This window comes from Cupressus sempervirens, chromosome 10, assembly GCF_028749045.1.
Source record: "Cupressus sempervirens isolate cs-2001-9-10 chromosome 10, ASM2874904v1, whole genome shotgun sequence".
Lineage (NCBI taxonomy): Eukaryota > Viridiplantae > Streptophyta > Pinopsida > Cupressales > Cupressaceae > Cupressus > Cupressus sempervirens.
The window spans coordinates 829,847,685-829,919,773 of record NC_143127.1 but is presented as its reverse complement, the minus strand read 5'-3'; the positions used below and the strand labels follow the sequence as shown (position 1 = coordinate 829,919,773).

General features: G+C 32.9%; 2 pseudogenes; one reads left to right on the top strand and one right to left on the bottom strand.

Moving 5' to 3' along the window:
- The first annotated feature begins 40,993 nt into the window (after nt 1-40,993).
- LOC149536527 (secreted RxLR effector protein 161 pseudogene) lies at nt 40,994-41,626 on the top strand (annotated as a pseudogene).
- A 358-nt stretch (nt 41,627-41,984) lies between these two features.
- LOC149536526 (G-type lectin S-receptor-like serine/threonine-protein kinase At1g34300 pseudogene) lies at nt 41,985-58,545 on the bottom strand (annotated as a pseudogene).
- Nucleotides 58,546-72,089: the final 13,544 nt, after the last annotated feature.

Below are 72,089 nucleotides of genomic sequence, written 5' to 3'. Positions count from 1 at the left end.
CAATCTTTACAAAGTTGTGGCGGTTAATGAAAGATGTCCAGGGTAGGCTATGAGTAGCGATAACCAATTGGTCATGGCATTGCAAGAAAGAACTATTATTGAAGATAGGTGGTGGCAAAGTTTCGATCAGGGGCAGTAAAAGTATGAAGACTTTGCAGAGTGATGAAATGGTAAAAAATGTTTGGTCCACAAGGAAAAGCTTGATGGTTGACTCCAATTGACCAAATAAAAAAACTAATTGGGCACACTTATGATAGTGGAAGTAGCTCCTTGGTGATAGATCTAATCTTTTCAATCTCTTGCAATCATTTTCATCATTCCCCGGGTTTGATATATACAAAGGAACACTCCATCTCCACCTATTGATCCATCTAATTAATCAGAAGTTAATGACTATTGTTCCTAACCTCTTAGAGATTATTTTGGTGGAAAAGTGAACTTTTAACATCGAGTTTTATATCAGGATTAGATATTTTCCAGATTTGCAATAGTGGCTAGATGTAGTGGTTGTGAAGCAACTTCCGAAGAGATTTAGATTCTTCTATATTTTCCTTGGCATATTTTGTATGTGAATTGTAAATTTCCTTTTCCTCTTAGCCATTGTAATGCTTTGTTCTATCTCTTTTAGCCATTAACACACTGTGCAAGACTCATTTGCCTTTGGTTAATGTTCTTATCTATATTCTGCAATTTTCATGATTGTATCTATTTTTGCATCTGAATGATATTGAGTGAAGTTTCATCCTACAACATTCTTTTTTTGTCTAACATGCATGTGTTTGTTAGAGTAAACAAGGTCCAAATCTATATTCTTTGAGGTTATAGCTGGTTAACTATGCATATATGGGTAGATGTAGGATTGAACACGCTATTTTGGTGCATCACCTCCTTATACTAGATTAGGTAGTTTATTTCATGTATTCCTTCTCCCTTTTCTCTTCATGTGTAGTTGAAGTGCATCTTGATAGCAGAGGAAGTCATCATTCAACTTCATAGTTGAAGTCCCAAAGCTTGGAGGTTTTTTCCATGTTTCACAAGGTTGTCCTTAGGTAAAAAATTTAGACAAGGGTGCAAGCTTCTGTGACAATAGTTATGGCATCCTCCCATTGAGGGAATTGAGGCTCTACCCTGTCTCTAATTTTAGTAGGCACCCGTGCCACTATTTGATCAAAATTATCAAGGCACCTATTATATCTATCTATGTATGGTGTCTCATGGTAGAAACCCTTAAATGATGGATCAACTACCTTCATGGCTTCTTCAATTTTTATTATCTTATTCCATCTTTGGGTTGTATCCCTTCAAACATTTTTTGCTAAATAGTTAATTATGCAGTCCTCTTCCTAATTATATTTTTCTACGAGGAGGGCATATATTTTTATCTGTTTAAGAGCATGCCTCACCAAATCATTTGTATCATAGGTCCTAGCAAGGGCTAAGGAAAGCTTGACCTCTCGCATGCACTGATCTATCCCTTCTATAACACCATTTCCTATTAGAAAATCACCTACATTTGTATTCCTTTCTACAAAAGAGCCATTTTTAATAATAGGACCTAAATATTTTTTATTTATCATCAGCAATTGCCAACAGAATTGAAATTGGTCGATACATTAGGGATATATTTTGGTAATACATGAGAGGGCTGTAGACACCCAAAAACCCTTATAATTGATTTTTTTTCAAATAGAAAAAAACTATACCAATCATGACTTAGTACCCTATCCCCATTTGGGCAAGAAGATGGTCTTATTAACATCCTTACCCCTATAGGTACTCTTTCAGTAATATCTACTAACATGTTTGTAATAGGAAAAAAAAATCATTGTAAAAAGCAATAGCATTGGCATATGGATAAAACCTTTTCCAAAAGCGAGTCCACATCTACATGGGAAAGTTCTCTCAATTCTCTTTAGTGGCTTTAATGAAGTCCAAACTGATATGTCCTATGTTCTTTTATAGAATGATGTGCATTAGCAATGGGTAATGGAAGAATTTGAAGTTCCCAAGTTCTCCATTATGAGTCACAATAATTTCTTCATGCATCATGTTGATGATATACTCCACAAAATCATACCCAACATCATGATTTGGATCCTAAATATCCAAAGCAATGATATATATGTAGTCTAGGGCATTATTTGTGCCATTAATTCCTATCACCTTGTTTATTCCAAAAATGGTGTACCTAAAATATTTGTAGAAAAGATCAAGTCGCATTAGGTCTCCTACCTTCTTTGGAATCTTGCCCTTCTTTATCTTTGAGTTGGGAATGTGCCTCTTCATGACTCTTCCACTAAAGAAACTCTTCAAATTTTTGAAATTTTCATTCATCTTCTCCTTTTCAATTATCTTTCTCATAGGTTCTCCTAGGTCAAAGACCTCAATGAAAGTCTCTCTATCCAGTCTACATAGGATACTCATATCCTTCCTATGGAAATCTTTAGTCCTTGGATTGTAGGATTTGGTCAATGTCTTTATCATATAAACATCCACTATTACTTTTGGCATTATAATTTTTTCATATTCCTAATCCACAAGTTGTAAATTGGTGACTTTGCAAACCTATTCTAATAGAAAATCCATAAAAGCTCATCTCCATTCATATTAGGTACAATGGAATCTCTGCAAAAAGGGTGTGCATCTCTGAAAACATGCACATTCAAGGTTTGAACATGAGAAGACCCTGGAAGGAAATATACACAGTCCTCTACATGTAGGGTTGCAAATTTTGGTTTTTCTTATTTAGTATCATAAGAAGACAGTTCCATGCCTATCTAATCTATTATCTTGCCTTCTTCTTGTGCCATGATTCTACAATCAAATTCTTATAGACAAATTCTATAAATATCAAATTTCTAAAATATCTTCAAATCTTTGCAAATTCTGTCAATATCAAATTTCTAAAATATCTTCAAATCTTTGCAAATTCTGGATTGTGCAAAAGACTGTAACTCAAAATACTATTTAACCAACCTATTAATTGAGAAAAAAAATAGCAGAGTGAGAATTTACATCTATTTATGTCAATGTGCATGACAAAATCTCAATTTTTGTAAAAGTGCCAAAATCTACTTGTACTACTAGCCTTTCCTAACTTTTTATGCAGTTTTCATAGGACATCTATTTTAAGGCATAATAAGGCCCCTTAACAATCATTTTTTCATTAGAAACCATCATCACAACCCAGTGACTCTCTTTGTTCACCATTCCACAATCATTTTCCGCCTTAGCACTTCAACACTAGTGACTGGACAACCATACCTTCAAATCCTTTTCGCCACTTCCCAGTCTATTTGACTTTTTTAGTTGTTAAATTCATAACTTTGATCTCTCTTTAACCTTAATCATCCAGTCACTACATTTCATTAACATTTATATTTACTATTTACAATCGTGTTGATAGCCCTAGCAACCATGAAATCATGGTTTCACACACCTTTCTCACTTTTAAGTTTTTATTACTATGACTATGTGATCAAGATAATGGACATATAGTTTAACCTTAAGAATTTATTGGGTCACAACTTGGCTTATCTAAAAATAGTTATTCTTTGTGACCATGTGAGAAAAGGGTTTTTTATGCTCATTTAACCCATTCACCGCTTCACAGCTAATCTTTACTGACCACTATTTCTTTAACATCATCACTACACAACCCTTTACATTTTTCTTTCAATTTGACTATATTCTATGGTCGTGGTCTTATCATGTATTACATTTATTAACTATATGACCATATGAACAAGTTTCTTTTAGCTGGTTTTGCCATGTCGTAGCTTGTTTCAATTACTTTCCTCTTATCACTATGACAATGTGATCACATGCATTTTATTCTAAGCTAACCATGTCACTGAGTTACTAACTTAATAACTCTTATCTTCTTTCAAACCATGACTAAGAAAATAAAAATTTCAAGCACTTTTTAGTACTGATCACTAGGTCATAACTTATCATCTTTACTACATTTAACACAAATCAAGGCACTCTCACCTTAAAAATTTCAGACAAATGGCATAGTAAAAATGAGGGCTATCACACCTTAGGGATGTAAATGATTGGTTATTAGATATTATGCTTCATAGTTCCTTCACACACACTCTTTTCTTTACATCTATCTCCTATAGGAGAATTTAGGGACAAAATTTAGAGACACAGATATTGCATAATTTCCTCTTGTATTAATATTGTAAAATTAATACATTACTGATATAAACTTAGGAATAACTCAAGAAATGATAGAATTTTTATTCAAGATCCATTTATATTCTCAAAATTGCACAATGGTATTAATATTCTTTGAAACTAATACATTACTAATATAAACTCAGGAATAACTCAAGATATGATAGAATTGTCATTCAAGATCCATTTGTATTGTCAAAATTGCACAATGGTATTAATATTCTTTGAAACTAATACCATACTGACATAAACATAGGAATAATTCAAGATATAACATAATTTTCATTCAAGATCCATTTGTATTCTCAAAATTACACAATGATATTACTATTCTTTGTAACTAATACATTATTGATATAAACTCAAGAATAACTCAAGATATGACAAAATTATCATTCAAGATCCATTTGTATTCTCAATGGTATCATCAATGGGAAGAATATGCATACTCTTATCATCCTTAACATTGGGGCAATTTTGGATAGAAATGATGTGTCCCAAATGAACCCTTAGATTCGATCGCACGACCTTGTTCATTCTAATCTTAGGTTCTTCACAAGTCTTGTCCACCAGAGAAATACAGATCATGACCTTCCTTTTCTTTCCCTGCAATACAATGCCAATGAGAGATTGAATGGAAAATTAAAAGAAATTATAAACCCTAAGTGCCTAATCCCAAACAAAAATATGATAGCCTGATAAAGGGCAAAGAGAAAATGAAAATACCTAAATAAGAATTGTATCACTACGAAACAATTGTAACTTTTCTATGGTTTTTGGGTGCAAGAAAAACACCGAGTTATCATCATCAATGGCTTCATCTACAATGAGTCAATTCACCACCTTCTTTCACTCTAAAATTGCTATGCTAGAATCCATTCTAGTTTCTTTCTTGTTACCAATAAAAACAATCCATTTTTTTAGCAATCCATGGAAATAGCTAACCAAGGCAAAGAAGAAAATGAAAAAGATGTAGAGAATTAATCTTATGCTTCTAAGGATTCTCGCTTCTGAACCATTGTAGTGCAATAAATTTTCATTGTTTCGAGTAGATCCAAATAGAAAAATAAATTGAAGAGCATGAACCCCGCTCATTATATTTATAGGGGAAACTGATTTTCCTAGAAGCTAAATTTACTTGTGGGGCTATGCAATTAGGGGTGTGTTGGCTATTTTAAATTTAGAAGAGTTTTTTTATTAAACTAAATGGAAAGAAACTTGCTTTGCCACTAAGCAAGAGCAAGAACAAGAATAAACTAATCTTAGATAGGGAGAAAGAATTAATTGACACAATGGTATAAATTGGCTTTGCTTCATATGCTCTATGTTTGTGCATAACAAGCCATTTTTGGATAGGAATATAAATTTTAGGTGTCTAAAATATTGTGCCTATTTAATAATAATAAGAAAAAAAATTTGACCAAACTAAGATAGGATTTAATTGTCTTATGTTTAGGATGAATAAGATATTATGCCTATTTACTAATAATAAGAAAACCAATATAACTAAATTAAGATTGGATTTAAATATCTTATGTTTAGGTTGAATTAATTTCAATAAGTCAAAGAAAAAGAAAAACTTTTATAATTTCAATGGACAATAAGTTTAGTGGAAGTAAGCTTTCTTGTTTCTGAAATGTGTATGTATTGCGACTCCCATATAGAGTTCATTAATTATTATACCTAATAGTTTGGGTGTATATATAGATAGATGTAATTATTGAATTATATTTTGATTTTAATTTTTTAGTTAAATTTATTAATTCATAGTTTATTATTTACATGAATCAATTATTTTTGTGATTGATTTATCTAATACATATTTCATTCAATTTATATTTATAAAGGTGACATATTCTCTTATAATGGCTTGCATGTGATGTGTCATGCTATGATATTTGGATATTGATCACAACTAGTTGCTCTTTTATTATATCATCAATTTGAGTAGCCACATCCACTATTGTAATTGGTTGTTCTTGTTCCACATCACTAGTTTGAGTATCCATGTCAACTGTTATAGTTGGTTGCTCCATTTTTCTTTCTTCTGTTCTAGCTGGTACATCAATTATTTGTACCTCATCATGGTCTACATCCATTTCTTCAACTTCTTCTAGTAACAACTGATTTGATGAGGAATATTCTACCATCCACTTGTTAAAAGGCATGTCATCTAGACTATCTTTTATGTCCTATCATTTTATTTTCAAGGTTAATCCTCTTTTGGACTTCCTTATTATAGGCATCTAGGACTTGTTCATATTTATCCTGTAGCTCTTGTAAAAGTCTTTTCTCTTTCTTGGCAATGGCTAAGGTAAGAGTGGTTGTTTCAACATTTAATTTCATTGCCTCTTCATTTGGAGTATCCTATACTCTTTTGAAAATCAATTTAACCATTAATGTAGAATCATTAGTTTGAGAATAACTAGCTCATTATAGTTCTGTGAAGGTTCCCCAATCGCTCTGAAGGTTCATTATACTTCTCTCATTCAAGGAACTACACAATTGAGGCTTTACTAACTATTTCACTCAATCAAAGGCTAAAAGGAAGTTGAGAACTTAACTGATGTGACTCAATAACCAAGGACACTTTACTGCTTTGCTAAGTCATGCTATAAAATGTTATTGTCTTTTGATAAGCTTCAACTATGCAATCAACTTGATCACTAGGTTGCACACTTAAATCCTTTATGAGCTCTAATTAAAACTCCTAACCCTTGGAGATTTTATTTTATTAACCATCGACCATGTTAAGATCAATGATGGGCATATCATCACATTCTAAAGTTGTGCAAGGTTTAAACAAATTGAGGATGGGGAGTTGTGACATGTGGACTTGGTGGGGTCAGCTGTGTCATGAGATGCTAGACAATGCTGAGTTGGATAATATGGCAAATATTTTTTTCTAATTCACCAAAGGTCCAACATGTAACCAAAGGTGGATATTGGGTTGGATCAGTAGGTTTGATGTCTTTTAAGTGAATGTAGTAATAGTTGGAATCACTTTGGATCATCAATCAAATGATGATTGACAATCATCACTTCCCCTACTATTGAAGATGATAAAACTTTAATCAAAGTAGGGAACCAATTCACTGACATGTGTCCAACTTATAAAAAATATAATGCATCTTTTTAAATTTTTAGAAGGAATCATCTGATTTGGCGTAAATTGATGCTTAGGTTTCAAATTTTGTGACGTAGCTTGAAATATGATTTACAACATTAATTCTTATAGATTCACGTTTGTGTAAAGCCAATTTCAATAAAATTTATGATTCCTCTAATTATTGAGTACCAAGAAGAAAATAATTTTTAGAGTGAAAAAATATTCATAATTTCAAATTGCACTTCCTCTAAGCCACGAATTATTATAGACATAATTCTTAGTGAAGAAAACAAGTTTGTCCGGGTGAGTAATGAAAATCTTTGGTTAGTCAAGAATTGAAATTGTAATTGAGGTAATATAGATTAAATGACTCCAAGAAGGGATTTTTTAGGAAAGTTAGATTACCAATTGAGAGCTATGCATGATGATTTTCTGGAACAATTACCGCAATCAACTAATGAGTCTTCCAAAGGAAAAGATTTAGTGCCTAGAAACCCTAGATTACTGGTTAGTGAGGGTTTCAATGACAAAGCCAATTGGTTAAGAGATGGCCAAAAATATGTTGGGGGTTTAGAGCTTCTCCGTAAATGGTTTTTAGACAGAAAAATTGATACTCCTCTAAACAATGTATGGGAGTTCAACATTGGTAATTTCCTAGATGTTTTCTTCGATGATAATTTATTGGCCATAACAACAAAGAGATATTACCTAGTATCAAGGATGGTCAAGAACCATAGTGAAGATAATCTCTTTACGGTTTCACTAGAGGTGATTAGGGAAGGTTTGAGGTGAAACCCTAATCATGCAGTACATGAAAAAATTGACATGGAGGATTTGCAAGCAAGATATGATGCATAGAGGGTGTACCTAAGGAGAGGGCCACCGCAAGAACACTTTTTAAAAATAGGTCAATTACCATTGGTGACTACCAATACGCCAGAGCCATTGTTAAGGAAATATTTATATCTTAGGGATCAAGCAATATATTTTTCTCTCTGCAAAATATTTGAAATGGATGAATAGGATTATACCCAAGGATCTTTTTTTTTTATCATTGCCCAAACACTGCAATATGGCATGAGCTAAATTTTTGATTTCACTACATATTTAGTAGAAGAAATCCATGATAGATTAATAGGCATAAATAAGGCTAAATTTGTAAAACCATTCTACTGGTACACTCAATGTTGATGTACATATGTTTGTACAAGGGTGTTACCTTTTTCTTCAAAGAGATGGAGGTGGAGCTAGAGAAGAATGGAGAGAAATTACCAGTCCAACAATGAAGCGCTAATATGACCTGGGAGGTCACTAATGTCAGTTTCATCAAATTTGATATGTATTTTGGTTCTAGGCTAAGAATTCTATTGACTACAGATATCCCTACATATACCTCAGTCCTTGTTGGAATTGATTAGACCAAAGTATCACGCTAAAAGATTGAAGGTAAGCCATAATTGGGGAGACATTATCCCATATTTAGTTTCTACTGTGTTCATAGTGTATGGTTTGCTAGGAAAACCACATGTGTTGCCATATAAACTATGTTTGAAGGTAAGGATTGTAGAATTCTTATGGAAAGTAGGAGGGTTAGAAGAAAGAAATGGTTAGGTAGATCTAAAGGCACTTTCTTCCCTCAAATTATTGTTATCCATAATTTTGTTATTATCAAGAAAGGTTGGAAGCAATTACAATTTGTTTAAGAAAAATACTAGATGGCCTAGTCTCATTCTCATTTTATAGACCTTGAAGGTTTATATGATTTATCTAAGGAGAGAACAAGAGCTAAATCACATGAACATATCATTTATTTCCCGAAAGATATAATTAGAAATCAATTTCTACTACAAGAGAAAGAGTTTAGAAAAGAAAAATGGAAAGTGTACAACATGGTGCCTGAATTTGTTAATACATTTGAGAAAAAATATAATCCCCTTACCAATAAGAAATATCAAGGTGCCAAAAATAGATATGCTTATGAACAATTTTGCATTGTAAAGTCTAGAGAATTTGCTTGATTTTTGTGGAGTAATAATAGCAATTTTGAGGCAAGGTGCAAGAAAATCAAAACAAAGCAACCTAATAGGCATGACTTTGAAATTGAAGAACAAGTTAAGGCTGGCCTCATATAAGAGTTTGAGAAAATAACCCATAAGGGTCAGAGGCAAGTACTAAAGGACTCATGGATCATGGTACTTCCTAAATGGGACATTGCTAATGCAATGATCTTTGATGCAGTTACTAAGGCAAAGACACCCAGTTCAAAATTGAGGAGGAAGCCTTGCAAGCTCATAAAGGGTTCAAATATAGTGATGGCCATCAAAACTTGGTCATATGGTCTATTCACAAGAGAGACAAGGCCAAAATTAAAGAGGTCTCAAATTATAAGCACATAGATAGTCTTATGGTTTACAGGGTAGAAGAGGTAGATAGTGACAAAGTGACCTGAATGACTAAAGAAATGGCTGATTTTTGAATTGTGGTTGGTACTAAAGAAAAGAATATATTATTGGAGTTAAATGATAAATTTAGAAAGGTCTTGGATGCCTACAAAGAAAGAGGAAATAAGATCAACCAAATGGAAAGCATGATTGCATAAATGGATAAACAGTTTGGGAAAAAAAAGGTGGCACACAATCTGGTCAGCTCAGGATTGCTTATCCTCCTCCTCAAATATCACATTTTAATAACATTCTAATTGTAGAGTTTCCCAGTACTCCTCAAGTATACAAAAGAGGAGTTTAATGAGGAGAAGGAAAAAATATAGTAATTGCATGTAGAATTGGGCATCAAGCATGAGTATAGAATCAGAGATACAATTTTGTATCTAGTGGATAGAGTTGGTTGGCCTTCATTTTATTTAGAATTGTCAAAATTAGTAGAGATATGGAATGAGTTAATGAATAATAAGGAAAATTTAATGCCAATTTTTGACAAATGGATTAGTAGAGATGATATCATGACAACCCTATGCTATCATGTGATTGATTTTTCTAATGAATGAGTTGAAAGAACTTTTGATTGGGATACTGATCTCTTAGATTTTGATTGTAAGAGAATTTTTTTGTAGATAAAATTAAATAATTTTTTCCTAAAATATCTTGGTAAAATTTTTGATCTCTTTACACACATACCTAAAGGTATAGGCCAGATAAGAGAAAATGAGGAATACACTAAAGAATTGAATTAATTAATGAGCATCAAACTTAATACAATTGTGAATGATAAAAAGTATACTTGGTTTGCTAGAACTGAAGAGGAAGAGGTATGTGTACAATTATTTTTTGATTCAATTAAACTAGGTTTTGAAGAAATAAGGACAATTGGAGGAAATGTCTTGAGAAAGGAACAAGAAATATTGAGTTTTAATAGGCCTCATGATATAAACTTTGAAAAGTGGGTAACTAATTATGCTCCAACATCAACACAATTATTGAAAGAGGAAGTTGAAGGAGAAAACATGGACCAAAAAAGGTGTAGTTAATTAAAGTATTGGTGCAAATATAGAGATTAGATGAAGAAAAACCAATTGCAAATATGGACATGGTAGTTCAAACTAATGATATGGAAGGGATCAACCAATTGTGAAAAATATCTAGATCATTGAACCTAATACATCAAATATAAGCCAAGTGGTTCCATAGTTGGAAGAGCAAAAAATACAATAGAGCCAATCACTAGACATAGTGGATCAGTAAGTAGTTTGTACAATAGAATTGGTCCCACCACAAGAAGATCAATGATAAAGACATTTTGTTGTAAATTTGCAACTGAGCACCAAATTTTGTCTTTTTGTGATAGCAACAAATTTTGTCTTTTTGTGATAGCAACAAATTTTGTCATTTTGTCTATCTTCTTCTTCTAAGGAAAAATTTCTTTTTTCCCCCTATGCATATAGATTGTTGCATCTCACACTATATAAGTGAATGTTGATCTTAGATTGGTTTTGACAATTGAGTGTCAACACAGTTAAGATATTTACTAAGTTTACACCAAGTAGAATATATCGAGTTGCAATGAGTGCCGAGACAATCAAGTGCCAAGAAAATAGACAGTGTCAAGAAAGTTCAAGTGTTAAGTGAATAGTTGATGTCTAGCAAGTTCAAGTGCCGAGTTAGACATAATTATAGTAAGTGCTGAGCATCTAAATTATCAAGTGTCGAGTAACACATAATGGACCTAGTTGTTTGTGATGGCATAAATGACTATGTAAACCATTTTTATTCCAACTTATGGAGAGATCTTGAAGCTTAGAAGATAAGATGTAATCTATTTGGTTTTCCTATGCAATCAACATGAAAGCAATCAAAAAATTGGAAAGGTTAAGTGGAAAAATGAATGAATCTCAACCATAGATTCATACCTAACCCTAAGTCACAAAAATCTTTATGAGGAAGATGAAGCCCCATAATTCACAAATTGAATGAGATTGATGCAAGAAAAGAATAGAAGGGAGGAAAGGGGTGAATTTATTAGAAAGCACTCAAGGTGACTTAGAAGAGTGAAAGAATTGTAGCTTGCAGAACAAAGGATCAACAATGCAACATTATTATATTAGATCAAGAGGATCAAGATGGACTGAATTGAGATCTAAAATCAACAATACAAGATTGTAAGTTGTCAAATCAAACATTCTACTATTACTTTCTAACAACTATATTAGCAACATGAAATACTTTGAACTAAGGTTGACTTAATAGTCATTGAGAAATCTTTTAATAGGGTGACATTCCAAGTGAATTTTCAGAAATTCTTTAAATAGGTACACTTCTAGCATGGTGTGAAATCCTTTAAAAGGGTGGGACTTAACAGTCTCTTGTAAGCCTTTAACAAGGTAGGCCTTTCATAGGGTAGATCATGGTTCATGGCAAAACTTTGTAACCATAATGAGTTACATTTTATTACTGTAGTCGTCAAAATTTATGGGTGCCATCCCCACCCTAGTTTTACCTTCTCATTTAGAGGGTTTTTGGGTTATCATATCTAGTGTCAAGTGTTAGTGTGGATGGATTTGTTAATGCATGTATTGTTTGAAATTAAAAGCTTTATTGTATAAAGATTAGTACTTCTGATTCACCCCCACTCTCAGAAGTATATGTTTCCCATTTGTAATTCCAACAATTGGTATCAAAGCTAAGTTCTCATCAAGAGAAGCCTTACAACTTAGAGAAAAGATCTTGAGATGGAGGTCTACAAACTAGGAAAGATTATAGAGAACTAAGGAATTGAGATCCAACTCATTCTACATTTACTAGAAGAAGCTAGGGACGAATTAAGGAAATCCTTGAAGAAAAGGAAAGAGATTGCCATTGCAGAAAATGACATGTAGTATAAAGAGATTGACACCACCAAGTTCTTTTCTAATGGAGACTCAAATGAGTTTGATGCAAAAATAGTAAATCTAATGGAGAAGAATAGAGAACAAGCAGAAGAAATAAAAAATCTCAAGATTAAGCAAGAATCACAAGCCATGATGTTTTGTGAAGTAATTAAACAAAAGAAAAGAGCCATAGAAGACAAGGTCATGATAGAAGAAGACAAGAGAAACCTAGCCAACAGACTGGAAGTGAAGTTAACTGAGCTTTCCATAATCTCCAAGATGCAATTAGATACCCTAATCTAGATGATGAATGCTCATCATGAGTTGAATGTCAAAGATATTGAGATCACCATACTGAAGTTGCAAAATGAACAACTGCAAAGTGATCTAAGAAGAGCAAGAGAGATTGTTGAGAGATTCAACAAACCAAATGAAGCCATCAAGTACTTTGAGAAACTATTAAAATCTCCAAGATCTAGCAATGATACATCAGGACTAGGCTATACCAACACTAAAGAATGAGAATCATCCAAGACTACTAAAGAAAGGAATGGCAATGGTAAGAACCCCAACCCCACTTGTCATTTTTGTGGTAAGAAGGGACATATTGCTAATGTGTGTAGGAGCAAGAATGCAAATCAGCATGACAAACCTAAAAACATGGATCACTATAAAAAGTGCAAAATGAAAGGTCATCAAATACATGAATGCAAAATAGAACCATGCATGCACCAAGATTTGAAGGTTACTACTACAACTGTCAGAAGTAAGGACATAGAGCCTTCAAGTGTAGATCTAAGCCTATGTGGTCACCGCACAAATTAGAAAAAGAAACAAAGTCATGGACACTTCTACAATTAAGACTATAATACTAGGCAAAGCTGTCACTATTGTCAAGAGTATGGACATATCCTTGAGAATTGTATAAGAACACACTTTAGTGGTAACTATAATAGATGGTTGAGTCAAACCACATGCTTTAGCTATTTTAAGATAGGTCACATCAGCAAGTATTTCTCAACAAGGTCAAAGGAACCTAATTTTGAGTTCAACAAAGGAAAATGGAAAGTAGATGTTGAACACACTAGAGGAGAGATGAACAAAACATGAAAGAAAAGAGATGGAAGTAGCACATCAAATGGAGGGATCACTTCACCTAATAGGTCAAGTGGTCACACCTCATCAAACTAAGAAAAAAAGAGGTACATAGGACTGATATTTATTGCCTTTTCATACATTAGTTTCAAGATAATTTAGCACTGAAAAGGATAGGTAAAAGCTAGTTGGATTAGAGTGAGTAGTAGCTATCGAGAAAAGATAATTCCAATAGCTACCTGGTGAGGGTAAAATTTCTATGGATGGCAAGTAAAATAGAAATCGTATTAAAGCTGAGTTTATAGCTATACATGTACCATGCAATTAATGTGATTTTTTGAAAGGTATAAGGAAAAATTTTGCCCATTTTTTGTCATTAAAAATTCAGAACAAGAGTGAGCAAAGAATAGAAGCAATTCAAAACTTAGATCGAAGCATTAGCACAGATCATAGTGAAGATCAAGCAACAGTTCATTAATTTTTAAGGTATTCTTCATCTGCTAAGCTACTCAATTTTATATTTGTTAAAACCCTAGTTCACAAAATGGTCTCTAGTTCAAAAAATGTGAAGGAGATAGAGACTTTTGAAGTCCAATTGTTTAGCAACAAAGTTAAACAACCAAATTTTAATGCTATACCAGAGATTGATTACAAATAGGATCCTGTAGGTGCATTATCTATGATTTCGCCTAAGGTTGTAATGGTCCAAGATGTGATGAAGTGCTATAATTACAAGGTAGGAGGCATTGGAGACATGGAAATTAGAAAAACATATGAAAAATTGTGTGAAAATAGGGTTTTAAAGGAAGAATTCAAAATTGTGGAGAGAAAGGGCTTAGCCCATGCCCTAGAATTCCCAATCATTTTCAAAATTGAATGGATTAAAATAGTCATAAGAAGAATAAATGATGGATTCCTATTGTTATAGGGTGGGCACATTAAAATTACAACAAAAATTGTACAGTGGGTTATTGGTTACCCAACCCTAGATTCGCTCAAGACCTTGAGAAGCGACTCCAAAGAGCTAATTGAGAAAAACACAAGGGATGGGTGGAACAAGCATGGAATGACCATTGAAACTATCACAAATCCACTTCTTTACTTTTCCATTAGGGTCATATCACATAAATTCTATCAATCAAGTAGACTGAACAATGTTCCATGCATCGTAGTAGATGTAGGTTATAAGATTGTTAAGAAAGATCACACTTATGATCTTGTAGAACTCCAAATGCAACAAATAATTGAGAACCTAGGAGCAATAAGAAAGTCAAAGAGTGCTCAATGTAAGTTTGGTTCAATACTGGTATGTATGTTTTTCTATGTGCAAAATGAGTTCCCATCTTTTGGTAAATTAGGATGGAAGACCAATAGGTCAGTTGTTGTTCAAATAAATGAGTATATTGAACAAATGGGAGAGAATTTTGAGTCAGTAATGACTAGCTATTTTGAAGACTTCAAGAAGTCTATGAAATAGAGGTTGAGAATTCTTGTTTCTTTAGTTGAACAACACTGCAATGACATATGCTTCCTTGTAGACATTCATTATACTTACATCCAGGCTATAGTACATAGAGTTAGATGGTGAGGGCCTCTAGGATACAGAATCAATATTGATGAAGCCTCAGCTACCATTACTACACTCCTTCCTGAAGAAGTTGATAAGAATGAAAAAATATTTGGTAATTATGATGTTGCGAGATCTAAGGTTGAAATGGAATTGAAGATAGCCTCAAATTTGAAAAAGAAAGACAAAATGGTGAGGAGACTGAAGGCTAAGTTCAAAGGTGTAGGAGATAATGATGAAGAAGATGAAGAGGAAGAAGAGATACAAGGTAAAGAACCTCTTTCTTTAACCTGAGGCATGGGTGAGAATCAAGAAGAAGAAGGTGCAGAGGAAGGACAAGCGAAGGAAGCACCAACAAAGCCAGAACCAAAGAAAAGAAAAGACAAGACACAGCCTATTGCACAACCAAAGGAAAAGAAGACTACAAAACCAAATACAAAAAAGCCTACAACTCCAGCAACAAGAGCCAATACAAGGGAAACTACTCAAAAAACTAAAGCACAAGCACAAGAGAAAACCAAGGCTACTGAATAGAAAGCTCAAGTATAGAAGAAACCAAGAATAAAATACATAGCACAACTAGAGATAGAGGATGAGAAGATGAATTTTGAGGACACAAGTCAGTTTAGAGTGGGAAGTCATGCTCCTAAATCTGATCTTGAAAACATTTATGATAATGTTAGGGATAATGTAGATCTAACAAGATTGAAAAACATTGAATTTAGAAAACTTGGTAGAGAAGACCCAAACATGTTAGAAGAGTCAGTGCATGGCATGATGGAAAAATTCAAGAATACTCCATTTGAATTGGATAACACAATGCCAAAGGAATTGTATACCATTGTTGAGAATAAGTGGCATTATTGCCTAAACCTAGAGAAGCAAATAAGGGAATCAACCCTAGCCCAGGTGATTCCTAAACTGACAAGAGGTCAAATTACCAAGGTAAATAAGAAACATGGTAGTAGATTTTCACTAAAATATAGTGCATTCAACATCCTTCATAACAACATTGAATATGTTGTCAAGAAATCTACTCATATGTGGAAATTAATATATGGCCTGACTACTGTCAAAGCAAGAGAGGAGGATCCCTTTGAGGGAAGGAATAATGAAGAAGAAGAGGAAGACAAGGAAGAAGAAATAGAAAAAGAAAAGGAAGAAACCACTAAGGAGGAGACACCAAGGAAGTTAGATGAAATGGCAACAACTATTGAGTAACATACAGAACAGAGTGTGCAAGAGACACAACTGCCAACCATGATCCCTCCACATGATGCAAACACACCTAGATAAACCATAATAGTGAAATATTTTCCTAATAGCTCACCTTAGAACACCAATCCATTAACTATAGAGGATCTAAAGAAGATCCTTGAACAATCCACACTATAAGCTAGATTGTCTGATAATCCTATATTGGTCAGTGTGGATGAACTTTAGAAAGTAGTAGCTGACATAACTAAGGATAAGTTGAACACACAAGAACCACCTTCTATCATCCCTATAGCTACTAGTGCTCAACCATCAATACAATTAAATGACACATCCTTAAAGGTTGACACTACTGTAAGAGTTTATATAGTTGATATAACTTAGATTGTAGAAGTAACGAAACATACAAAAGAACAAGTAGGACAGACACATGTATCTATACCTGATGCACAAACTCAAGGTGCAACTCAAATATTTTTAATTTATCAAGGAAGATCTGATGAAGGCAAGGACATACCAAAGGAGAAGGAGCAAGAAGCCATATAGACATTGGTAAATTTACCAACACCTAGCATTCCAACTAAAGCCCTTTAGAAGCTGAGTATGAATGCAATATCACTACAAATTTTAGCACTAGGGTCAAGGTCAGAAAAGGTTTCCAAGGTAATTAACTATGGAGACTCAACTCTAGATGAAGAGATAGTGATACTGCATTTGATTATGCAACCATAACACTAGAGTAGATAGGCTTAATGCAAGAAGCCTTAGAAAGAAAGAAACAACATGAAGTACTTAGAAAAGATTATAAACAAAGGTAAGGACTATAGGAGATCAAAGACATCTTTTTGGATGCCTTCAACTTGTAAACACCTGATAAATCTAAGCCTATACTAGAACAACTATCAGAAATTGCTGAATAGGTGAATAATGAAGACTAAGAAACAAATGCTAAACTTATGAAATGGTTTGAAAAGAAATTTCAAGGGAAAGTTAATGAGAAAATATCTGGTGAAATAGCACTATCACAAGTGGAATTGGCTACCAAAATTGCGAAAGTGAAGAAGGTACTTGAGAACATATTCTCATTGTACACAAAATTGTGTGATCACACACTCTTCACACAAGAAATGAGCCATAGGATTTTGAGTCTAGAAAGAAACTTGAAGATATCGGGTATGCAATTGCCCCAAAACCCAATTCAGCTTGAGAAGCATTTCCATTCATTGCTTCATACACAAAAGGAACTAGCTATGTTAATAGTAGAAGAGGCTAACATAAGAGCAAAGTTGATTAATATTCAAGATTCCCTTACCCCTCATATGGGAATACTCCAAAATGAACTAGCATATGTAGAAACAGTCTTAAACAAAGATCCTAATCTTTCAACTTTGGACGGATTAATTCATCTTGCAGTAGAGACAACCATCTAAAAAAAGTCCTTAGATGTTGCAATAGACAACTGGGATGCTACTTTGAAGATTCTAATGGAAGTCCATAAGAACTTTTTGGACAAATACACAATCAATGTATAGAACCTATGACATAAGTGTCAAAAAGGGGGGAGATAAATATGAAAGAGGGGAGACAAATGTGCAAGGGGGAGAAAAAGAATGTAAGAGGAAGATAACCCAAAAGTAGGAGCAAACGGGAAAAGAGCAAAAACAAATTATATTAGATAGATAAAGAGTACCAATATTTTTTGAAGACAAAGAGTAACAAAAAGAAGAAAATCTACTCAAAAGAGAAGAGATTTTGGATATAGAAAAGGCACATTAAATTAGGGGGAGTTACAAAATTTTGAGGTATATAGTCTATTATAGAATTTCACAATATTTTGAAGTTTTGTATATATGCCAAACTGTAAATATGTTATACTTGAGAAGATTAGATTTTTTATGTATAGTTAAGTGTTTTTGACAGTCATGTCAAAGGGGGAGATGTTGATCTCAGATTGGTTTTGACAATTAAGTTTCAACAAACTTAAGATATTTACTAATTTCATGCTGAGTATAATATGTTGAGTTCCAATGAGTTCTGAGTCACTCATGTGTCGATTCAGTCAAGTGCCAAGCAAATAGACAATGCTAAGCAAGTTCAAGTGCCGAGTTAGATAGAATTATAGTAAGTGCCAAGCATTAGAATTATCAAGTGCTGAGTAACATAGAATTGACCTAGTTTTTTGTGATGGCACAAACAACTATGTAAACCATTTTTATGCTGACTTATGGATAGATCTTGAAGCTTAGAAGATGAGATCGAATCTATTTGGTTTTCCTATGCAATCAACATGGAATCAATCAAAAAATTTGAAAGGTTAAGCGACAAAAGAAATGAATCTTAGTCATAGATTCATACCTAACCCTAAGTCACAAAAATATTTGTAAGGAAGATGAAGCCCCATAGTTCAAATATTGAATGAGATTGATGTGAGTGAAGAATAGAGGGAGAAAATGGGTGAATTGATCAGAAATCACTCACGGTGACTAAGAAAATTGAAATAATTATAGAATTAGTTTGTAGAACAAAGGATCAGGAATGCAACATTATTATATCAGATCAAGAGGATCAAGGTGGACTGAATTGAGATTTGAAATCAGCCATACAATATTTTGAGTTGTCAGATCAAACATTCTACTATTACTTTCTAACAATTGTATTAGCAGGATGAAAGCCTTTGGACTGAGGTTGACTTAACAGTGATTGAGAAATCCTTTAACAGATTGACATTCCAAGTGAATGTTAAGAAATCCTTTAAATAGGTACACTTCTAGTATGGCATGAAATCCTTTAACAGGGTGGGACTTAACAATCTCTTGTAAGCCTTTAACAAGGCAAGCCTTTTATAGGCTAGACCATGGTTCATGGTCAAATTTTGTAACCTCAACAAGTTACATTTTATTGCTGTAGTAGTAAAAATTTGTGGGTGTCATCCCCATCCTAGTCTTACCTTCTCATTTAGAGGGTTTTTGAGTGATCATATCTAGTGTCAAGTGTTTGTGTGGATGCATTTACTTTACAAGCTTATTTCAATATGTTAATGCATGTATTGTTTGAAATTAAAAGTTTTATTGGTTAAATATTAGTACTTCTGATTCATCCCCCCCACCCCCCAACCCCCTAGAAGTATATGTTTCCCATTTGTAATTCCAACAGTGAGTTCCCAAGTGTAGAGGAGGGTCTAAAGTTTGTATAACTTTCAGCATTTATACTATTGTTTATAGTCAGTCCAATCTTCTTTGTGTTAATTGTATGATGTATTCAATTTTGTAAGTCTAAGAATATTGAATTACAAATCTATCATATTTGGAATTTTTATTGAGTTTATACCGGTAATGTATTAGTTTCAAAGGATATTAATACAAGGAGGGAGTTCTAAATATTTGTGTCTCTAATTTCATACGCTTGTTACCTTGGGATTCAGTGAGCAAAGTTCATGCAATTTAATGTATCTTAGATAGGTTGTATGTCAACTTATGGTTTCTTTTAATTCAAGGAATTAAGTAATTACTTCCATAAGTAGGGTTTCAAAGAATTTGAGATGGATATCATAAGAATGGGGTTTAGGGTTAACAACTAATGATTTTAATTGCAACACAATTATATAGGTCAAGTATTTTACTCGTGTGACTCTATACAACAAATGGATAAGGCATTGAACATAAGTTGTGATGCAAATTAATGCAATTGTTTGGTTACACAAAATACATATAAATCAAATCAATTGTACTCTTCTACGATGAAGAATCAAACTATTGGTCTTCACTTATTTGTAATAATATTTCTCTGAATCCACTCTTGTCTTTTATATCCAGTTTTCATTATTTCCATGCCAACTTGTCTTCTATATCTAGTCTTCATTTATTTCCATGTAAACTTGATAGGGATAATCAAAAACCTTATTCATTCCTTATATCCTAAAGTCCTTTTCCCTCATATTGAATGAAGATTTTGAAGTTGTGATGATGTGATTACCTCTTTCTCTCTGTCACCCCAATTCATTACTTAACTATCAGAGGGGTCATGAAGGTACAACACGATCATCTCAATAGTCAGTGTAGCTTTCCACCTCAGAATGATAGCATCTAGTTTCAAGTTGTGAAGCTATGATTAACCATACATCACATGGTTGTAGGTCAAGTTACTCCTTAAGAATACCCCCAGGGGCCCACAATTTTCGTAACCATCAGATTTTGTTAGATCAATGGCTGATATATTCACACTTTTTAAAGATGTGTAAAGTTTACCCAATGTAGAAATATGAGCTTTTGACAGGTGTCTTTGTGGGCCAGGTGAATATGAGGTCCTCATCACATCATTGCAAGGGTTAACAACAAGTTAGGAATTTAAAAATTAAGTAGCAAAAACCTTAAAAATTAAGCTAGAAAACTCCCACACATTCTTAAAAATGCAAACAATTTAAATCCACTTAAAAAGTCATTAGGGAAACATAATTTTAGGGATTTCAAATTGATAACTGGATGTTTCACTATAATTTTGCAAAATTTTAAAAATGTGAAAAATGAGGTTAGCATCCTAAATATGGATGACCTTTGAATGCACCTTTTATTCGTATTTTCTTCCATGATGACCACTGTACCTACTATCAAACCTCCTTGCAATCACTAAACTCTAAACTCATGATCTTCAATTCAATCTATACATGTACATATACAAAAATTAATTTCATATAACTAGAGCTAAATTTTATATCTAAATAATGTAGGGAGCCATGAGAAGATTTGTTGAATTTAGAAACAAAGATCTTGCAAGCCTTGTAAAGAAATTTGCAATGCATAGTCTTGTTGCTTATCCAGATCATGTTACTTCTCCGCTATCGAGAACTGCAACAACAATCAACCTTGATTAGGTACATTTTTGTAATTGTTTGTTAACTACATTTCTATACTTTAATTCATACATATACCAACTTTATTTAATGCTCACCATTTTTGCTGATAGGTATACTTGGCTCTAGGCATCTATGAATAAATTACATCAACATAAGTTATAGAATCATCTATAGAATATCAATGTAAATTTATGAATATAATACAATACAAATTTATGAATATCAATATTGAATTTTAAATTCTTTCTTTTATGTTGATTTAATCATTCTTTAATCACATTTGGGATTTTCCATTTATTTTAGGGGAAATCATAGCTAGGGATTTCAGGCTATGGATCTACAGATTCTTCCATGAGTTCAAAGATGTTGTTCTTTAATTATTGGTGAGCATATAATAATTTTTGATATATATATCTTTTGTCTTTTAGAATACATATGTCTAAGCTTATGATTGTAGTCAAAATATTTTGGTCAGAATTTAAGCTTATGTACACTTCTTCACAGGTTGGGGAGCTAATAGGTGGGAGCCAAAGGGAGGTGCGATTGTAATGGGTTATCTTTTGTTGTTCTTTGTAAAAAATTCATTTGAAAAATAGTTTTTTTCTACATAAATTATTTTTGATGTATGGTTGTAGCACTATTGAAGAGCCACCTTAAGTTAGAAATCCTTGATAATATCTTAATTTGAGATAGCTAATTTAATTGGTTATTAGAAAAAGCTTTCATATTTAGTTTTCAAAAGAGTATTCCTTCAATAGATGCAGATTGATTCATATTCAATTTTTGAAGGAGTATCCCTTTGATAGATGTAGATTAGTTTTGATAGATACATTTCATCAAAATGAGCTTCAGAGTTTAAGTTGAAATGACACAAATAATAACTAGAGTAGTCTATTTTGCACCATTGCAAGTGATACAGGTTAACTTGGGGTCAAGATGGTGATGATGTAGAATACATTGTTTGCATTGTCATAAAGAGTTAAGTGCAAATCTTGGTCAATGTTGCATATTTATCTAGACATTATTTGTACCATCATAGGGTTATTCTATGAGTTAAGAACCCAAGTCATGAGGTGTGATGGTAGTTAGTCTAGTGGTTACCATCGTCTCACAACAGTCATTGGAAAGAAATAACAAGTAGTTGCAATGGAGTGATCAATGGTTGAAAGTTGTCTTTGTAGTTTCATAGGTGTACATGGTAAATGAAGAAATGAAGTTGCAAAGCTATGCTATCATAAAAAAATTAGCTCCAAAATAGTTATCTTTTCCTTTTCATTACTTCAAAATTGCCAAACATTTCATTTCTGGTAGTTGTGGAGCAAATTTTTTTTGAAACAAAACAAGTTTGTCAAAATTTCCACCAATGCATCGACCAACATTAGTGGAAATTTTGACCATAGATTTTTCAACATTTCGCTCAATGCATAAACCAACACTAATGGAAGTTTCAACCAATCTTGGTGTCAATTTTGACCAAATATTTGTCTACATTTTGATCAATGCATTGACTAAGACTATTGAAACTTTCGACCAATCTTGATGGCAATTTCGACCAACAATTTGTCAATATTTCAACCAATACATTGACCAACATTGGTGGAACTTTAAACCAATCTTGGTTGCAATTTAGACCAATGTGTTCACGAGGATGCAATGATAAAATAGTTCAGTTTTGACCAAACAAATCATTGATATTTTGATCAATACAAGCATTGGTCAAAATTTTAATGATAAAGTTATCGATGAACCAATTGGTTGAATATTAGACCAACCTCAGTCAAAAATTTGACCAATTTCCATAAAAAAATTGGTCAAATCATACTATTGTGTCTCTCTATTTTCTTATCTTAAAAGATCTGTTTATTAATTTTCTTTTAGAGTTTGCATTCAAGAATTAAAGAGGATATTATCCATAATTTTTTATATAAGTTCTTCTTTTTATTAGCCAATCATACTTTTAGGTGGTCTAATAAATCATTAGAAAGTGTAGTTTTCAGTTTAGGTTTTGTATAATCACTACCAACATCTCATAGCACAGGGAAAGTTGAAGATAATATAGTCAAAATATTATTCATTGTATTTGTAGAGAGGGCACCTTGAGGGGCCCTCACATCCAATCCTTTTGAACCACTTAGCTATGAAGATTCTTTTTTGTAGAGCCACCCAAAGAAACATACTAGCATTTCAAAGACAACATTTATTCCAATAGAGATTAAGGGAGTAATCCATCTTTCTCTAATGTTTAGACTAAAAGATATTTTTATATCTATTTTTAACTCTATAATCACCATTATTCAACCTCCCCATATCAAATTTTCAAGCCTATTTTTTAGTGCTATTTATCTTGACCTAAGAACATAAGAAATTTTATGCATGTCCTTGTTGGAGATTGGGATGGCATCAAAGGATTTTTGTTTGGCAACCCAAAAAGGGATTTCCCAATGGGATTCCAACATTGTCTCTTAGTGATTTATACCATACTGAGGTTAGCACTTCTTTAATACTAAGAAATAATTTCAAACTATTAAAAGAAGGATATCCTTGTTAGAATGTTTAGAATAATTGAGAGGGCAGGGGGGCGGGGCAGTAGGGGTGCCTAAATCAGTTACTTAAGGTCCATGAGTACCAATTGAACACTCAAACACTTAAACATTATTTATTTTTCTTATCTTGCTACAACTCAATATCTACTATAATCTGAATAACAATATTAACTAGTATCTTATAAACTTGTTGAACATAAACATTTGAAATATTAAACACCATAAAAAATTCAACACAAGTTTGACACTAGGATTTAATGTGGAAACCCAATTTGGGAAAACTAGCAACAATATGTCACCACTTTCGGACTCCTCTAAAGTAAGTCCTGTTAGGAGCCAACCATGTTAAAGGTTACAATACACACTATTAAATGTGACCTGGTTAGATGATTTAATCACCCTATTAAGAGTAGCCTTATCAGAGGACTTTAGCACATTCCATTAGAATGTCATCCTGTTAAAGGATTTACATAGACTATTGAGTCCTTAATGGTTGTTAGGTCAACCTTTGATTAAAAGAATTTTAATACAAATTGTTGTTGTGATGTGGAGCCTAATTAGACTCAGAGGTTTATTTGGCACAGTTTATCCCCAAATTATTTCTATGGGGATTTGGGGGTGATGCCCCCAAGATAGGGTGCGCTCTCTATCAGAGTATAGGGTGGGGTAAAGAGTCAACGTCTTTGAAGCCAAAAATGACCTTATATTGTAAAAGACATCAAATGCTATTTTTTCAATTGGATGACTTGTTTCAGCCATAATTTTGTAAGCAGAAAAAACTTGTATAAAATGGCTTATGGTTAGGGATTTCAAAATGTATGGTGATATTGTAGCTTGTTGCAGTGGTATTGAGTTGTAAGGGATTGTGGATTTTAATCACTAGATAATAATAATATTGGAATTACTATTGGTTGATGTATCTTAGGGATTAGGTGATCCACATTACATCTTTGTATCTTATGTTATCTTCTTTGAGATCTATTATTTTTTGATATTGGTTTTATTTGCATGTAACTATTATTTTTGTCTGAGGCTAATCATAAAAAAAAAAATTCAATGATCAAAATGAAAATAGTAGGGTTTGATGTGTATGGTTACAAATCACTTTTTAGTTTTAGATCTCTATTTAGCTTATGTGCTAATTCCTTGATAAGCCTTCCTTGTCACCTCTGTCCTTGATTTTCTTGGAAAATCTTCAAGTAATCACCCTTCTCTACTTAAGTCTTTTTCTTAGATTTTCTTATCAAGCTCAATAGCTTTGTTCCATCTTATTGGAAATATTTCAACCACATACATCATCTTTATTCTCATCTCTTTGCATCGTCTTGTATATAGTTTTCCTTCATGTCTCTGTTAGATTGTGGTGATTGATCAGGAAAGTACTATACATACTTCATAAATTCTTTGGGGTTCAAAGCAGCACCTCAAAAAAAATTTTGGGGTCGTGGCTGACATATTGTAACCCTAAAACGACATAAAATGCTTGTATAAAAGGACTAGGGTTAAGTATTTTTTCATTATTATGTTATGTTGTGATGTAAAATTGGTTCTTGCAGTGGTATTTAGTTGTAAGGGATTACGGATTGTAATCAAGTTATAATCACTGGATTGTAATAATATCAGACTTGCTGTTTGGTGGACGTAGCCTAGGGATTGGGTGAACCATGTTAAATCTTCGTGCCTTGTGTTCTTTTATCTGTGTGATCTATTATTTTCTATTATTGGTTATATTTGCATGTAATTGTTATTTCTGTCCATGGTTGAATTCTAACAAGTGGTATAAGAGCCTAGTTGTTTTTTTTTCAATTATCCTCTACAGGAAAGTCTCACACTTGAGTGGGAGTCTCATGGTTGGCTAGGAGAGATGGTAGATGAGGGTAAGTTGAGGGTTGATAGGTTTAATGGACAGAACTTCCAGTTATGGAAGATGCAAATGGAAGACTATCTTTATCAAAAGGATTTATGGAAGTTGTTGGAAGGCAAAGCCAAGAATCAGGGATCTATGTCAAATGATGAATGGGATCTTTTGGAAAAAAAGACAGTTGGAAGCATTCGATTATGCCTGGCACCATTGGTGGCATTTAATATTACAAAAGCAAAGATGAAAGAAGAGTTGATGAAAACCCTAGTGACACTATATGAAAAGCCCTTCACTTCAAACAAAGTATTTCTCATGAAGCATTTATTTAATATGAAAATGGAAGAAGGTGGATCTGTTGTAGATCATTTAAATGAGTTTAATACTATTACTAGTCAGTTATCTTATGTGGGTATCAATTTTGATGAAGAAATTAGGGCTCTCTTGATTTTGTGTTATTTTCCTGAAAGGTGAAATGGCTTGGTAATGGCTGTGAGTAATTTTGTTCCTGGATCTAGTACCCTAAAATGTGAAGATGTGATCGGTGTTGTTTTGAGTGAGGAAACTTGTAGGAAATCCTTAGGTAGATCTACATCAGGAAGTGCTTTGAATGCACAAAGCAGGGGCAGAATGAATGAGAGAGAAAATGAATCTGAAAATTGTGGGAAATCAAGAGGAAAGTCAAAGGGGAAGAGGTCTCAATTGAGAGGACCGAATGACTATTGGTATTGTGGGAAACCAGGTCATAAAAAGAAAGATTGCTGGAATCGAAAGAAAAATGAAGGAGATAAATCACATGGAGACAAGGAGGCAAATGTGGTAAGTAAAAAATTGAAAGAGGATGCTTTGCTTCTCTCTCTAGAAAGTGTTGATGATTCATGGGTTTTAGATTCTGGTGCTTCATTTCATGCTACACCTCATAGAGGTTGTTTCATTGATTATGTCCAAGGGGATTTTGAGCTTGTTTATTTGGGGGATAATGAACCTTGTCAGATTGTTGAAAAGGGAAAATTTAACATTAAGTTGTAGAATGGGTATCATTGGCTACTACATGAGTTAAAGACATGTTCCAAGGCTAAGTAGGAATTTAATTTCAGTAGGCCAACTCAGTGATGAGGGTTGTGTAGTTACTTTTAATGATAAAAATTGGAAGGTTTCAAAAGGTGTGAAAGTAGGCACCTTATATCTTTGTATAGGTCATATTTTTCTTTCTACTTTAATTGTTTCAGACAAAAATGACTATTTAGGAACAATTGTTTTAGTTGAGTAGGTCGAACAAATAGCTGTTGTAGATTTTAATACAGCATTGTGGCACAACAGACTTGGGCACATGAGTGAGAAAGGTATGAAAGTACTTCATTCAAAGAAAGTTTTACCAGGTCTGAAATGTGTTAATATGGATTTCTATGAAAGTTGTGTGTATGGAAAACAAAAGAGAGTGAGTTTTGTAAAGACTGGGAAGGAAAACAAAAAGGAGAAATTAGAGCTTGTGCATATTGACATATGGGGACCAGCTTAGGTATCTTCCCTTGGAGGTTTTCATTATTATGTAACATTTATTGATGACACAACTAGAAAGGTATGGGTTTATTTCCTTAGACAAAAATCTGATGTATTTCAAACTTTTAAGAAATGGAAATGTTTGGTTAAAAATGAGACTAGTAAGAAATTAAAATGTCTTAGATCTGATAATGGTGGTGAGTATTGCAGTCATGAATTTGAAGATTATTGCTTCACTAATGGTATTTGTAGATAGAAAATTGTTCCAAGGACTCCACAAGAAAATGGAGTGGCTGAACGCATGAACAAGACTATAATGGAGTGTGCAAGGAGTAAGATGTTGCATGTTGGGTTTCCCTTACACATGTGGGTGGAGGCTGTCAATACTACTATATATTTGATTAATAGAGGTCCCTCTACTCCTTTACGCTATAGTATTCTAGAGGAAGCATGGACTGGTAAGAAGGTGAGTTATTCTTTTCTCAAAACTTTTGGTTGTGAAGCATTTGCTCACATAGATCCTAAAAATAGAACCAACCTAGAAGCTAAGTCAAAGAAATGTGTATTTTTTGGATATGGCATTAATGAATTTGGTTATAGGCTTTGGGATTTTGAAAATCCGAAAATTGTAAGAAGTAGGGATGTCATATTCAATGAGAATGTGTTGTACAAAGATTTTTTGCAGCAACATGGGAAGAAAGAAGATAATTATGTAGTGCTAGATGATACTCCAAAAGCTAATGTTCTAGCCATTCCTCATGATGTACAATAACTGCAACAACAAATAACACACACCTGTGACTGTTAGATGGTCAACAAGGAAAATTAGACCTCCACAAAGATTTTCTCTCTTTTTGTATTCTATTTTACTTACTAATGCTAGTGAGCCTAAAATTTATGATGAAGCTGTATAGGTGGATACTAAGATTCAGTGGGAGTCTGCAATGAAAGATGAAATAGACTCTTTGCTGAAGAATAAGACATGGGATTTATGCAAGTTTCTTGAAGGTAAAAAGGCTTTACAGAATAAGTGGGTTTATAGGTTGAAAGAAGAGGAAGGAGGTAAGAACATATTTAAAGCCAGGTTAGTTGTCAAAGGATTTGCACAGAAAAAGAGAATTCATTTTGATGAGATATTTTCTCATGTTGTTAAAATGACTTCTATCCATACTATTTTAAGTCTTGTGGCTACTAAAGATTTTCATTTAGAGCAGTTGGATCTTAAAATAGCCTTTCTTCATGGAGATTTGGATGAAGAGATATATATGGCTTAACCATGGGGGTTTGTGGTCAAAGGTAAGGAGAAATTAGTGTGCAAATTGAAGAAAAGTTTATATGGTTTGAAGCAAGCACCTCAGCAATGGTATATGAAATTTGACAATTTTATGCATGAGCATGGATGTAATAGGTGTCATTCAAATTACTGTGTTTATTTTAAGAGGTTGGATGATGATAGCTACATTATTTTATGTTTATATGTTAATGATATGCTTGTAGCTAGGTCTAACATGGATCATATTAAAGGGCTGAAAATACAATTAGCATATGCATTTTCTATGAAGGATTTGTGGGTAGCAAAAAAAATCCTTGGTATGAAGATTTGTAGAGATAGGAAAAATAGAACATTGACACTATCTCAGCCTGATTATGTTGAGAAGGTGTTGCAATGTTTCTCTATGGAGAATGCTAAAGTTGTCAACACACCTTGACTTGGTCATTTGAAGTTGACTAAGGAGATGTGTCCTAAGACACAAGAAGAGGAGGATAAGATGTCCAAGGTACCCTATGCTTTACCTATAGGAAGCTTGATGTTTGCTATGGTATGCACTAGGCCAGATATTGCACATGCAGTGGGAGTTGTTAGCAGGTATATGAGTCATCCAGGAATTGAGCATTGGAATGTAGTCAAATGGATTCTCAGATATTTGAGAGGCACATCCAATAAGTGTTTACACTTTGGGGGCTCTACTACTGATTTACAGGGCTATGTTGACTCAGATTTGGCAGGGGATATTAATGCTAGGTAGAGTACTATAGGTTATGTCTTTACTATTGATGGGGCAGTTGTGAGCTAGGTTTCTAGGTTACAGAAGATTAATGCTTTATCTACTATAGAGGTAGAGTATGTTGCTACTATAGAGGTAGCCAAGGAGATGATATGGCTTCAGTTCTTCTTGGAAGAATTGGGAAATCCTCAAAAGGATAATTATTTGTCCACAGATAGTTAGAGTGCCATTCATCTTGCAAATAATTCAGCTCTGCATTCCAAGACCAAACACATATAGTTGGGGCACCATTTCATTTGGTTAGTTTTGGAGGATGGATAGTTAAAGCTGGAGAAGATACATACAAATAACAATCTAGCAGATATGTTGACAAAGGTAGTAACAAGGGAGAAGCTAACCTTCTCTTCAGCTTTGGTTGGTCTTCAAGATTGAACATGAATAAAATAATAGCAGAGTCTAGGGTGGTTTGATTCAGTGGGAGCCCCATGTGGTAGCGGTATTGCTATAGGATCAGTCTCCAAGTTAGTGTGGAGCTTGATTAGTCCCCAAGTGGGAGATTATTAGATTGTGGTGATTGATTAGGAAAGTACTGTACATACTTCATAAATTCTTCAGGGTTTGGAATAGTGCCCCAAAATGTTTTTTTGGCCGTGGCCGACATGTGGCTGACATTGTGGCCGACATATGGTTGACATGTTGTAACCCTAAAATGGCATAAAATACTTGTATAAAAGGACTAGGGTTAGGTATTTTTTTATTATTATGTTATGTTGTGATGCGAAATTGGTTCTTGTGGTGGTATTGAGCTATAAGGGATTATGGATTGTAATCAGGTTGTAATCACTGAATTGTAATAAGATTAGACTTGATGTTTAGTGGATGTAGCCCAAGGATTGGATGAACCACGTTAAATCTTGGTGCCTTGAATTCTTTTTTCTGTGTGATCTATTATTTTCTGTTATTGGTTATATTTGCATGTAATTGTTATTTCTATCTGTGATTTAATCCTAATTGGCTCCTTAAATAGATAGTTTTGGTCCTTTATCATTTTACATAATCACCATAGATTTTAGGGATTGTGATATCATCCAACAAATTCATTGTATCTATTCATCTCCTTATTTTTTAGATACTTCTCACAAAATGTTTTCATTAGATATCTTTCCTAATCCTCTCCTTGAATTAAATGATCTGATGTGTCAATCCATATCTTCAACATGCTTTCCATAACCCAAGAATTCAATCCATTTTCTGTTTCCATTTTCTTGTCTTGAAAGATCTATTTGTTCCTTTCTTTCTAGAGTTATCAGTCAAGAATGAAAGGGAATATTATCCATAAGTTATTATATAATTTCTTCTTATGATTAGTCAACTATTCTTGTAGGTGGTCTAATAAATCATTAGAAAGTGTAGGTTTTTGGTTTAATGTTTTTGTGTAATCACTACTAGCATCTCATAGCATAGGCATAGTTCAAGATAATATAGTCAATTATAATTTATTCATTGTATTCATAGAAAGGAAACCTTGAGGGGCCCTCAAATCCAATCCTTTTGAATGACTCAGATTATTCTCTTTTGTAGAGCCACCTAAAGAAACATACTAGCCTTTCTAAGATAATATTTATTCAAGTAGAGATTAAGGGGATAATCCACCTTTTTTCTAGCATTGAGACTAAAAGATAACTTTATATCCATCTTTAACTCTATAATCACCATTAATCAAACCTCCCCATATTAAGTTTTCAAGATTATTTTTTAGTGCTATTGATCTTGACCTAAAAACATAAGAAATTCTAAGAATCTTCTTGTTAGAGATTGGGATAGCCTTGAAGGATTTTCTTTGACAACCCAAAATGGGATTTCCAAATGGTATTCCAACATTATCTCTTATTGATTTACCCCATAGTGAGGTTAGTACTTCTTTAATGCTAGGGGGTAATTCTAAACTATCGAAAGGAGGATATCCTACCCATGTTTTCCCTATAACAAGGTAGATTTTTTAGTACTAACCTCCCAAGTTATATTGGCACTTATAATTTTTCTACATTCCATCATGAAGTCCTAGACCCTAGAGCCTTTTGCGAGATTATATATGTTATGAATAAACCTGCTAGAATCTCCACTTGGATGTGTTTGTGCAAGAGAATTTTAATCTACTACCTATCATATTCTTGGAATAGTCACCAAACCAAATTCACTCTTGATGCTTTATTATTTAATTACAAGTTCTTAATATGCATCCCCATAATGGATTGAGAGTTTTATATACTACCCCATTTTATTGGTGCAAGTTTCTTATTTTTTGAGCACCCTTGCTATGAGAAAGTTTTGAGTTTACTATTCAATTTTTTCTTAACCCCCTTACAAAAGGGTTGACAAGAGATTTCAAAGTTTCAGATAGAAGAGATAACTAATTTAATCATTATAGTTCTTCCAACATTAGTTAACCATTTTCCATTTTAGATATCAGTTTTTAAAATTCATTTTACAAGTGATAGGATCCCATAATTTACTAACCCTTGTTCCCTTACAAATAAGTATCCCTAAGAATTTAAAAGGGAAATTCCTTTCCTAAAAACCATAATTCTACAAATTTCCTCTTCAATTTCCATCTTAACATTAAGATAAACAATTTTTTATTTTTTAGCATTTAATCTCTATGCAGGGACTTCCATATACAAATTTAAGATATCTTTATAATTTTGAGTCTTGCTTTTAGATCTTTTGTCAAGGTGGAAGGTGTCATTAAAATATTTTTGATGCGTAATATTTGATACTCCTTCTATAACTAATACTTCTTTAATTAGACCTTCTTGAGGTGCTTTGCATATAGCTCTATTGAGGAACTATCTTTATTATAACGAGGAAAGCTGAGAGGGGTCTCATTTTTTGAGACCCTGTAAAATATTGAATAATCCTTCATGGGTTTCGTTATAGAGAAGATAAATGTTTGGAGTTGAAATATGATTAAATATTACGTTTACCCATTGTTTGGAAAAACCAAAGGCCTCAAAAACCTTTATTAAGAACATCTATTCTACTTTACCAAATTCTTTATGAGTATCAAGTTTCATTAACATACAAGTTTCTTAATTGTTTTTGATAGAATGAAACATTTCTTAAGCTATTATGATCCCATAAAAGATGGATCTTCCAAGGAAAATTCTTATTTATTCTTCTAAGATAATATTTTGGAGAAAATTCTTGAGTCTATTAGATTGTGCTTTAGATAAGATCTTATAACATTTATTACATAATGTAGTATGTATGGAGTCTCCATCTTCATAGTTTGAATTATTTGATATTAAAGTGAGAAATGTGCTACTGGTTGTTTTAAATAGACAACTTGAGTTACGAGTACCTTCTCTAGTTTCCTAGGAAAGCATCAATTAACTACCTAAAATTTGTTTGATCCAAGAGATTTATCATGCGAAAGTTAGAATAGAGTAACCTTGATTTTTCCATTGTAATCTATTGTTTAGATACTAATTTTCAATATGAGTTATTTATTTACAGACAAATTTGATTAATTTTTGATGTGCACTTAAGTCTATTAGATTTGTCCTAATTGTCAAGGGCACCCGAGTAGGGTTGAAAAAAACTAATTTTCTAACTATTAGTATTTTCTAATATTTCTCCTCTTAGGTTTCTAATTTTCTATTTGTTTTTAATATTTATTTATTCTTTTTACTATTGTGGAAAAAATTAGAGTTTTTATCACCTTCAAAAAAGGCACATTTCACTAGATTTTTGTTCCCCCAAAAAATATTCTTTAGCTAATAGGTTTTCATGTTTAGTAGCAGTTCTCTTTCTTTAACATTTGTCTCTATCCATTTTTTTTAAAAATTATTTCTCCATTTAACTCATTTATTTCATATTCTATTTTTAAGATTTCTTCAAAGATTCTTTTAAAATGCTGATTGTTTCATATATATATATATATATATATATATATATATATATATATATATATATATATATATATATATATATATATATATATATTGAGATCAAACAAATCATCTTTGATCCCTTAAATGTTTTATCTTTTCACCAAATTTCTAATATACCTAAGAATTATTGATCCTAGAACCATATTTTCTCAAGTTTGAAGTGTTTTCTTGAAGGTGTTCTTTCTTCTTCAATTTAACATGGAAGTGATATAATCCTGGTGAAGTGTCAATAGATGCAAATAAAGTTTCGTCAAAGTATCTAAAATCTCATTGAAATAGAAATCCATCTAGTCTCATTTTTATATAATTGAACCCTTCTATTCTATTATTCTAAGTATGGCCTCAATTGTTTGTTTTGATATCCAATAAATTGTTGTTAATTAACCAATCTTTGAAATCTTCTATTGATTACATAGAATGCTAAGTTCCTCCATATTTATCATTAGTATATAGAATAGAATTATAGTCTCCACCTATTTTGACATTTGGATTGGTAGATTGTTAAAAGTACTCATCTATTTCATTCCATACCTCTTTTTTAATATTTGAACTTATCATCCATAAACATTAATTAACAAATACATAATGAACTCTTTGTATTGTGAATACACCCTCCCATCTAGTTTACATTTTTTCTTCATCTTTTATAATCCACCTTACTTTGGTTCCAAGCCACCTGATTCTCCTACCGAAACATCCATTCTAGCTTTTGTAGTCTATGTTTTATATGAATTTGGTTATTTCTGCCTTGCTTAATTTTGTTTCCTATATAAAGATTATTTCATATCTAAATAAAGAAGAGTTGAACTTTAGTAGGTGTTTTTTGTTAGGGGCATTCATGTCTTTAACATTCCATGGAGTCAGCTTCATTATTCCTTAGAAATGGACTTCTCTTGCCCTACATAAGATATATTAGTCATTTTCATTTATTTTATGCTTCACTCTCCTTGACTCTTAATCTCATAAGAGATTTCATACCTCATTTTTCAACTGTTTTGTTGAATACTAGACTATCAATTTCCCTATGAACTATCTTAAAATAGAAGCACTTTCAGTTGAAACTTTTAAAATCCCTTCATAGTGTGGTTTGGTACATTAAGGTCTTTGTTTTCATTTAATTACTTAAATCAAGGTCCTTTTTTCTTCCAAAATCTATGTTCATGAAAATTTCTATCCTTAGATTCCCATTTGTTCCCCTAATCACATAAATCATGCTTTAAATGTATTTTTGACTATTTCCCCCACATATATCACCATTTCCTCCAGAATCAATGTCATGTCTCAAGGGATGGCGATCTCATTAGTTTGAATTATAATGCTAATGATGTCTCTCTTTGAGGTTGAGTGCCTCATGTGTAGCATATTCTATGTTTTTTAGGGCCAAATGACCATTACTATTTTAGTTTATTTTGATTTTAATAAGCTAATGATATAATTCTATTTCTTTTAAATGAGTTGATGGCCTCATGGGATAATATGAGTCCTTTATGATTGTTATGGTTTTATACTAAGACTCTCATAGTAGTAGAATTTTGATGTAGTTTAAATTTTTTAGTGTTTAAGGTTGGAAGTATGGTGTTAGTGGTAGTGGTTCAAAAATGAGTTACAATCTTTTACTACTAGTTTTTAATTGAAAGATTGAAGTCTTAGTGCAACATGAAATTTGGTCCTTCAAGATGTAATGACCTAAAGTTTAGGGTGTTGTGTTATGGTTGTGTCCTATTGATGTAGTGGAGTAGGGTTTGGCCCTCACTATTGATTTAATAAAAAAATAATAGATGGGATTTTCCATGGTAAGTGGTATATGTCCTAGGTCACCTTTTAGATCATATGTACTCCATTGAACTAGAGTTGTTGGTGGGGAGATACCTCATGTATTTTAATAAATGTTTGTGTAGTAGCTTTTATAATAAGAAGCATGTCTCATTAATGAGATGTATCTCATGTTTTTCATGTCTTCTTCAAATGTTGTTAGCATTTATCCCTATTTTCATGTTAGAATGATTATCTTCAAAAGATTAGTACCTCTAGTGTAGCACCTAAGCTAACTTATCCTACCATTGATTCCAAAATAAAAAAGAATTGAAATCTAACTTAAAACTAAATTTGGAACCAAAAATGATAGTGATTTACCATAATATTAAGTACTTTGTTGTAACTTAATCATGCATTAATGATATTAATAATTTTAAAAAAATACATACACGACAAATTTTTATTTGTCTAAAATTGATTTTTAATAGTCCACAAACATTTTAATATTTGTAGAATATTTTAAAATTAAAAAACAAAAAAATAGAAACCAAATATACTAAGTAATGGAATAATATGGTTGTACACTAATAAACTTTCACTTATTTTAATTATTGATCGAAAATAATATTATCAAATGAATCTTATTAAAAAGTACTATAATTTCATATTAGCCCACCCATGAGTGAATGAAATTCAATCATTAAGAAATTGATGGAGCACTTGTCATGAGAAACAAATTGGAAACCTCTATAAGATGTTAGTACATATCTATTATTCATTTTCATAACATCTATTTACACTTATGCATAATCAAATCCTATCATAAACATACGTTATTCATCTATATTTGATAGATTACATTTGAATACATATGCATACATCACATCTCATCTACACTACATATTTATCCATCATAAACATCTACATATATCAAATCCATCTATCAAACAAGGTGTCAAAGTTCTTTCCAATTGAGTAGAAAAGGAAGATTAGAAGATATGAAGATAGAAGTAGAGAAGAAAATAAAACGTGATTGGAAGATAGAAGTAGATATGAAGACAATGGAATGAAGATAGGAGAAGATGGGAAAAAGGGAGAAGAAGAAGATGAAGAAGAAGTAGACATACTTTTAACTATGTCATATCTTAGGGAATGATACTCCCCTTACCAATAGCCAATGTTGTTACAAATAAACTTAAAATATGACTAAGAAATAGAAATCTATGATGTTAATTTTATGATAAATATCTATAAGATTAGTTTATTTATAAATATTTTTTCAAATAATTTTTGAAGCATTATAATTTTTGAATAACTATATTATTCATTAATTATATACATTTACTAGTATATTAATTTTGAATGGAATATGTCAAATTTATTTATTTATTTATTTGAATAATAGTAAGATAAAAAAAATTATATCATTTGTGAATATAATCATCTCTACCTAAGTATCATAATAATTATCATTAGACAATAAAAAATAATAATTTAGTATAGATAAATGAAAATTTTAACAATCATCATAATAGAAAATTATATTAAACTATAGGAATTTTTTATAAAACTTTTAATTGTTGGTTGAAATAATTGACAAAATTGTTGATCCTTATTTTATATATTATTAAAAGTAAATTAGTTATATATTTTTAGTTATTATAATATATTATTAGTCCCTGCCTTATATAAGGCAAAAACTAATGTTTTTGTTTGCCCCCTGTCTATTTCTTTTTTTGAAAAAGCAATCATATTTTTAAAGTTTTTCCTAAAGTTTTGATCAGTATATTTATAAATTTATTTATAACAGTATAAATCCTTTTTCTGATTGGTTAGATGCTATTTTCCTAGCCATAAATTTTATTTTTTGAATTGGAAAATGTAAAAAAAATATAAAAAGATAAAGATATATTTAATGTTCTAGTTAGCAATTGTCAGTAACTGAAAATATGAGTAGATTTTCAAATACACCATTACACTTTGCACAATCCTCGAGTGGAAGTCATTGCTGGGCTTGAAACGATCCACCCAGCTACACCAAGAATACACCGACTTCCTTGTTCTATATGGCAGAAGATCACATAGAAATTGTACTCCTCTGCATAAGACTTCACCGATCCAACCAGCAATAGACAACGTGAGTGTTGTGCTAAACCCCATTATTGTTGCTGTAAAGCTTAGACATGCAGATATGACCCAATGAACTTGCTTATGAATTTGTAAAAATATACCCACAAAGTTCAAAGTTGATTGAAACTTATCTTCCGCTAATAATAAGTTGACAGGCAATGCTAGATAATCATTCAGGATATGTTTAGTATAAGAAGTAGTTTGGCAGTTTGATTATGTAACGATTAATATAGTTTTCTCAACTGCCCAAACTGTTTTTAGGTTGTATATATTATTTTGTTTTTTAAATAAATTTTTCTCGTGTGTGTGTGCATTTCATTTCATTTTCTTTGGGCCTATTACAGTGGTATCAGAGCCAAGTTGTTGGAGAAAATAATTTAGATTGAATTGTGATTCCAATGCATTCTTTAATTTCAATCGTTGGAATAGTTCTTTCTAGCAAAGAGAATTATCATGAATGTTTTCGAAAAATTAAAAATACCCTTATTTTTAATGATTTGTGGGATGATGTTTGTGAAAGAAAAGATGACAAAGAAGAGCCGGAGTAGCCTATAGAGGAAAAGGAACTCGTCATCTGGAAGGGTAAAGACAAAAAGGCTTATGCTCTCATTATTGCCTCCATTACTGAAGAAGTAAGTAGACATATAATCTCTTGTAAGAGTGCATTTGCAGCATTAAAGAAACTCAAAGATCTATATGATTCTCATTCAAAACTTGAAATCATTCAATTATTGATGAAGTTATTCAATTTAGAAATGAAAGATAATGATCCAATGAAGTTAGCCTCTAAAATTAGGGCTTGATTTCATGATATTGAAGCCACAGGTGTAAAAGTAGATTTACAACTGACTGCTTTTATTAAATCTCTTTATCCTACCTATTCACACTATCTTGAATCTCTTCAAGCTAGTGAAAAGATGAAAGACATAACATTTGACAAACTTGTGGAGAAGATTGCAGAGAGGGAAAAAGCATTTGGAAAAAAAGATTCACTTTCAAATGCAAAGACTTTGTGTCTTGCACAAAAACAATAGGGGCAAACATCCAAAGATGAGCCTTCCAGACATGACAGTAGCAATAGAGGTCTTAGAAGAAGACAATCTAGAGGCAGGGGGAATCAAAATTATCAAGGTGATAGAGAATATTCTCAGCCACAACACCAGCATAGGGATTATCAACAAAAAGAAAGGCAAACTATATAATGTTATAGATGTGGAAAAATGGGTCATAGTGCCAATGCTTGCAGAACTCCATGGGAGAAGATTTGTGAAAAGAAGGAGAAGCCACCAGAAAGAGGTAACCCTCCTGAATCTGCACATTATGTTATTGTACATTGCAATGTTGGAATTGAAGAAGGTTTTAGTACTTCAAATTCTTGTTTGAATGATACTTGGTTATTAGATACTGGAGCCACATGTCATATGACCTTTAGAAGAGATTTTTTTGAGACATTCAATGATGAAGTGGATGGAGTAGTATATTTTGTTGATAAATCTGAGATAAAACCTTCAGGCATTGGGTCTATTAGACTTAAATTACTAGATCTTGCTGATTATATACTTTCTAATGTTCTATATCTTCCACAGTTGAAGAGAAATTTAATATCACTTGTGCATATTAGACAGCAAGGTCATTCAATACATATGTTTGATGGTATTATTGAGATCAGAAGAGATGATGATCATGTGATTGTAATGAATGGAGTTGAAGATGGAAAACTTTTATATTTGAAAGGTACTACATCAAGTTCTCAGAATTATGCAAATTTCTCACAGCATGGTGGTAATATTTCTTCTAGTTTGTTATGGCATGCAATATTTGGTCACATTAACTATGATAGTCTCAAAATTCTGAAACAAAATGGAGTTCAAGGACTTCCCACTATCCCAAAACAAATTTCTCAATGTGATGCTTGCATTTTAGGCAAACATAGTAAACAACCTTTTCATGATTCTATGTTTCGAGCTTCTAGAAAGTTGGGTCTCATTCACTCAGATTTGTGTGGGCCTATGCCCTTTCCATCAACAAATGGAAATAAATACATAATGACTTTTATTGATGACTATACTAGGATGTGTTGGATTTATTTATTAAAAGAGAAATCTCAAGCTTTTGATACTTTCAAAAATTTCCATTTGTGGATTAAAAATGAGAGTCAACTCAATATTGGAACCCTAAGAAGTGATAATGGTGGTGAGTACACTTCTAAAGATTTTGAAAATTATTTGCAAGAAAATGGTATTAACCATTAGAAAACTGTTCCATATAACCCATAGTAGAATGGTGTAGCAAAATGTATGAATCAAACACTCTTGAATATGGTAAGATCTATGATGTTTTTCAAAAATGTTAAATTAATGTTTTGGGGAGAAGCAGTTCTCTATGCTATCTACATAAAGAATAGAAGTCCTTTTGTTGCACTGCAAAGTAAAACCCCCTATGAAATGTGGTATGGCCATCTTCCAAGAGTTAAGCATTTTAGGGTTTTTGGTTGCACATGTTATGCTTTAATTCCTGCTCACTTGAGAAATAAATTGGAAGCTAGGAGTAGAAAGTGCATTTTTTTGGGATATTCTACTACTTCTAAAGCTTACCGTCTATATGATGAGGAGAATAAAAAATTTGTTCTTTCTAGAGATACTATATTTCTTGAATTTGACAAAGATGCACACAGTGTTGAAAAACAACTTTCTCATCTTGATAGATTTCAATCAAAAAAATTCTATCATGAATGGGATAATGAACTTCCAACTCTTGAAGGGGGGATTCCCTTTCTAGGTCAATCTTTGGAAGTTACAAAGAATGAAGAACCTGTTGAAAGAGAAGACAACAGTTCTCAAAAAAATTTAGAATCTAAAATAGTTTGTGACAGAGAAGATAACAATTCCAAAATATTAGGAATCTTTTGTGAAGAACCTGTTGCACAAGAATGTGAACCATCTGAACCTATTGCACAAGAATGTGAACTAGCTTGTGAAGAATCTAATTCAAAGGCTTTGGAGGTTGATTAAACATTAAAGTAATCAATCCGTAGATCACTGCGGACCAAGAAAATTCCTTAGAGGTATGAAGATTTTGAATTAATTTTTTCTATTGTTGATGAACCTTCTTCATTTCAAGAAGCAACAAGTGATGCATGGAGAAGTGCAATGCAAAGGGAGTATGATGCTCTCATAAAAAATGGAACTTGGAGGTTAGCGGATCCTCCAATTGGTGCCAAACCTATTGGTTGCAGGTGGGTATATAAGAACAAATATAAAGCTGATGGTTCACTTGATAAACATAAAGCAAGACTTGTAGCAAAAGGATATGCTCAGAGAGAAGGTGTTGACTACAGTGAAACTTTTGCTCCTACAACCAAGTGGGTAACTATTTGGGCATTGTTTTCTTTGGCAACACAAAAAGGATGGCATATACATCATATGGATGTTAAAACAACCTTTTTAAATGGGGATTTGAAGGAAGATGTCTATATGTTGCAACCTCAAGGTTTTGTTACCAAAGGCTAGGAACAAAAGGTATATAAATTGGTAAAATCTTTGTATGGTTTAAAGCAAGCACCACATTCTTGGTATGAAAAATTGACTGAGCACCTCCTAAAATTAGACTACAAGCATTTTAGTCTTGATGATGCAACTCTCTTTGTCAAGAAAATTGGTAGATCAATTGTGTATCTAGTTGTATATGTTGATGATCTTCTCATCATAGGCAATAATGATGGTTATATAGAATCCATTAAGAGAGAGTTGAAAAAATGTTTTGATATGAATGACTTGGGATTACTTCATTATTACCTACGTATTGAAGTGATTCAAAATCCTAAGTTCATTTTTATTTCTTAGAAAAAATATATTGGAGAGTTATTATACAGATTTGGCATGAAAGATTGTAATTTTGTTTCCACTCCAATGGAGCAAAATATGAAGCTTTCATCCCATGAAAGAAATAGTTTTGCAGATCCAACCAATTACAGGCAACTTGTTGGAAGTTTGATTTATCTCACCACTACTCACCCTGACATTACATTTGCAGTAGGAATTTTGTCTAGATTTATGCATAGACCATGTGAGGGGCATTGGATTGCAGCCCAACAGGTTTTGAAATATTTAAAGGGAACTCAAACTCTTAGCATAAAATATTCAAGAGTTTCAAACTTCCATCTTACTGGCTATGCTGATTCAAACTTTGATGGTGACAAAGAGCATGGGTTATCTACTTCTGTTTATTTGATGATCCTAGGATCAGCAGCTATTACTTGGAGATCAAAGAAACAAACAATTCTTGTTGACTCTACAACTGAAGCAAAATATGTAGCAGCAGCTCAAGCTACAAAGGAAATTGTGTCGCTGAGTAAAATTCTTAATGACTTGCAAGAGGCACAAACAGCTTCAACAACCTTATTTGTTGATAATAATTATGCAATACAATTGGCAAAGAACCCTAAATTTCATGATCGAACCAAGCATATCAACACCAAATATCACTTGATTCGACATCATGTTGAGGCAAAAACCTATACAGCTGAAACATTGTTCCACTAAAGAACAAATTGCTGATATTTTTACTAAAGCACTAGGATGTGTTAAATTTGAACAATTTCGAATGCTTCTTGGCATGATGCATATCCCTTCAGATTAAGGGGGGAATGCTAAATAATCATTCGGGATATGTTTAGTATAAGAAGTAGTTTGGCAGTTTGATTATGTAATGATTAATATAGTTTTCTCAACCGCCCAAACAAGTTTTAGGTTGTATATATTCTTTTTTTTTTATAATAAAATTTGCTCGTGTGTGCGTACATTTCATTTCATTTTCTTTGGGCCTGTTACAGGCAGAAAGTAATCATGATCCAAACAAACAAGAGCACGGTTCTCCAATATCACTGCATCCAACACTTCTTCAAACTCCATGATATCCCCTGTTACCACTTCCTCCCATATTTTCTTTATTGTTTCTCACAAACACCATCATTGCAGCTTCATTTTCAGTGCAGAGCACAGTTTCCCACATTTTATCTGTGATGTAGTATGCTGGCCCCTCCTTCATTGAAATGCTCCCTCCATCCTTTGGCTTCAATATAATCTTCACTTGCATCTTCTCTCCTGCCGTTCGCCCCACTACAAATCTTTAACCAAGGTAGTTCACTGAGACTGACCTTCCAAGCTTAGATTCTGCAATCATCTCTGCAAGATTTCTAGGCTTGTTCGGATCATTCTGCTTTTTCACTTTAGACACATCTCCTACCATGGTGGTGTGAGAGATCACCCTTTTGAAGACTCAGCCTTTGAATCCTGAGCTATTTGTAATCTGTGAAAGCGAAATGGCAACAATCGAGCAAGTAGGCAATGCTGTAATGAATGACCACCCAAAGCGGCGTCATCTTCATTATCAAAAATAGTCCAAGTGTGAATTGCAGTGATGACAGCACCGCACTATGTACAACTTTCTTTGCATCCGGCATGGTGTACTGCAATGTGTACAATAATGAAACACAAAGTGGGTAGGCCAAGAAGAGCAGTTAGTAGAGCACGCCAGCACTAATGAATGGGTTTTAGGTTCGAGTCCTAATTGATCCAAATGATGCACAGTAGCTCTATCACAGAATAACCCTCCCTCTTTTCCTCTTATCCTATTGGAACATGTACCAGATTAGGTCCGTTCTTTATCTTCTTTACAGTAAAAATATGGCAGACCAACTAGAACTTTTTATTCTTCTTTCCCTTCTAACTTTTGATAATTTCTCCTAGATCTAGAACCCTCTTATTCTCCTAAGAATGAGCGACCTGAGTGTAGATGTTTCTCAGGTCTATTTTTTCCTAATGCATCTTGTAATATTGTCCATTCTTTTGATTGAGAATGGATTTCGTAATGCCTCGTGCCTAATTCGCACAAAAAGTAAGTTTTATTAATTAATAATATCAAACTTGTTAGTCCCTGCCTTGCATAAGGCAGTGTACTAATGTTTTCAGTGCAGGTCAACAATTAATTTTTTTAAAACTAAATATCAAACAACTAAAGGTCAAAATGATTTATTTTTAAAATATTTTTATGCTACTAATTTCTTAATTCTTATTGATTGTTATTATTTTTGCTAGGGGTTAAAAGTATTTTTCAGACTTTAAAAAAAAAAAAAAAATACACGTACATTCATTCTAGAAGTTTCTTTGCAATTCTATTATTTTTGTGGCCTTCAATTTACTATGATTTGATTTAAGACAAATTTGAATGTCTGCCATGAATTTTGCTCTACATTTTGCAAAGAATTTATCAACTCTGCCATAGATTTTGTGCTCTGAGCAACAAGGGAGCAACAGAAGATGACGATCCTGAAAGATTGTAACCTGTGCAGAGGGAACACAAATGTGGTCCCCTGAAGACTATCAGCAACCACCCACAAATCCAGCCGAAAGTGCAGACTCTTCTCACTGCACTTACAATGGAGGAAAGAAAAAAATAGTCTTCCCCAAAGAACATCGGCTGTTGTTGGCAGAACAGCCGTGAGCTGAGCATTCACCAGAACACCGCGCAACGAAACTTGGCGTCAATTTGGAGGGTGACCAAAGAAGTTACCCCAAAGCAACCAAGAGTCATTCAGAGCTCTGTAAACAGTCTGGGTCTTCAAGGTCGATCTCAATGAACTCAAACTACTGTTTTAACTATTTTTCCAACTCAGAAAATAACAAAAAAATAAAGTCAAAGTTTCTCAAAACTTCCAGCACCCAGCTTCCCCAGCTTCATTCTTGAAACTTCCAAACATCTAGCAGCACAATCTTTTCAAGATTTCATCAATAGCAAATCCATTCACCTCAATGGAATTCACAAACCCATTTAAAACTCTGGTTATACGCTTCACAATAGATGCTTTCCAATTTGAAGTGTCGCTCAAATAGATGCCTCGTACGACATGAGAAAATTCTTCTCAACCCTGCACAATTCCTCCTTCAGATTCAATCAAAGGCTGCACCTTTTGGCTCCAGCTAGTTTTTCTTCTGTTTAAGTGCACAGCTGGCCTTATAAAGCATAATTTATTCGTTGGAAGAAGAATTTATAGAGTTGCCCAAATTGCAGCAGCTCATCTTCTTCAAGAACATCAAAAATCTTCCTTCCTATGCAAAGGCCATCTGAAGTGGCCTGGAAGTTCCTACAAAATCTCCCCACATTTAAGGGCTTCAGAAAATTGCCCGATGCTTCTATCCATTAGATTTGCAGTGGCTTGGGATTCATTGGATTGCGAAGAAATGCTAATACCCATTTTACAAAACTCAGATTTTCTGAGTTTATTTTCTTTCCCAAGATTTAACAAATTTGACCTCTATTTCTAGAATCCCCACTTTTTATCAAGAGGAGGTGAGCTTCAAATATGAGAAAAAATGGTCTCTTTTTGGAATACCCACTCCTTACATTCAGTTATATCCTGATTACATTGATTTCCATTCTATGCTTCTCAATCCACGAAGGTCTGTTTTCTCACTGAAATGCAGGAAGCATTAAGACCCCGTCATATTCATTTTTTATACCGGTACCAAACTTAACCATACTCCATCTTTAAGAAACGCATTTAATGTGGACCATGAAAATGGGCCACTAATGCAAAGAGTGGAGGAAGAGTATGGGTCAAGAAAGATTAAAAAAACAATAAAACTATATAATATTTCATTGTCTAGACTGCCAAAATAAAAGATGGAAGCTCAAGCACCCGAAACTTCTAGTATGAAAAATAGCGTGAGCAGAAAGCCCGCCCCATAGATTGCCTATTCTACGCTACAACTCGTTGTCCTCATCCCGAACCACTTTGGAATCAATGCAAATGCACAGACATTAACTCTTGTCAATGGAGTTGGTGATGGACATTAACTCATCCTTATCCAGTTTTATGCTGAATGATCCTTATCATTTTTATTATAATAGCAATTGGATTATGTAAAACAGTGATTAAATAAATTCAATTCCTCAATTTTATTTTATTGATTGAAGAATATTGATGAATTTATTTTATTTTTAAAATGATACATTAAATATTCTTTTTTAAAAATGGATATTAATTATTTGTTACATTATAATTCTAAAAAATTATAACTTATCAATCAAACTAAAAAATTATATTTTACCAATCAAACTAAATTAGTTTAAATTACTTTTTTTTTGTTTTGCCTCATCATATTCGAGTTTTTTTCAATATTAGCTCTATACAAATTGTGACATTATTTAGTCTAAATATTTTTATATTTTAAATCATGAACAATTTTTAATTTTTTTTTCCTAAATCTTCTTATATTCTTTAATTTTACATGTATATCCCTCTCTGAAATGCTCTAACAATTTGTAGAACGAACTCAAAAAATTTCCAACTATCAATGTGCATATGAAAAATTATGAAAGTTTAATGACAATTTTAAAAAAGTGCCACGTACAGTCCTTTTTAGTTTGCTAATCAATTATAATGTGCAATATTTTATGTAAATATTATATTAACATAAATTTTTAAAAATAACATTTAAATAAGACTTTAAAAATAAAACTATTTTAATAACACTAAACATTAATTTTATTTTATATAAATATTATGTTAACATAAATTTTAAAAAAACATTTAAATAAGACTTTAAAAATAAAACTATTATAATAACACTAAACATTAATTTTAAATAGGATGTGAGATTTAGGATAGTACATCTATACAATTATTGACAAATATGAAAACTGTTAAAATATAAAGTAGGAAACATGTATTACTAATCATCAAATTGGGGAAAACTTCTTGCACCATTAGTTGAGATCTTACCACTGAAATTGTTGTCCCAAATACTTAACAACGACATACGTCTACCTTTCATTTCTGACAAAAGGCAGGGAATCAAGCTCCATTAGAGCTCTTGTTCATAGATTACTCTAGTTTTGATATAAGTAGGGTAATGTTTATTATTATTTTATATTACCATTCCTAAGCAAAATAAAAATTATTAAAGAATAAGAGCTTAATCCCTCTCTTTGGTTAATGATTCATATTTTAATAATGGAATAAAAAATCATTTAATCTTTAGATCATATGGATGTGATAGTCAAAGACATACAATGTTTAAAGACGTACAAATAAGGAGAAGTTATAAATTTTAACAAATTTAATTTAGATTTTTAATTAATATTTTTAATTTCAGTTTTATAGAATAATGTGGCAACTAGCTATTGTCTAAAAATATAGAACTTAATGTAATGCATTGTAAAATCATGAGATTTGAATTAATAGATTTTTAACCAAGAAATTTAAGATTTTAAAAATTTTATTACATATTTTAAATTTAGAAATTAATTTTTTTAATTTTTTTAAATTAATATAAATAAAGAAGCTAATAGCAATAACATATTAAAATAAAAAATTTAATTTAATAATTTACAATCATTATTGATTTATATAAAACTAAAATTTAAAATAATTTAAAATACATTAACATTTTTAAATATGTTTTCAAAACTAAAAATTGTGATAATTAATATTGATTAGACATTATTTTTGTTGAGGAAGATAAAAACATTACTTTTTTGAACATCTAATGAACATGTGACAAATGTGAAAAATATAAAGTTGTAATTAATAATGAACTTGTCACAAATATGGAAAAGATAAAGTTGTATTTAATGATCTCATTAATCCATGATAAAGTCATTAGAAAATAGTTGTATTTTTGTTGGAGATAGAAAATAGTCATTAGCCAATTGAAAAAAGGAATTTACTTTTTCTCTGTTTTAATGATGTTTTGTCCACTTCCTTTAGATTAGGCGAGGGGGAGAATACTTTAGCTATTTGTTCATCTACCTTATTAATTCATTACCACAAATTTTATATTATATTATTTTTTTAAAGTAAAAACTAATGAGTATGCATACAATTTATTTAATTAAATAAATATGATTTTAAATGTAAATGTGTAATTTATATCTATTTAATTTTTTAATTTTACACATTAATCATTCTAGACTTATAAAAAATAGAATGTTTTTACAATTTATTTTATATTTATATTCTAAAATGAAATTGTAAATATTAAAACTAAAATGTACATATGATGTAATCTTCATTATTTAACTTATAAATGTAATTTTTTAAATTCAATTTTTCATGTTTCCTTAGCAAATCATTATCAATTTTATAAATAAATTGATTATAAAATTGTCAATTACAATTAAATTTTTACAAAAAAACTACATGTTGACAACTACAACCCTACTATTAACCCAAAAGGCAGGGACTTGGCTCACAAGAGCTCTTGTTTTTAAATGAGATGAAAGAAACATTTAAAATGATGAAAAGACTATAAATTATCATCAATTTTATATTAAATTTAAAAAAAAAAAATTTGTTCAAAATAGTGTCACGTCAAAATCTTATTATAAGATTTAAGAATATATATTTCCACTTTTTCATGTATTATGCACACTATGATGGAGACTTAAGCAATTAATATAAGATTAAACATGTTATAGAAGATTTTAAGATAATGATTTATTTTTTTCATGTTGGTCAATAAAAACATAGATAAATGAAAATTTTAACAATCGTCAAAATAAAGAATTATATTAAACTATTAAAAAAAATTCTATAACTTTTAATTCATAATTATGATTCATTAAAATAATTGAAAAAAAAATTTAAAACTTTTAATTCTTGATTATTATGATTGATTGAAATAATTGACAAAATTATTCTTGATGATTGCAAGAGTTTCTTAAACTAAAAATCCCGCTGAAAAGAATTATTACGTCCGTAAACAACCTCAAATAATGCTATAGCACCCGGATGAATGATTTCAATAATTTTTAACACTATTAAGTTGTAGATATCCGCTCATGATAAATTTTACAACGGCACAGAGCCCATTTTCATTGGTTAAATTTCTTGATTCTTCTGCCAGATCTATCTGTAGCTCTCAGTTATGGTGTTCTTCGAAAGGGAAGCTCGTCTGACTTGGTTTGGAACTTAATTTCCAAGTCTGACACTGAAAAATGTGTGTCTGTACTTTCAACCATATCAGTTTTGTAAGTATTAAAACGAAAATAATCTGCAGGCCAGTGAGAACATTCATAATTTGTTAGACATGGCGGTGTGTACGCTAAAAAAATCAACTGGCATGGCGTAATATATGCGTTTTCCAAATGTTTCATGCCAGAATTATTCGGCTTTAGTTGGGGTTTCGCGTCGCATACAATATTAAGTGTCACGTTTCTGTCTATGGAGATCACCTTGTATTGGAATCACTATTACGTTTATGGATATGCATCTTTAAATTGTATTTATAGAATAACGATCAAATTGTACAACGCCATAAATCAATGGCTCTACTTGAATCTGGCTTCTATTGATTATTTGGGTCACACATATTTAGTTTATTTTATTATAAATATATTAAGTTTTTTAAAATTATGATTCATCCCTTTTTATTAGAATTAGATAATCATATAGAAATTAATTTTATAACTGGAAATTAAAAGTCTTCTCTTTTTAAAATCTATTATTTTTTTTATTACACAACCATTCAATTATATGTTAAACAAGAAAACGTGCAAAGATAAAGAGACATGAGAAGGTTTATGGATTCTTATTCAAATATCAGTTTGAATTATGATTGATGTAACAAAACATATATAAAATATATTGTATTGTTGTCTATCAATAAAAATAATAACATAGAATATTGAATTTAAAAAATAGTCATATAATGTCATTCATATAATATCACTTTTAAATATAATATCACCTTTAATTGACATCTTTAAAACATCAAATTTCTTGGTCTATGTGTGAGTTTGAGAAGTTATAGGATTTATATATGATATTGAAGTATGAAACTTATTTTGATCCATATCAAAATATATTGTCAATTCTACAAGACTAAAGCCACAAAGAATATGATAAAAAAAAAAACATTTCTACAAAATATATCTTGAGGATTATCTCTACTTAGTAATATTATCTTAAATATATGTCTACTAATATCCTAAAGCATGTCCTCTAACAAATAGTTCTAGAAGTCTAAGTCAAATATTACGATAAAATATTAATTAATTAATGATATTATTAGATATGGTGAGTTATGATAAATAAATGAAAACTCATTTTTCTATTAAATGGCTCAAAAAATGTCATTCTAGAGTTCGACATGATTATCTATGTGATGATAGAATTGATTTCAATCAACTTTGAAACAATATTTTTGCATATCTCCTTAATCGAATATAAAATTTCAAAATGTGGTCTTGTCTACCAACTTGAATAATTCAACATTGAAAACCTTGATTTTGTTATTCTAGATATTCTCTTGATATCTTCATTAGAAGTGATAATTAAATTTTAAAATAGGGGCATCCCACCCCAATCTGATTAGTTGACCTAGAGCTGGGTGGGAGGAGATAGGGCTATAGACGCCCATCCTTTGAATTAATGAATACCGGTAATCAACACATTGAAATTTAATAATTCCTACATAATGTTCTAATAAAAAGAACAACAAATATAGTTGATGATAGATATGGAATGATGATATTCTTTTGCAAACATTATATAAGAGATTATGTGACCTCAAACCCTTCAAATTGAGTTCTCAAATAAGTTAATAGAAAGTGCTTCTTGCTGCAATTGATCAATTTAATGAGTGCAACAATATTAAGAATTGATAGTTTTCAAAGAAAGTATACAGGATAGTTTTCACAATAATCAATACAATCAAAATTCTTCACCTAGAAAAAAAAAGGAAAGAAGGCAAGGGTTATTATAGAGAATGAATGAAGGTAATGGTTATTGATAGAGAATGCAATGCTTTGAGCGCAATTCTATGAAAAGAACAATAATAAGTTATTTAGATCCAAACTTCAAGGCCTTTATATTCCCTCTATTTCCTAAAGAAAATTTAAACAGCTTTTGTGTGCTTCAGAAAAAAAAAGTACTCGAGGGCAAGTATGCAGCTTAGAATTTTTTCAAATCTTGAGCATAGTGAATAGTGATTGTGATTGACATTACACAAGGCATCCTGCAAGTTAATTAGAATGCTTTGGTTTTAAGTTAATTAGAATGCTTTGACTCTTGAAAACCACTACCCACACTATAAATTAGAAAATAATCCCACTTTATCTATTCAAAAGAAGATATCCTATAGCCAGTCTTCTTACAAATGGTTACAAAGAGAATCCCAAGGCCTCATAAATTGCTATCCAATCCTTTCCTATTGTTAACAAGAGCTTTGGAAGAGTTTGAGTCCCTTCCTTTCTAGTTAATGATTCATATTTTAATAATAGAATAAAAAATCATTTAATCTTTAGATCATATCGATGTAATAGTCAAAGACATAATGTTTTTGAAAAAAGAAGTTATAAATTTTAACAAATTTAATTTAGATTTTTAATTAATATTTTAAATTTTAGTTTTTTAGAATAATATGGCGACTAACCATTGTCTAAAAATATCGAACTTAATGTAATGCATTGTAAAATCACGAGATTTAAATTCATAGATTTTTAACCAAGAAATTTAAGATTTTTCAAATTTTATTACATTAGTTAAATTTAAAAATTAAATTTTTAATTTTTTTTAAAAAAATATAGAACTTAATGTAATGCTTTGTAAAATCACAAGATTTAAATTAATAAATTTTTAAAGAAATTTAAAATTTTAGAATTTTATTACATAAGTTAAATTTAGAAATTAATTTTTTTAAACTTTTTTTTTTATTAATATATACTAAAGTCTATATATATAAAGCAATACAACTCTTTGCAAAAAGAGGGGTAAAATTTTATTAAGACAGAAAGGAATACAACAAGGAGAGCTCAACAAGGAGCTCGATCCTGAGCAACAAGATCATCAAATTCTTGCACCATCTCAAAGGACAGTTGCCCCCTATCCCTAACATTCCAACCCGGATCATGACTAGAAGCCCATTTGGCTAAACAATCAGTAGGTCTATTCCATTCTCGCGGAATATACTTGAACCTAATGAACTGAAAAGAGGAAGAGAAGAAAAGAATCTGCTTAACAACAGTGGCCAGCTGCCAACTAACATCCTCAAGCTCTTGCGAAGAAAGCATGTTCACCACCACCTGGGAATCAGACTCACAAATAATCTTACTCCATCCCCACAAGCAACACTGTTCCACAGCATATAAAATAGCCTGAGCTTCCATGAGATTATTAGTATAATCACCCTTATGAATTGAGAAGAAAAATTTAACATTCCTAGAACTACAACGAGCCACTCCGCCAATACCAGTTGGACTAGGATTCCCACGAGAAGAACCATCAGTGTTAATTTTTAGAACTCCACAGGGAGGAGGAGTCTAGTGCCCATCCCAGTTAACCCGACCCTTCCTCTGATGGTGAAGCTGCCTGGACATAGAAGGAAACCTATGAGCCGCAACCCCATCCTACAGATGAAAATTGAGGCGATTACAGATAGCAAGATCAACCGGATCCATACCCCCATCAAGCTCACACTTCACAAGAATAGTTTCCTGGAGAGAATGTGATATTTTCCACCAAAGATGCAAAACACCAAGCTGAACATCTTGGAAAATGCGACGATTCCTCTCCAACCAGATATGCCAAAGCATGAAAGACTTGGAGGGAGCACTACCCAAGCGAGCCCAGAACTCAGGCAAAGAGGAAGCATGCCGATAAGAGCAACCCCAAGCACTCCACCAAAGGTGCCATATCTGAGTAGAATAGGACCAATGGAAGAACAGATGGGAGACAGACTCCTCTCCATTACCACACAAAACACAATAAGAGGGGCCCTGAAATCCACGTTTACAAAGATTATCCCAGGTAAGACAACGGTTGTGAGCCACTAGCCACATGAAAAAATTGCACTTGGACCAAGAAACTTTATTCCAGACTTGCTTCCACCAAGGGACCTCAGCATCCCCAAATAATTGTCTAGTTATCTCCTGATACCCAGCAGAGACATGATATTTACCAGACAAGGTACCGCCCCAAGCCAATACATCTGGACCAAGCAAAGAGGAACACTCTCTAGAGGCCAGAATTTGAGAAAGCTCCTGACGATCCATGTCTGTACCTCCAGGAGGCCAATCAGAGGAATGCTTCCATCTATAACCAACAACAGGTCCCAATTGATAAGGAGTCTTGTAATGAGCGACTTTATCCCATCCAGCGGCAAGAAAAGAGTCACAAAGAGGCTGAAGATGAGGGTATATGGATAAAATGGAAGGGAATCCATCCCAAGCATCAGACCAAAACAAAGCCTGAGAACCTCCTTTACATATCCAGAACAGACCCCTCTTCACCAACATCGCACGTGTCTTCAAAGTATGCCAAACCATTGAGCCACGACCTTCAAGAGGAAGTGCAGAAACAGAGCAAGGATCAACACCATGAAAATATTTATGAGTGATAATACGAGCCCAAAGTTGATGCTGTCCAGAGCACCATCGCCAATAAAGTTTAGCAGCCAAAGCTTGTCTACTCAATAGAGCAGAACGAAGACCAAGACCACCCTCCTTTTTAGGCCTACAAACAGTTGCCCAATTAACCAAGCTACATTTAGTACTACGCAAATTACCACTCCAAAGGAATTGTCGAGAAAGAGCATCAAACTCCTTGAGAAAGTAAATAGGTGCAGCATGAACCATGCTTCTATAAGTAGGAAGAGCTTGGATAATAGCTTGAAGAAGAGTAACCCGGGCAGCAATAGAAAGCCATCTATGAGTCCAATGATTTACCTTATCTTGAAGCTTGGTAATCAAATTTTGCCAAAAGAGACGTGGCTGCCTGGAAACAGCAATAGGAATGCCAAGATAAGTCAGAGGAAGTGAACCTATCTGAAACCGTAGGATACCAACAATCCTGTGCTGAATAGAATCAGGAGTGTTAAAAAAGTAAATGAAAGATTTGTGCTCATTAACTTTCTGGCCTGAAGCTGCCAAATAAACGTCCAAAGCATGTCGAAAGGCTTCAGCTTCCTTGATCTTAGCAAGACCGACAAGAGCAGAATCATCAACAAATTGAAGATGGGAAAGAGAAGGTAAGCCATTACCCCACCGCCAGCCTTGAATAGAATTCTGGGACACCTGATGCTTAATGAATCTGCCCAAGCCTTCAGCCATGATGATGAATAGATATGGGGAGAGAGGGTCACCCTGGCGGAGGCCTCTAGAAGCACCAAATAGTTGTGAAGGTTGACCATTAATAAGAATAGAAAAAGAGGCAGAAGTAACGCAACTCATAATCCAACTCACCCAATCAGAGCTAAATCCAAAAGAAAGAAGAATACTCCTTAGGAAGCTCCATTTAACTCTATCGTAGGCCTTAGCCATATCCAGCTTAACAAACATGGCTCTCTCCCTTGAAGTAGCCATAGAGTGAATAGCCTCAGTAGCAATAACCACCCCATCCAAAATTTGTCTTCCAGCAACAAAACCACCTTGTTCTTCTGAGATAATAATGGGAAGCCACCTTTTCAGTCTCTCAACAATCAGCTTAGTAATAACTTTGTATACCACATTACATAAGGAAATTGGTCTAAAAAACTCCAATTGATTAGCACCCTCTCTCTTAGGAATAAGAGTCAAGAATGTAGAGTTCAAAGCTCGAAGCATCTGCTTGCTAGCATAGGATTCTTTAACCACCTCCAACAAATCATGATTAATGATCTCCCAAAATTCCTGAAAGAATTCAATTGGAAAACCATCAGGACCAGGAGCCTTCCCCTTAGGCATGCCAAAGATCACCGCCTCCAGCTCTTCCAAAGAGATAGGACGCATGAGATAATCATTCATTTTCTGAGTGATAAGGGAAGGAATATAGGACAAAATAATATTTTCTTCATTATCAACAGGAGGAGAGTCCTCAGAGAAGAGGGTAGAGAAGTACGAAATAGCCTCCTGGAACAAAGCTGGCAAGGAATTCAGTTGGATACCTTGAGAATTAACCAAAGAAGAGATAGTGCTCTGATTCCAGCGAGATTGCACTATTTTATGGAAAAAGGCAGTGTTTCGATCACCTTCCTAGAGCCAATCAACTCGAGCCTTTTGCTTCCAAAAAATTTCCTCTCGAAGTTCCCATTCTTCTAGAGCTCTAGAAGCAAGGGATTTAGCCTGGCCAAGATCCTCCGAGAAACCTCGATCTCTAATCTCCCTTGTGATGACATCAAGATTTTCTTGAGCAAGCCTCTTCATAAAGTGAAGATTCGCAAAGCATTCCCTATTCCATATCTTGAGCTGCCTTTTAACATATTGAAGCCTTTTAGAAAATGAGAACATTGCAGTACCATATGCAGGGGCACCATCTTTCCACCAACAAAAAACAAAATCATGAAGAGAGGAGTCACGAAGCCACATCAACTGGAACTTAAAAGGAGGATGCTTCGGAACATAAGCCCCTATAGTGGAAAATTGGATTGGCCAATGATCTGAACCCCTCCAATCAAGGATTTTTAAAGAGATAGTAAGGGTGCCACTAAGCCAGAAGCAAGAAACAAGAAATCTATCCAGGCGTTCTGAGATAGCAGTAGCACCAGTCCTGCGATTATTCCAGGTATAGAGGCCATTAGAAGGCTTAACATCAGAGAGATGCAAAAGAGATATGTGTTGCCGAAGAAGAGCAGAAGAAGGCCCTAATCTAGCCAAACCACCATGCTTCTCTTCCAGACTTAAAACTGAATTGAAGTCCCCTGCTAACACCCAAGGATGATAAGGATGACAATTTCTAACATATTGAATATGTTCCCAAAGTTCCTCCTTTCCCACAAGATCAACAGGTGCATACACATTAGTAACCATGATTACCTCTCCTGAGTCTAGAGCAGAAGTTACCATAGAGAGAGCTGAGCGAGAAGACATCCAGCCAAGAGGAGAAATTTTTTGAGGATCCCAAAATATAGCTAAACCACCAGCACTGCCTGTTGCCCCAACACACTGGCATTGGCCATGAGACCAAATACTAGAGGCATGTTGGACCATAGACTCCACAGAGAGCTTAGTCTCTTGGATACAAAAAACATCAGGACTATGATCAACCACCAGGTTATGAATAGCCTTTTGTCTAGGGATGCTATTCAACCCCCTTACATTCCATGAGAGAATAATCATCATTGGGTAGATTTGGGAAAATGAGAATCCAAAGGTTTCACTGAACCAGACTCAATCAATATATCTCCTGTGAGTTTAATCTTCTCTTGGTCTGTTTTGCGCCCACTCCTTAGAGGGGGAGAAGAAGAAGCCTGCTTAAAGGGTCGAGGCAGCAACCCCAAGGGGAGAGGAGATCCCTTGCCCTTACCTGATGGTAGCACATCCTTAACCAAGTTAGCCAAAACAACATCATCATCTTCCAACACTGTAGGAGTCACCAGAGCCGTTGTCACAGGAGCTACAAGAACCTCACAATTCTGATATACTACAACTTGAGATGCCCCACAAGCATCATTAGGAACAGATCTCTCATCTGGGCAAGCTGGATCAGAAGAGATAGGAGGAGGAATACCCTCCTCTAGAACCATACTATCTAGCACCTCAAAACAGTTAAAACCTGAATCAGATAATCTTTTTTTCAAAGGCCTCTTTTGACCACGTCCCTTAGCTTGAGGACGAACAGGGGTAAATCCATCCTTATCCTGCATTGGAGCCTTACCCTTACCTGTAGCATCTTGTGGATTCATCCCCTTGGTAGTATTAACCATTTGAGATTGTCCTTTCCCTGTAGTATCTGCCAAACCGCCAGCATTTCCAGATGTAGACCGATCCACTCCTTTGAAACTCGAGTTACGGGGGCACTGCCGCAGTAAATGACCATACTCATGACAAATCCGGCAACGAAAAGGGAGGGATTCATAATCTAACTGCTGCACCCAAGAAGAATCCCCCAGACAAATTTCCAAAGAATCTGGTAATGGGTTAATCAAATTAATTTCAACACAAATTCTAGCAAAAGAAATAACCTTTTTATCGGGCGTTTGATGTGCGATTGCAGCTGGCTTCCCCAACAAAGCAGCAATTTGTCAAAGGATGTCTTCACGCCAAAATTCCAAGGGAAGACGAGGCAAGCAAACCCAAACTGGCACTGTTGAAGGGAGATCCTCAGCAGAATTAAAACCTGAATGCCAAGGTTTGACAAATAACCCCACATTGTTGTAGAAATAAGGGCCTCCTTCAAAAACACGATCACGATCAGACATGCAAGATAATACAACAAAAAAATAACTATTCCCTGCCAACATAATCTCCATATTGCCTTCCACTTGCCAAGAGCGACGGATCCATGCCTCAAGAGCGGATAGGGAAATCTGGATTCCAAGAAATTTGCATATCAAAGCATGCTTGGTCCAATAATCAATGTCCTCCATTACAGCCATTGGAGGAATAACTAGAACAGGGTGATCATGGCTACGCGGAAGACAACCATTAACTTTTTTCAGCTTGGAGCTCTCCCCTGAATAAAACGAGTCAGATCGCATTGCATGCATAGTTGGAGAAGAACCATCTGTTCTCACCAACGAAGAAGAAATCCCAGGCCCTGCCATGCAAACAATAAAACCCCCAATCCAAAATTGACTGCAGAAGATCTCCAAAAACACCAACACAAATTATGTCCAGTAGCTAACAATCCAAACAGAATAGAAAAATAGTAAAGATCAAACACCAAGAACAGGCTAGGGGAAAAACCCTAGCCCAGCCGACAACCAACGCTTCTCAGAGACTCCATCCATCAAGATCATCAGACCCAACAATACAACTCTTAATAGCAATAGTATATTTTAATAAAAAATCAAATTTAATAATTTACAATGATTATTGATTTATATAAAACTAATTTTTAAAATAATTTAAAATATATTAACATTTAAAAAAATTATTTTGAAAACTAAAAATAGTGATAATTAATATTGATTAGACATTTTTTTTTTGTGGAACATAAAAACATTACTTTTTTAAAAATCTAATGAACTTGTAACAAATATGGAAAAGATAAAGTTGTAATTAATGAATTCATTAATGCATGATAAAGTTGTTAGAAAATATTGTATTTTTTGAGCAAGGGACCAATTAGAAAAAAGGAATAAATTAATATAAATTAATTTAAAAATAAAAAGTTTGTTGAACTTTAGAACTTAATATATTTTTTAGGTTGCACAAATTAACAAAGTGTCTAATGTAATGAAACCATTAGTACCCTGCCTATATAGAGAGAGGGAATAACAATATGGCTCGGAAGTATAGATCTCAAGTATAGTGCCATGTCCATACTATGCAATTTGATTACTTTTTGGCATTCATTTGCAAATTTTTTAATTGGAAAGATTTTAATCATGCAGGAAAGTCTAATTACACGATCAATGGGAAAAATGAAAGCTTCTATAATATCTAATTTTCCCTCAATACACCCAAATCCTCAGAATGATTGTTTTACCTCTGAATTATCAGCATAAACTTTATAAATTTAGTAAATAAGTATTTTTACTCTATAAATTCAAATGTAGAAATCAACTAATACATATCCTAGCCAATCTTGTTTTAAAGGGCTGAAAAGAGGGTCTCGAGTTCTCGCAATATACATGCACAATCCTATCCTGTCATTGAACACTGTGGCTCAGAGTTATACTACCCACCACCAGAAAGTGTCTCTGCCAAATATAAAGATTTTTTTACTAGGACGACACCATTTATAGAGAAAGGGGTCTTCTTATGATAAGAGCTTGTAACTTTTGAGGTAGTGTGGCTGCTGGAATGGTTTTGAAGACTGTCTAAATGTTTAGGAGGGAGGGGTTTTTCCATGGGCAAAACCCCTTTTAGCATTTGAACAACTTTCCCCATAGATAGCTCCTGATTTCAATTTCTCTCTGAATCTGATCAATATTTGAATTTGTACCAAGCTTTTCATTAATGATATTAATAATATTTCCCCATTCATATTCCTCAAATGCCCATATTGAGAACCTTTTCCTTTCGGATGCTACTATATCAAAGTCCCTTCTTCCCCTTACAATCTCCAGTAGAACCGTGTCATAGATGTAGACATCAGAGTTGGATGTAATGGGTAAATTGGTAAGCAATTCTGGAGTCAAATATCCTCTTGTTCCTCGAACACTAGTCAATGACAACTTCCGATGATCACCTCTACCATGTATGAGTTTGAAAAGCCTAAAATCAGAGACCTTGGCATTAAATTTTTCATCCAAGAGTATATTCTTTGGTTTAATATCACAATGAACACTACAATCCATGCGCTTCCTCGTTGAGGTAGGTAACACCCTTTGCAGTTCCAATGGCTATGTTGAACCGGGTGTGCCAATCTAGTGCCTTGGCTTGCTCTGAAGAGTTAAAAAGGAATGTATCTAGAGAAGAGTTTTTCAGAGTTGTTCATAAATTCATAAACGAGCAGCCTATGGCGGCCTTCTGAGCAAAATCCAATGAGCCTAACCATATTCAAGTGATAGGTGCTGCTAATAGTCGCTACCTCCATGTGAAATTGCTTTGCCCCCTCTAATCGCTTTACTACAACCATGGTTTCATTTGGCAATTCACCCTTATAAACTGTGCAATTTCTTAGAACCAGATTGCCATCATTCAGTAAAGTGAAGGAGCCTCCTTCTCCCACTTGAATTCTACCATTGAGTCCATACGAGAGTGTAATCACTGATGTTAGAATAGCTAATCCCCACAATATAGAGTTCCCTACCTCCGATTGTGTGAAATACTTAACATAAATTCTTTCCCTGGGACTGCCAAGATTGATGTTGGGCTGAAGCAGAGGGCTTGAGACTTCCCCCTACCTTCACTACGCCCTCTAAAAATAATACATAGTAAAGGGATTCCCATAGTATGATACTTTGTGGTGAGTAACAGATTATTTGGTGTGCAGTTGCGGGCGACGATCACTTCTCTGATACTCCTCTTTATACTACTAGGATTAACTACAAATAATTGATCCCCATCTTCATCTCTCCGGGGTTGACTTAATAAATAATTATTCTATTATCAATGCAAAACACAATACAGTGTAAAAGGGGATACCAACGCATCCTCCACCGACTTGAACGAAGATTTGTCAGCTGATTTTTCCAGGGTCAAAGCAACATAAAATGTTGTAAATTATGGAAGTTTAGTTTTAGGAAGCAGGGGAAAACAACCCACTAAAAGCTTGTGTTTCAATCATCCGCCACTCTTGCTTGCTCAATCTTATCAATACTAGCAACACGAGGTGCAATAGTTTGGCTGATATCAAAATATATCTTATTTTATTTGTTAAGAAATTGAAGGGAGAGAAAATCAATTGTATTTCTCCTCTTCCTTTTCATTCACATTTTCCTTCTCATTCATTTCTACTCCTTGTTCCTTTTTCACCTTTCTTGTTTCATCTTTTATTCTTTATCTTGTCCATTCCCTTTCTTTCTTCTCCTCCTCCTCCATTCTATCCTTTTCATTTAGTTGCACTTCTTGTTTCAATTTTTTCTTCTTTTTCTTCTTCTTCTTCTTCTCTTCTTCCCTTTTTTTTTCTTTGTCCACTTCACCTTTCCCTTATCCTTCTTCCTCTTGACCTTCTCCTTCTTGTTCTTCCTATTCTTGTTCTTCTCATTACTCTCTTTCACCTGCTGCTCCTCCTCCTCCTTCTCCTTGCTTCTTTTTTTTGCTCATTTTTCTCTTCTTCTTCATGTACTACCTTTTCTTCATGTTTTATTTCTTCTTCTTTTGTTTCTTTATTTATTTATGTTCTCTTTCATCTTTGTCTCTAGTTTATTATCCTACTTCTTCATCATCTTCTTCTTCCCCTTCTTTTTCCTACTCATTTTTCTCTTCTTCTTCATATACTATCTTTTCTTCATATTCCATTTCCTTTTCTTCTCTTTATTTATTTATTTTTGTTCTTTTTCATCTTCTTTTGTTGTTCTCCAGAAGAGAGGGTATCCTACATTATTTTTTAATTATTGTCATTCACCTTCTTCTTCCCATTCTTTTGTTGTGCATAAGGAGTGTTCTATATAAAAATTCCCTGTAACTTTCTTTACTATGTTTAAAATCACTTATGTTATTTTTTCTATATAATTTTTTTCAAAATTAGTATACATTTTTTACCAAAATCTATCTGAAATATTTAAAAATATATATCTTTGTCAACATTGTTATAAAATGTTTTCATCACAAATTCTTAACTACTAAAATGATATGTTATTTTTTACAATAAAAATTAGCAATTTTAGATGATTTACTTAAAAGATATTTTATTTCTAGTTTATTTACTTGGGTTAGTGCAAGAAGTTGGGTCTCACTTTTGGCCAAAAAGTGGAAGTGTTTTTCTTGTTTTTGAAATATATTGTCAATTGATGCCAAAATTTGAGGCATTTACCGATTTAATATAAAGAAATTTAGAAATAAGAATTGTAGTGCCTAGAATATCCTTTTTGAATATGTAATCTATTTGTATACCCATATGATAGATTTTTTTTTGGTATGGATCTTTAAAAACCACTTTTTAAAAATGCATGTTTTAGGACCATAACATGCTCATGTATGGACACCATAATTTGACACAACTAAATGATTTTTTTAAATCCTTTTAAATGAAGTTGCCTTACACACCAAAGATTGATGAGAATATTTTTCTTGAATTTTTTAATGAATATTTCTTTATTAATTTTTAATTAATGATTAAGGCATTTCTAAAACCTCTCAAACGCCATAATTTAAACAAAATTTAATATTTTTATATTTATTTTTAACTTCAAAAGAATTGTGTGAAGATTAATGACATGTAAATTATTTTTAAAAATATGAAAAACTAAAAAAATTATAAAAGTTTTAGTGAATCTCACTATTTTATGTTTAAGAGATAGTTTTGATTAATAAATAAAAAATAAAATAAAAAATGAACTCATAACAATATAAAATTTACATTTTTGAAATCAGAACAAATGAGACCTATAATGGGTTTTCATTTTAACAAAAAAATCAATGGGAATGACTATAAAAATTATGGCAATCCCTGAAATTGTTGATTAAATTCCTTAGTCAAAATTTTCTTCATAAAGGAATAGGATTGATCCCACGAAGCCTATGCCATGCCTTTCCCCAAGAAAAAACCCTAATGGGAAATCCTGCCCATGGTAAATTCCAACCTACGGCACCAGAATTGAGTTCTCAATTTGTATTTAGCCATCAGCAAAATTAGGTATCCAATTGTTAAATTGGCTACCCAATTGTTTAGAAATTAGGTACTTGATTCTCATGTATCCATTGGGCCCCAAAAGATGCCCCACAAAGAAAATTTCAATGATTGCAATGATTAAATGATAGTTTCAAACTGCAATAGAAAATTTCTATCATAATTATTCTATTTTGTTGTAATCTTCTACAATTTGCAAGCTATTGATTTGAATTCAAAACTGGTCCAAAGATGGGATCAAAACAACAAAGAAAGAAGAAAATAAAAGTTCTAACAAATTAGGAGAATGCAACAAACAAAGAGAATGAAGCACATCATCAATGAGAAAGAAGACAAAGAACTAGAGAGTTGAGCAATGTTTCAAAGGAGAAAGACATTGAGGATACCATGATGGATGAAGAGGTTGAACAAAGAGAACCCTATACAATGAGATTCAACTACATATTCTAATAAAAAATTCAATACAGGTGTGTCTCCAAATCCTTGAGTTTTTTCTCATAATGAAAAAAAAGATATTTTAGAAGTAGGTTACGATTTAAATGATTTATATTTTATTTATGAGAATATTTTACCAAATGATCATGCATAACAAACTCCAATAGGAATGAATGCCCCAAAAGAAATGTCAAGAAAAAATGAAAATGAGATCAATTTCCAAATAACATTAAAAATGAAATGCCAATTGAAAATAACAATGGTATTAATGTAGACATTAGAAACACCAAGTATTGAACAAACATGTCTAAATGATACTGAATTGAATCGACATAATTTTCATTTTTCTAATGATTTTCTAGATAATCTTCATAGATTGGTTTTGTGGAGACAAATTAGGACACATGCTAATAGATTATATAGATATTTTTTCTAATAAGAAATTTGGGTTTCAATTTGAGTTGATGTTTCAACTAATTAAAAATTTTAAAATGAAAAAAGTAATAAAAAGGCTAGGAATGTATGCAATATCCAAGAATAAAAAATGATTCTTTAAAATAGGTTGTATCCACTATTGTTAGTGCCTTTGATGTTATGAGAAAAGGAAGACACTCTAAAGATAAGAATGCAACATGACGAGCAATAATAATGGCTTTAGTTAACAAATCAAGTACTAAAAAAAGATTGAAGCAACATAAATGGATATCTTAATGTGAATTGTAAGAGTTTAGAAAGAGTTGTAAAGAGAAGGGTTAACTTTGAATATGATCCAAAAAATAGTTTTTTGACTTCTAACGGTAGACTCCTGAGAACTAATATGAAACTTACTTGTAAAGTCAAAATTTTGGTTGAAATTTTTTAGCATGATAATACAAGAGTATCACCTAATTCAAGAGATGTTCCTAAGTTGAGAGTTGGCTCAAAAATACATGATACACATCCTAAACACCTTTTGGACATGACTCAAATTAAATTATTTAGAAAATTTGTAGATGGTAAGGTGTTAATTATTACCGATAGTCAAATATAGTTTAAAAAGTGTAAACCATGGTATGAAAGGATTAACAAGGAAAGAATCACATGTCGCTCTAAAATTCATGTTCAATTTCGTTACCATTATGATGTATTTCAATCTATATGTGGTACCATGCACAATAAAGAAATGTTGCAAAAACGTGGTATAAATATACTTCCTCAGACTATAAAAGATTTCATATCAAGTTTTTTTTATAAGCCACCTAATGACCATGTTAGAAAGGTTAATCTTTCCTTGGATATATATATTTTAATTGGGATATTCCAAAGGTCCCTACATGTAGTTTGTCCACTTGTACACATGTGGAGGACATGTCATTGTTTGTCCTTTATTCCACATGTAAGGACAACTCTTGTTTATTTCTTTATTTAGTTTATCCTCCTTAAGAGGATTGTGACACTTTGCACACACCTATTATGAATGTGGCATTCATAGAAATGGGAGTTACAAATGCAACTCCTCTCTCATCTCTATATAAGAGATGCTCCTCCTTCTTTCTTCAACACACTCTTAGCACTTGATGTTATTGTATTGAGCTACTTTTTCTCCAACACTCTCTCTCTCTCTTCTCTAGGCATTTGTCTTCATTCATAATACTCACAAGGGGTTTTCTTTTCTTTCCCCTTATAAATCCTTGTCTCCATTGTTGAACCTTCTTGGTGTATGCTCTTGGAGTTTGCTTATCTTATGGTAACATTGTTTCACACTTAACTTACTTGGATTGTTTCTCGTTCCTTGCTCAACATTATCATTTCTTACATGGTATCAGAGCTTGGTTATCTAATCCTTGTTTTAAGTTTTGTGGTGAAGGTTGCCATTCATTGGAGCACACCTTATTTGGAGATGTTATTGAGAGAAGAAGTTTGTGTTGTGATTTTAGCTCTTTTTAACAAATCTTGTGTATGCAGGTTTCATATTTTTTTTACTAACCCTCTTTGGAAGGCTTGCCACCAAAGGGTTTTCTTGTAAAGCTTCATATTATTTTTTACTAACCCTCTTTGGAAGGCTTGCCGCCAAAGGGTTTTCTTGGTAAATTTCAATTTTTTTTGTTTTGGACGGCATGCCGCCAAAATAAAAAAAAGTATTACATGAATAAAGTTTTAAATAACTCTCTAATTTTTATACTCATTTTAAACAAAAATTTTCCTACTCTTTAAAAAAAAAAATTCTTCTATATTTTTTTTGTATGCTCTTGAAAATTTCAAGCATACAACATACATCTTCTTATAGGATTTTCATCCTTATAAATCAAATAACTTTGTTGTTTTTTCAAAACACACATTTTTTTTTATATATTCATTTGTTGGGCGGACGCGCCACCCACACACCACCACCCCGCCACCGCTGCGAGCCAAGCACCACCCCCGCGCTGTCGCGTGACACTGCGCGTTCCCAGAAGCGCCGTCGCGCGACACCGCTGCGAGCCAGCAGTGCCCCCGCGCCGTCGCGTGATACCGCATGTTCCCAGTTGCGCCACTGCGCACCGCCACGGCCACCTGTCTGCACCACCGCCGATGCCTTCCTTAACTGCGAGACCTGCAACTCTCTCGTCACGCCCTATTCACTACTTCTCGCAACATAAATCCCCTTCCACCGCTTTCGCCGACCCATAAACCCCAACATAAACTTTTTGGCGTGGCCCGCGTCCAGGCCACGCGGCCACCACCGCCTACGCGGGCAGAGCCCGCATCCTTATCCGATTCGCATTTTTTAAACTCACTCAACCGCCATTTACACCGACCAGGGCTGCCCTTTGGCCACGCAGCAGCCACCGCCCGAGCTCCGCTCCCCCTTCTAAACTATTTTTTAAATTTTTCCCCCTCTTTGCCCACTTTTTTATGTTTTTCAAATTTTGTTTTATTTATTAAAAAAAATCAAACTCATAAAACCTGTTTTATATTATTATTATTATTATTTTTTTTTAACAAATAAAATTTTTAATTTTCTTATTTTTTCTTGTTTTCTCTTCCATAAATAGTTGAAATTAAAAAATACATTCTTAATCTTATATAAAAAAGAAAAACAAAAAAACCAATTTTTTTTCAATTAATAAAATTAAAATTATTTTTTTCTCATTTAACATCATTTTTTTTAATCTGATTTTCAAATTAAGGAAATTTGTTTTCAAAAAGAACAATTTTTTTTCTTAATCATGTCAACATTAGTTCCAGAAATCAAACTTAATTATTCTAATTATCATTCTTGGAAAACTCATATCTCATTTATTTTTCGTTTTAAACATCTCTTCGAAATAGCCTCTGACCCTTCTCTTGAACCCGGTTCAGCGGCTACTCAAGACGAAAAAGATACTTGGAAAGCTAAAAATGAAGAAGCTTTAGGGTTAATTGGTATTTCCATTATTCCAGATTTATATGTTTTAATTGCTCACTGTTCTAAAGCTCATGATGCATGGTCCATCTTGAAAACCAAGTATGACAGTGGCGATGAATACCGCAAAATACAATTGCAAGATCAACTCGAAGATCTTAGGTATGCATATTTTAAAAGTATGGATGAATTCCTCTTAAAATTTGATTCTCTTAACAGTCAAATTATGGCTTTAGGTGTTCAATTAGAAGACATTCGTTTAATTCATCTTATTCTTAAAAAATGTCTTCCTAGACAGTTTCAACAATTTATCACTAATATTCATGCACAGCTTGCTATTCCTACTTTAACTTCTCAGTTAACTTATGTTATTTTTCAAATTTTATTAAGACAGGAAGAAGCTAAGCTAATTTAGTTTGGTACCCTTAAATCAACTGAACATGCATTTGTGTCTAGAAATTCAACTAATAATTTTCATTCCAATAATAATAATCACAAACAATATAATTCTAATTCAAATAACTCCAACAATAAATTTCATGCCAAATATAATAATAATACCAATCATCCTAATAATACTCGTAATACTAATAATCAAAGGAACCATTCTAGTTCCAAACCTCATTGTTCTTATTGTGGCAAAGATGGTCACCTTGTCAATAACTGTTTTAAAAAGCAAAATGATAAAAAACCTATGACTCATAGTAACCATCATCAAACCTCAAACCATAAAAAAGGTAACTCGACTAGTTCTAATCCTCGTCATGCTTTTACTTGTAGCTTTAATCTTTGTAGACCTTTAGAATGGATTGTTGACAGTGGTGCATCACAACATGTCACTTCTCATAAAGAAATTTTTGATTCTTTACAACCTGATATTGCTAACATTCCTATTCAGTTAGCTAATAATCAGACTTGTAAAGTTGAAGGACTAGGTGATGTTACTATTCCTAATGGTAAATTGCATGATGTTTTATATGTACCTGACTTGAAAACTAATCTGCTTTCTGTTTCACAGTTATGTCAGAACTATAAAGTTGAATTCTACAAAGATACATGTTATATCATAGGCCCTCAAACTCTCAAAGTGATTGCTCATGCTAAAATGGATAATGACAATTTGTTTAAATTCCATGAATTTGCTAGTTCACGATATTCTTTACATACTTCTATTGATTTCAATATATGGCATGAAAGACTTGGTCATTTAAATTCTGATTATATTACTTTCATGCAAAAGTATAATATGGTTGATGGCTTGCCTCACATTATTCCTTCCAAGATTGCCTGTACAGGTTGTATGAGTGGTAAGATGCATAGGGAGCCCTTTCCAAGTGGAAAATCATGGTGAGCAACTCATAAGTTGCATCTTGTCCATAGTGATCTTTTGGGCTCCATGGAGAATACCTCCATCCAAGGTTCTCGGTATGCACTTACCTTTGTTGATGATATTTCTAGATGAACTTGGATCTATTTTTTGCATAGCAAGGATCAAGTTCTTGATATATTTATTGAATTTCAATTATATGTTGAAAGCCAATCTGGGTATAAACTTAAAATTCTTAGAACTGATAATGGGAAGGAATATGTGAATAATGTTTTTCATTCTTATTTGAAATCATGTGGAATTAAGCACGAGCTTACTATTCCTTATACACCACAACAAAATGGTGTGGCGGAAAGAAAGCATCGGACCATTGTTGAAATGGCTAGAAGCATGTTGCATGCTAAGAATCTGCATTATAAATTTTGGGCTGAAGCCATGTTTTGTGCAACTTATATTCTTAATCGGACTCCTACCAAAGCTCTCAAGGCTATCACTCCAGAAGAGGCTTGGTTTGGTACGAAACCGAATTTACATCATTTACGGATATTTGGTTCTATTGCTTATGTTCATACGCCTAAACAAAAAAGGCATAAATTAGATGCTAAGTCATCTCCTTATATGTTTGTTGGCTATGATGAAAACACTAAGGGTTATCGTGTTTATGATTCCACTACTAACAAAGTTCAAGTTGCTAGAGATGTTTGTATTGCAAAAAATGGAGTTCATGATTGCTCTACTACACATGATGCAGAATTCCGTGGCACTAAAATTGTGCTGGTGGAGGACCAACCTCCTTCTCTTAACCCTACTCTTTCTCTTCATCCTTCAAATCAAGTACCACCGATTATTTCTGCTCCTACATCTCATGATACTCAAGCAGATACTAATGATACTTTTATTACTCATGATTCTTGCTCTAGTGATAATTCCATTACAACTAAACGTAAACCTAAATGGGCTCAAAACCTAATCAATGAAGCTGATGATTATATTTCTAAATCTGGTGGAATTAAACATAGAAGGATTAATTATTGTAATTATGCTTTGATGACTACTATTATGAATTCTAACGATCCTAAGTCTTTTGATCAAGCTAACTCTCAACCTCATTGGCAGAAAGCCATGCAAGAGGAATATGATTCTTTACTTGCTAATCAAACTTGGGACTTAGTCAAATTACCTCCTAGCAAGAATCTAGTTTCATGTAAATGGTTATACAAAACAAAATTGAATACTAATAATGAAATCAGTAAATTTAAGGCTAGACTAGTTGCTAGAGGTTTTTCCCAAATTGAAGGATTAGACTATAATGAAACTTTTGCTCCTGTTGCTAAGATGCCTACTATCAAATTAGTTCTTGCTTTAGCATCTAAAATGAATTGGCCCATTCATCAAATGGATGTTAAAAGCGCCTTCTTAAATGGTGATTTACATGAAGAACTCTATATGGCTCAACCTCCTGGATTTGTTAAGAAAGGTAGTGAAAATATAGTTTGCAAATTGAACAAATCTATTTATGGTCTTAAACAATCACCTAGAGAATGGTATTCTAAAATTAATTCTTTCTTTATTTCTCAAGGTTTTGCTAGAAGTAAAAATGATCCTAATTTGTATATTAAACATACTAATGATGATATTATCATTGTTATTGTTTATGTAGATGATCTAATACTCACTTCTAGTTCAGACGCTTTGATTTCTGATATCAAATTCCAACTTAAACAGAAATTTTAAATGACAGACTTAAGTATCTTACATTATTTCTTAGCTATGCAAATTTTTCAAACTCCTAAAGGTATCTTTGTTTCTCAAAGCAAGTATGCTTAAGATCTTTTAGAAAAATTTAAGATGAATGAATCTAACCATGTTTCAATTCCATGTGAATTAGGAACTAAATTAATGAATGATATGAATACTCCTTTTGTTAATGAAACTTTGTATAGACAGTTGGTAGGAAGTTTAAATTATTTAACTCTTACTAGACCTGATATTGCTTATAGTGTTGGTTTAGTTTCTCGATTTATGTCTAAACTTCAACAAACTCATTTTAAAGATGCTAAACGCATCTTACGGTACATTAAAGGAACTATTAATATGGGATTATTTTATGATGCAAATTCTGAATTTATTTTACATGGCTATACTGATTCTGATCTAGGTGGAGATCCCAATGATGGCAAATCCACTTGTGGTTATTTTTTCTTTGTTGGTTCACGTCCAATTTCTTGGAAAAGCAAAAAAGAACACTCTATTTCCCTATGCTCAACTGAAGCTAAATACAAAGGTTGTACCAATGCAGCTAAGGAAGCTTTGTGGATTCGAAGACTTCTTGACGATTTGGGTCTACCTCAACAATCACCTACACCTATACATTGTGACAATCAAAGTGCTATTGCCTTGGCAAAGAATCCAGTTTATCATGCACACACCAAACATATTTCACTTCAACATCACTTCATTCGAGAACAAGTTGAAGACAATCAAATTATTCTTCTTTATTGTAAAGGAGAAGATCAAGTGGCTGATATTTTAACCAAACCACTTTCTAAAGAGAGATTTCAATTCCATTGTAAAAATTTGGGTTTACAACCCGTTGAAGTAAATTCCCCAAGTAAAGATTAAGGGGGGGTGTTAGAAAGGTTAATCTTTCCTTGGATATATATATTTTAATTGGGATATTCCAAGGGTCCCTACATGTAGTTTTTCCACTTGTACACATGTGGAGGACATGTCATTGTTTGTCCTTTATTCCACATGTAAGGACAACTCTTGTTTATTTCTTTATTTAGTTTATCCTCCTTAAGAGGATTGTGACACTTTGCACACACCTATTATGAATGTGGCATTCATAGAAATGGGAGTTACAAATGCAACTCCTCTCTCATCTCTATATAAGAGATGCTCCTCCTTCTTTCTTCAACACACTCTTAGCACTTGATGTTATTGTATTGAGCTACTTTTGCTCCAACACACACTCTCTCTCTTCTCTAGGCATTTGCCTTCATTCATAATACTCACAAGGGGTTTTCTTTGCTTTCCCCTTATAAATCCTTGTCTCCATTGTTGAACCTTCTTGGTGTATGCTCTTGGAGTTTGCTTATCTTATGGTAACATTGTTTCACACTTAACTTACTTGGATTGTTTCTCGTTCCTTGCTCAACATTATCATTTCTTACACCATGTTAGAAATGGAAAAAGAAATCTGTAAATAAGCAATACCAGGAAAGAATCTAAGTGAGTAAATGCATGAAAAGATATTACCATAAAATAGGAGAGAGAAAGCTTCAAGCTCCAACACCATGAGACAAGATATTTGGAAAGGGGAAAGCAAAGAAAACCCCTTGTGACATTATGAATGAGGCATGAAAAGCCTAAGAAGAGAGAGAGAGAGAGAGAGAGAGAGAGAGAGAGAGAGAGCAATGCTCATACAATAATTGAGAAGAGGAAGAAACCTCATTGTTAAATGAGAAAAGAGGGTCATCTCTTAAATAGAGATGAGAGAGAGGAGTTAGAATGTAACTCCCATGTCTATGAATGCCACCATTCATAAGTGTGTGAGGCCAAGTGTGAGATTCCTCTTAAGGAGGAATAATCTAAAATTAGAAATTACAATATATATTTGTCCTCACATATTCCACTAGATGACAAAATAAGATGTAGTGGAAAAAGGACAACAAAGAAATATATTAGGATACCTTGGCTTATATCCTAATATATTACAAAAATAAAGGAAGAAGGTCTAACCTTGGTTTATAAATACACCAAGGAAAGATTACAACTTCTAACACCCCCCTTTAATCTTTACTTGGGGTAATTACATCAAAGGGTATTAAACCCATATGTTTTACAAAAATCTACAACTTAATCTTCAATATGAAGTAATTTGATTGTCTTCAAGCCATATGGAATATTTGTATATCCAAGAGAAGTACATGAGTCCTTTGAATTTGATCAAGTGGAAGCATAGACACATCTTCGAGAAGGTTCCTTGATGGATCACCTGAAAAACAGAACAAAAACAAGACAACTATCCACAAGTAGAATTTCCTCTTATATTCAAATTAGAAATCCTTTTGAATAAGGATAAGAAAATTCTCATAGAGAAACAATGAGAAAAACATGTTACCACAAAACAATGGAGATAACTTGATATCAAGATAAATTATATGCTCAAAAAATTGTCAACAAGGACAAATTGAGTAAAAAGCTTGATCAATGCTCTCATGAAAAGAATATTATACTAATGCACAAATGACCACAGACAAGGCCAATTAATGATACTTGCATCAATCTTGCATCAATCACGTGGATATAGACAGTCCACTTAATGAATCATCCCACTGCAAGCTAATGGGGGCGTCCCTCCATAACATGCATGATTCATGATCTAAGCAATAATGTATGCAGATCATTATCACATTAATATATGAAAATAAAGTAAAAGAGAGACATGCTGATCAAATTAGTATTGTCATGATTTGCTAGGATACTCAAACAAATGGATTATGAGGGTGTAACAACATATTGCCTTCAAAATTGAATCAAATCATCTGAATTTGGAGGGAAAACTCCAATAATAGCATCCTCTTAATTGAGGAACAAGATGGAACAACATGGAGGGAAAATCCATAAATATCAACCTTTCAAAGTGGAACCAATAGATCATGGGTCAAAAACAACTTCTCAAATAGAGTCTCCAATATTGGAGTGCTCCAAGATATGGTAGCCTCATCACTTATACACTCAAAAATGAGCAAAGTGTAGGAAGTCATACCATGACTAAATCAAAACTAGGAGAATACACCAAGGAGATAAAGAGATTGAAAGGGGAAATCCCCATAAAATATGATCCTCGCATTGAGGAACAAAGTAGAACAAATGGAGGGAAACTCCATTGAAGTAAGTGCACACTGATTATAGGTTGGAGGGATACTCCACGGGTTCGATAAGGCAACTATGAGTCAGTGTAAAACTGTCGGGTCCACCATAGTTAACCTTGATAAATTGGCTCTCGATGCAACTTACAAAAAATATCATATAAATCAATGGTATAAAACCATAAAGTGCCAACATGGGCATGGAACGATGCTATAAAAGCATAAAACTGCAACCATGTGCAGATAGATCAATTAACTCAAATCATTAAATAATGAAGGCAATAGTGTAAGATACTCATAAACCTGAATAATTGAGATAAAAAGAAGTATTTGGAAGAGAAATAAGCATAAATTATTAGATATCAGGTAGAAAACTCCATTGAGGGTAAACATGAGTATTAAATTCATTTTGCAAAGGTATATATTAATTTCTGAAATATTATAGTCATAAATTATATATTTATCTGGGCATATATGTGGGCCCCCATATATACTCAAATAAATATATGAAAATAGATTGGTCAAAGAAAATAATCGCCTTTCCATACTTAATATAACCTCAAAGTAATAAGAACATAAAGTCATGGGGCAAGAAAAGATCTCCCCATTTTTCTCATACAATGCCTTCAAGATTGGAAGTGATTCAAAAAGATTTTTTTTGAAATAAAACATTAAGAAAGATATAACTAAAAAAAATTAGTAATTAATGATAGAGGTCAGATCTGGCAGATAAGAATATACTAAAAAAAGTTAAGAAACTTTTTTAAAAAAAGTTTGAATAAAAGTTTGAATAAGGTTTTAAATGATTTTAAGACCCCTATGTGGAGGGTCAGTTGGTCATTAA